Source organism: Oryza brachyantha, chromosome 10, assembly GCF_000231095.2.
Source record: "Oryza brachyantha chromosome 10, ObraRS2, whole genome shotgun sequence".
NCBI lineage: Eukaryota > Viridiplantae > Streptophyta > Magnoliopsida > Poales > Poaceae > Oryza > Oryza brachyantha.
In genome coordinates this window covers 12,130,388-12,200,972 of record NC_023172.2, presented here as the reverse complement: position 1 = coordinate 12,200,972, position 70,585 = coordinate 12,130,388, and the positions used below count along the sequence as shown (strand labels likewise).

The 70,585-nt window shown below is 40.7% G+C and overlaps 6 protein-coding genes and 3 long non-coding RNA genes across 15 annotated transcripts in view; 5 read left to right on the top strand and 4 right to left on the bottom strand.

The window, feature by feature from the left end:
- LOC102722614 (mitochondrial import inner membrane translocase subunit PAM16 like 2-like) overlaps nt 1-726 on the bottom strand; it is a 2,602-nt gene extending 1,876 nt beyond the window's left edge. The window contains exon 1 of one of the 2 annotated variants that reach the window (XM_006661801.3): nt 621-726. In XM_006661801.3, the coding sequence (XP_006661864.1) occupies nt 621-623 (3 nt within the window). In that variant the 5' untranslated portion in view covers nt 624-726. Of the gene's footprint in view, nt 1-382; nt 416-620 lie in introns of those variants that run through there. The other variant, XM_015841701.2, reaches the window with a different exon arrangement.
- A 3,718-nt stretch (nt 727-4,444) lies between these two features.
- Nucleotides 4,445-9,282, bottom strand: LOC102722333 (probable cytokinin riboside 5'-monophosphate phosphoribohydrolase LOGL10). The gene is made up of 7 exons (XM_040528446.1): nt 8,974-9,282; nt 8,092-8,189; nt 7,783-7,813; nt 5,788-5,887; nt 5,286-5,356; nt 4,974-5,117; nt 4,445-4,878 (listed from the first exon to the last, which is right to left on the bottom strand). Exons 1-7 carry the CDS (start codon nt 9,073-9,075, stop codon nt 4,810-4,812), a joined length of 615 nt encoding a protein of 204 aa, XP_040384380.1. The 5' UTR covers nt 9,076-9,282; the 3' UTR covers nt 4,445-4,809.
- Nucleotides 9,283-25,292: 16,010 nt separating this feature from the next.
- On the bottom strand, nt 25,293-31,715 carry LOC102718026 (putative pentatricopeptide repeat-containing protein At1g13630). 4 transcript variants are annotated; one of them, XM_015842012.2, is made up of 9 exons: nt 31,206-31,715; nt 29,028-30,839; nt 28,780-28,864; nt 28,589-28,682; nt 28,426-28,478; nt 27,420-27,580; nt 26,425-27,348; nt 25,915-26,051; nt 25,293-25,845 (listed from the first exon to the last, which is right to left on the bottom strand). In XM_015842012.2, exons 1-4 carry the CDS (start codon nt 31,582-31,584, stop codon nt 28,676-28,678), a joined length of 2,283 nt encoding a protein of 760 aa, XP_015697498.2. In that variant the 5' UTR covers nt 31,585-31,715; the 3' UTR covers nt 25,293-25,845; nt 25,915-26,051; nt 26,425-27,348; nt 27,420-27,580; nt 28,426-28,478; nt 28,589-28,675. The 4 variants fall into 4 exon arrangements, with proteins under 4 accessions (XP_015697498.2, XP_015697497.2, XP_015697496.2 ...); XM_015842011.2 differs by having other exon boundaries at nt 28,411-28,478; nt 28,780-30,839; XM_015842010.2 differs by having other exon boundaries at nt 28,780-30,839.
- Nucleotides 31,716-32,630: 915 nt separating this feature from the next.
- On the top strand, nt 32,631-33,562 carry LOC107305186. Its single transcript, XR_001551298.2, has 3 exons — nt 32,631-32,792; nt 32,884-33,428; nt 33,548-33,562. It is a non-coding gene; the product is annotated as an uncharacterized LOC107305186 (long non-coding RNA).
- A 1,071-nt stretch (nt 33,563-34,633) lies between these two features.
- Nucleotides 34,634-37,574, top strand: LOC107305184. The gene is made up of 2 exons (XR_001551296.2): nt 34,634-34,864; nt 37,246-37,574. It is a non-coding gene; the product is annotated as an uncharacterized LOC107305184 (long non-coding RNA).
- Nucleotides 37,575-38,222: 648 nt separating this feature from the next.
- Nucleotides 38,223-42,715, bottom strand: LOC107305185. The gene is made up of 3 exons (XR_005812596.1): nt 42,321-42,715; nt 42,108-42,214; nt 38,223-38,575 (listed from the first exon to the last, which is right to left on the bottom strand). It is a non-coding gene; the product is annotated as an uncharacterized LOC107305185 (long non-coding RNA).
- A 718-nt stretch (nt 42,716-43,433) lies between these two features.
- LOC107305120 lies at nt 43,434-47,913 on the top strand. Of its 2 annotated transcripts, XM_015841744.2 has the most exons (8): nt 43,434-44,000; nt 44,086-44,264; nt 44,759-44,925; nt 45,159-45,444; nt 45,640-45,803; nt 46,137-47,068; nt 47,263-47,404; nt 47,550-47,913. In XM_015841744.2, exons 2-6 carry the CDS (start codon nt 44,251-44,253, stop codon nt 46,241-46,243), a joined length of 738 nt encoding a protein of 245 aa, XP_015697230.1. In that variant the 5' UTR covers nt 43,434-44,000; nt 44,086-44,250; the 3' UTR covers nt 46,244-47,068; nt 47,263-47,404; nt 47,550-47,913. The 2 variants fall into 2 exon arrangements, with proteins under 2 accessions (XP_015697230.1, XP_015697231.1); XM_015841745.2 differs by lacking the exons at nt 47,263-47,404; nt 47,550-47,913 and having other exon boundaries at nt 46,137-46,667; nt 46,779-46,815.
- A 15,436-nt stretch (nt 47,914-63,349) lies between these two features.
- On the top strand, nt 63,350-66,972 carry LOC102717467. 2 transcript variants are annotated; one of them, XM_015841812.1, is made up of 7 exons: nt 63,350-63,376; nt 63,755-63,812; nt 64,484-64,610; nt 64,936-65,102; nt 65,429-65,753; nt 66,256-66,419; nt 66,526-66,972. In XM_015841812.1, exons 2-7 carry the CDS (start codon nt 63,785-63,787, stop codon nt 66,672-66,674), a joined length of 960 nt encoding a protein of 319 aa, XP_015697298.1. In that variant the 5' UTR covers nt 63,350-63,376; nt 63,755-63,784; the 3' UTR covers nt 66,675-66,972. The 2 variants fall into 2 exon arrangements, with proteins under 2 accessions (XP_015697298.1, XP_015697297.1); XM_015841811.1 differs by lacking the exon at nt 63,350-63,376 and adding an exon at nt 63,587-63,646.
- A 679-nt stretch (nt 66,973-67,651) lies between these two features.
- On the top strand, nt 67,652-70,147 carry LOC102717187 (the record flags this gene model as incomplete). Its single annotated transcript, XM_006662380.3, has 1 exon — nt 67,652-70,147. A coding segment is annotated over one exon (1,350 nt), but the record flags the coding sequence as incomplete, so codon positions are not given.
- Nucleotides 70,148-70,585: the final 438 nt, after the last annotated feature.

Sequence of the window (70,585 nt, the reverse complement as noted above, 5' to 3'; positions counted from 1 at the left end):
AGCCAATCCATTCCAATTCAACCAACAGGAACGATCCGCCACACTGGGCACAGAAACTAGTTACCACAAAATAATCACAAAGCAGCACATCAAATTTATCACAGCATGACATGGCGATTTTTGCTGACCGACTCATTTGCTGACTCGGCTCAACATTGTTTCTCCTGCTGAATGCAAGGGCGTGATCTAAAGCAAAACCGGCAAACCCACGCGCCATTTCTATTCAATCTTTTCCCTCCAGAAATTGGATAACTGTTTCTTCTGCGAGTTGTGAGGGCATGATCTAAAGCAAAACCGGCAAACCCCCACACAATTTCTATTCGATTTTCGAAATCGGGCAAACTAAGCCCGCGGGATCGCATGCCGTTCCCCCTCCCCTTACCCACTCCCTCCTCCGCATCGAGCGAGCAGCACCAATCTCAGGGAGAAACCCATGACCTCACGCAAGTAACGCCAGCGAATCCGGCCATCAGCATCCACCCATCAACGGATCTCTACTTCCCCCCTCAAAACAACACACGAAAAAATAAAAATCACATGAACCCATCGCGCTCGCGCGTGTAGATACAGCAGGGACCGCATGCACGAGGGAAGGGGATTGGGGACACGAGAAGACTCACCATGGCGGGCCGGTCGGTCCCGAGCAACTCGAATCGACGGCGGCGGAGGCGGCGGCGGCGGCGGCGGCGAGGGAGGGCGAGGCGTGGACCAGCTCGGTTCGATTTCGTCGAGCTGGGCCGTGGCGGGTTTGCTCGGGAAGGTTCTAGAAGGCAGGAGAGGAGCGGGTGCTCGAACCGGCCCGGCCCAACCTATCCAGCCACTGTGGGCCGGGCCTTCCGGCATGTGGTTACGCTGATTGGGCCTTTTTAAAGGAAAAGTCTATTTCGCGCGCGCTCGCACGTCGGCCCAGAGATGGATGAAGGCGGCCCATTAGTGGAGGCGGAGAGAGACTCGACGGAGAGCGTTTTCTCCGGAAGCTTCACGTTGCCTATTTTTTTTTAACAGTCGCACCTGGTGTTTTTCTCTTTTTTTTCTCTCCGATGAGTTCGAGATTCCCTTCGCGATTTTGATTTCTCGATCTATCCTCTTGGCTGCGAAAACGAATTTGCAGCTGGTTCAACGTCCACTCGGACATTGCGGTGAGTTTTAATGCAATTTCTATATCGACTTTTCCTAGCTATTCTGATTTCTCAAGCTTCAAGTTTATATGTATTTATATACGTAAACTTTATACAAGTAAACTTTATCCACGTAAACTTTAAATATGTAAACTTTACACACATAAACTTTATACGTACAAACTTTATACATATACACACGTACATATAAAAATTACATATACACAAAAAATAATAGATATAAACTTAATATATAAAAAAATTTATACATATAAATTTATACATGTAAACTTTATACACATAAAGTAAAAAATATTTACACATTGATGGCCTATGTTTGATTCTAGAGTGGGTTGAGTGGCTTCTGGAATAAACATGAAACGTTCATAGGCTATAGTGGGTTGGTCTTCACGTGGTCTGCTCAAAAAGCGTTCGTTCGTAGCCCTCCCCTTTTTAAAGCCCACTTGTGATGAGAAGATGTGGGCCTGGGTCCAATCATCCAATGCCCGTAGCCAAGCACATGTATTCCCCCTATCCACAAAGAAAAAAAAAAGCTTCACTTTCTCTTGTCTCGCGTATATAAATACAGAGGTAAATAGAATGATTATTTTAAATTTTAAGTTTTTATGAGACAAATAAAAGGGATAAAACGAAGTCTTCGTGGGATAGAGAAAATAGAAGAGATTTTGTTGCTCACCTATTGTGTACAAATATGAGGGATTTTAGAGTGCTAGTTGTTTCAACAATCACCTCCTATTCAATTTTCTTCTAGTTTTACCCCCACTTATCATTCCTATCATTCAACCATCGTTATACAATGAGAAGCATCATAGTCTTTTCTCTTCCTCTTTAATCATATTAGCATTATACTTGTGCTAACGCTACGACTCTGCTTAGCAATACCCAAAACTTCTCCAATGCCATTCTATAAATCAAACAATCCAAGTAGTCTATCTACTAAGTATATGTCCCTTTGATTATCTAAACAAATCCTAAAAAAGTAATAACAAATCACTAGTTAATAGTGACTATTTTAGCTTTGTAAAACTAATTGTAAGTTAGCATACATTACACGTGCAAGTTTCTACGTTTGACAACAATTTTAGCAAGACCAAGTTCATACACAAATATCAGAAACATTGTAATAACAAGTTCAAACACTAATTTTATAATCACAGCAAAATAATTTATTTACATTACTAATTTTAGCCTGAAATTTAAACTCTATAAAAATATAATTTAATGAAAGCTACTTTATGCAAACATGAGTTGCATCTCGTACAACTTACTGTCTCCCTATATTGAATAAAAATCATTTATGTTTGAACAAGACGATTTTGCTAACATGTAATTTAATGTCTAAATTTTTTGAGCTTAAAACAAATAACAGTGTGTATCCTTATATTACATAAAAAATATTTAAATAAAATATTAATTGACCATACAATAGATAGAAAATATTTATCAAACGGTATACTACGTTGTTTTTTAACAATGTGAAATTACGAGTGATGTTTCAATTGGTTGTGTTTCTCATTCGTTATTATTTGGGGAGATGTACATTTCTCATTCAATGATTTAGAAAAATATCCAGCGATGATGCCTCATTTGATTAATCAAGGAATTCAACTAAAAGATTGTGTCAACACAATATTACTAAAACTACAAATACTCTTTCTTATTTACCAAAGATTTATTTGATGTTATTAGTTATTTGGCCATCTGAGCGTCCGGTAATAGTGGTATAGAGCCTTTGATCAATCTGACGATGAGTGCATCTATCGCGTTGCCATGAAAACGAAATTCAATTGGCTTGGTGTTGTTGCTGGTGTTCTAACGATGTTTTGCACCGACTTGTGCTATTGTGCCAGTCACGCTAATGTTATGGTTAAACTTCGATTCTAAAGGTATATAGTGCATATTTATAGAAACTTATAATTAAAAAGTTTATATCTTTATTTATATAATCTTTGATATATATATAAAATGTTTGTCTTGTTTTTAATTGAAAGATAATTTCTAACATATGGAAAGATAATTTATAATATATAATAAGTATTTAATATATATAAAAAGTATATTTCTGTCTTTATAAAAACTCATTTAATAGAAGACGACTCAAGTCGTTGGATTAACAAAGATGATTTTGGATCATAGGATTTGTCTAATGAGTAAAAATAGTTTGTACACTATATAGTAGATTGTGAACGGAGGGAGTACTGATATGCATGTCCATAGGTTGCTAGATCTACTACAACATGGTTTTCTCAGGCTATCGCCGTCTCGCTGCCTCTTCCAGATCACCCTCCTCTTCTGCCCATCACGATGGAAGACATGGCATGACAACCATATTTGATGACCGCCGAGTCAAGAAGGCTATGAACAATCGAATTTGGTACTCACACCACCACATATCATGACAGCAATAGATGAGAGTAGTGGTGGTGGCATGAAAGGGAGACAAGGTGACGGTGGCTGTCATCGAGGAGGAGTAGAGAGACAGACGACGAAAAGGAGAAAGGGAGATGCATCTAAATTCATGAGAGAGATGAGAAGAGGGATCAATCTACTGTATTTTTATTCATCAGCTTGACTTGCCTTGGTCTAAGGTATTTTTGTAGCTCGTCTCTTTTCCTTAGATGTCAGTTTATCCCAAAAACTAGCACCAGTGAGGGAGTGACTACTTATCAATGATTGCAATAAAAATAGGCGCTGATAACTATTTCTTCTATAAGTGTTAGCTTTTATTTTGAATTAATAGTAATGAGTAGTCATTAGTGCTCGTTTTTAGTCTTACTCGGCACTAATCCGGTGGGTACATGGAAAACCCACTAGTGTTGGGTTTTTCCCATTCGGCCCTAATAGGGGGACGCGGATTCAAGTGATATTACCCCGTGATATTCTCGGTGACATTGAGTTAGTGAGGTGTGGGACCCATGTGGGTCCCACACGTCAGTGACTCAATGTCATCGAGAATGTCACGGGACAATGTCACTGGATCCGGATACCTGATAGAGAAGTACTCGTTCTATCATAGTTAGGCATGTGGTCTAACCGGTCACTCAATTCCAGTCCTCACCAAATTTGGCTTGAATTTGTTTTAAATCCAATGTAGTGACAAATTTAGGCGTCAACGGCTCCACCATACTAAATTGTCGGTAATATCAAACCGATTAGGTAGATCTTACAAGCTATTGTTGACATTAGTAAACGATTTATAGGCGATTTGTTGGTACCAATCCAAAATAGGATCTCAGTCAGTCGGTCTCAACTCTCAAACGCATAGTTACACACACTTGCATTACGAGGGTGAGACGAAAAACAACTTGCTGTGGTCAATCGAATCTGGATATCTTGAAAATTACTGACATAGATATGCTACTTGAATACCACTACTACTACTATTACTTGTCGAGTAGCTAAAGGTAGAGAGATCGAGAGGACAAGCATCCAAGCTACTACAGTATGCAATTAAGCTGCCTCCTGATCGAAGCAAACATATACAAAATGGACGCACAACTCACGAACGCACGCACGCATTCTTGCTGCATCAACCAAGCCCTTCCATTTCGTCCATCGATCGATCCTGAACCATGCACTAACCAGCTAGCTTTTCTGAACCATGCAGCTTGCTTGCTTGCTTTGCTGCGTCCATGGCTGGTCTCAAAGCTTCCTGCAGCTGCTGCATGCGTCAGTACCCTAGGTGGCCTATCTCCCAGTTCAGCTTCGACGCCACCCTGTCGTGGTAGGGCACGTACTCCTGCAGAGAAAAAAAAGTTCAGAGCTTTGGCGTCAGTAAAACGTAGCTGCAAAGGTTCAGATCGATCGTCTTGATGCATGGGTGTCGTCGTCTACCTCTAGCTTCTCCATCAGCTCCTCGGCCGTCGGCGCCATCACGATGATGCGCCGCGCGCTTGTGTTGATGAACCCTTCCTCCACCGCCTTGTCGATGAACGTCAGCAGCGAGTTGTAGTACCCGTCGACGTTGAGCAGTCCAACCTGAAGAAACAAGAAAAAACGAGCCGATCGACGTATTCAGATAAGTTTCAGCAACTATTTTGATGTCTGAACTTTTTGCTGGAGAATCAATCCTATAGATCGATGAGACCAGACAAACAAAAGCGAAAGGGCGTCATCATGGATTCATGGATGCAAGTATGTATGTACCGGCTTATGATGGATGCCCAGCTGTGCCCATGTAATCACTTCAAGCAGCTCCTCCAGAGTCCCATACCCTCCTGCATTTGACACATTTCACATGATGAACACTGAATATTCGGCGCACACAGCAACAAGATGCTGGACAGATGATTTTTCAGTTTTTGACACACATCCATCAGTCAGAGAAACGCTTGCAGTGCTAGCTAGCTCCAATTATTGGTTAACACTATACAAAGATACAGGTAGCCTCATCTTCCCCTGGACCTGGAGCAAACTTAAGATTTGACACTTCTTTCAGACATGTGAGACATGCACTGTTCAGTGCCAGAAGCTACTAATTTCTTGCCCCATTTTGCTGCAACTCTATCTGTCAGGGATGTCTTTCAGTGACCCTACAGAGACTTGAATGTTCTTTTTCACCTGATCCAGATGAGATAAACTTGCACACTACTACTGGTTATTAGCATTTAGCAGTAACATTTTCTGACAGTGTGTGTGTGTGACTCACCAGGTAGGGCTATGAATGCATCAGACTGCCTTGCCATCTCTGCCTTCCTTTGGTGCATGTCAGCAACTGCCCTCACCTCCCCCACTGTCTCACCACTTATCTGGTAAAAACAATGAACCATTTTGCTTGCAATCAGTTAAAAGCATCATCCTGAGTGAGAGCAATGCATTGTGCATGATGCAAAGGGAACAGTAAAAACAATTCTTGGCAATGCCATGGCCATGATGCTTGGTCTCTTGTGTGACTGTGTAGTGGTGATGGTGTATGTAGCTTGTACATTCCCAAGAGAACATGATTGTGCTCCAAGGGGAGCAAGAAATGGCACTGCATGATTTAACTACTTCATCTTTGCCTCCCTGAAGAGTGAAAAGGGCTATAGCTAGGAAGAGGACCACATCAAAATTAAGACACAAAATGAGTGTGGATGGGGGCATCTGAACCATCATTTAATTATTTGTTACACGGGAGTATGGATGGTATAGGTATATATAGTACAGCATCTATTAGTGACATGGTATAGTACAAGAAAACTACAAAAGGTACAGAGTCTCTACTCTTTCCTTGCTTTAGCACACATCATGGATCATTTATATTTTTTTTCTGGAGAAACTTTCATTCACTCTTGAGCTGAAAGCTCACATATCCCAAAACTCTTGAACTTAAATATAATTTGTTGTTTTGGTGTAGGGCAACAGATGTGGTCATTTGCAGCAAGACCATTATATTTATACCCTCCTTTTCACAAAAAAAAGAACTGTATTAATATGTGAACTTTTTATCCTAAAAGAATTTGAGTAGCAATATTTTTTGAGCTTTTTTACCATCCTTGAAAAAGTACCTTAAGATACCAAAAATTTATACTAAAATTCTTGATACCTTGAGCTACTTTTCAAGAATGATAAAAAAGCTCATATTTTTAACAACCTCACAAGCAACAAGAACTAACATTCCTCTGGGCAAGGCAAGACAACAGAGGCAGTCAAAGACAGTGCCCTCTACTTCTGCATCTCTGCATATAAACAACACTATTCTAGCATGAAGAACGCCAAAAAGGAAAAAGCAAACAAAAAAAAAGAAAGATATATTTCTCTGTAGAACGGGATGATGCCACAGCAAGACTTTTTGGGGGTTAGGAAATTAACATCTGTAAAGCTGCATCTTGGTGACTTTGTTTAAGCCACTCCAGATTTGGATTTGTGCCCCTGAACCTGAACTGAAAGAGCATGCAGCCCTTGACCACAACTGCTCAGGTAGTATTGGGATTATTCTTTCTATCCCCAAATGCCATGTCCCCTGGGACTCCAACAAGGCTGGTTCATGGGTCCAAACTCCCAAGCTCTCACCATTTTGATTAACTATCACTTAAACAAAAAAAACCTTAAAGAACTCACTAAACATGAGCTCATTCCATGATTGGGTCGGTGACAAACACAAGTAGTAGTACTCCTACTATGGGTACAAGCAGGAGTGGATCAGTTGATTAACTACTGACGGCCGAGATTAGACCGGGCCCACTCGTCAGCGACTCGTTCGGCAGTTTGTGTGTATTACTTGTGTGTGCGTAGTGGCACGAACTTTGATGCTGATAATTAGAGCAGGTACAATAGCAGGCTATAAGCTAGCTATAAGCATATTTTAAAGAGAAAGAGAGAAGAGAGAAAAGAGGTAGGCTACTAATTTGTAGCTATAAGCATATTTTAAAGAGTAAAGAGAGAAGAGAGAAAAGAGGTAGGCTGCACACGAACCTTAATACATAGTGTGTATATGACATGTGGGACTATGTACTAATGTTTTGTAGGTAAATATTGTATGAATTGACTATTAGATTGATTATAGATGAATTAAAGCTAGTAGTTGGCTATACTATTAAACTTGCTCTTAGCTCTTAGGTCCATGGATGGATTATCATGGCTGAATTTGAAAACAGCACACTGTTCATAGCATGTAGTATATATACTAGCATGGTGCATGGAGGACACAAAGAATGGCACATACCTCTGGCGTCATGAGAGTCTTGGGAATGACCCTGCGCATGGACAACAAGATGACAAAAAGAAGTGATCAGCACAAGAACTCGAAAACACAAGCTAGCAAGTAGTATAATTAAAAACTGAACCTAAGTGAAGTAACTAAACAGAGAGACATTCTCCTGGGGATTCATGCAGTACTGGAGCGCATGCAGAGCATGGAGTGGAATAGCAGCTGCTGTATCCTTTTCAAAATATAAATATTTTTATATATTTTTAAAAATATATCTAGATATTACAGAAATATTTATATTTTAGAATACACGAGACGGCTTACCCAATGACGTGGCGGCCGCCGTCGAACACCGCCTGCGAGACGAGCCCCATGAGGCCGATGCTGCCGCCGCCGTACACCAGGTCTATGCTCCTCGCCACCTGATGCACAGAGAGATTAACCGCCGCGGTTAAAGTTAACTGATTAATAAATTAATTAATTAAAGTGCAGGGTTATTCTTTTTCTTTTCTGAATTTGCAGCACACACGCATGTGCAGCTCACGCGTGCATCCATCCATGGTGATTGCTGAATTGGCATCCTCTTTTAATGCGAGGGCGATGGACGGAGCGCTGAGCCTGAGCCATGGCCGGCGAATTATGGCGCCGTGAATGCTGTAGGGCCGAGCGAGGCATGGCATGCGCGCGAGGAATGGTCCATGGATTCCCGGTCGGTCGGCCGGCCGGCCGCGTGCATGTGCAGCGTAAGCTTGCAACTGTGATCCTCCACTTGCTACCAGCTGCGCGACCGACCGGGAGGGAGGCAGAGGCAGCAGGAGGAAGAAGACGATCGATCCAATCAAGGCGCAAGAAACAGCTAGCGGAGCAGAGGATAGTGCAACTGCAAACTCGCGTTTTGAAGCAAGAAGAAGAAGAAAAAGAAGTTGTGGGATGTGAAGAAAGTTCAGAATAAGCAAATTCTTCAGAGAGAGACACCGCGGTGAACACTGTTGCGGCTTCAATTTGCAGAACAAAAGGTTGCTGAGCCAGTAGGGGAGACTGCATGGCAACAGAAATCTCGTACGTTCTTTTGCATTTGCATCCATGGACGAGAAACAGGTGAAGAAGAAGAAGAAGAAGAAGAAGAAGAAGAAGAAGATCATTGATGAGAGGACAGAGGTAGAAGAGGGAAGAACAGAGAGCACATAGGTTTATAAGTTTATTTACCAGCTCGTTGCCGAGCTCAATGGCGGCGTCATGGTAGCTCCTCTTCTTGCCCTGGCTGCTGCCGCAGAACACGCAGATCCTCTTGAACCTTGTCTGCCTCATCTCTCTCCCTCTCACACTCTCTCTCTCTCTACACTTCTTCTTCTTCCTTCCTCTCTATCTACCAATCCGTGCAGCCACCAGTAAAATGCCCGTATTTATCACCCCCAACGTCCGCAGCAGCAGCTAGCGTCGTCACTGTTCTTGCTGCTGCTAGTGCAAAGCGAGCGAGCAACACGCACTACTGCTGCGATGCAACCGCTACGTCTCCCTCTTAGCTATAGCTAGTGCGCCACCCATGGCTATATATAAAAGCGGCCAAGGAGAGAGAGACAGAGAAAGAGAGAGAGAAGGAGAGGTGTGATGAGCTCGGATCGCTTTCCGGCGAAATGGACGGGTGCATGGGAGGGTGTTGACGGGTGAGTCATTCTCCTTATCGGGATTGCCGGTGAAAATGGCGGCAAAGGCAGGCCGGCCGGCCGGCCGGCGACGTTGAGGTGGCTAATTCCATCGTGGGTTTTTATCTCGACGTGCAATTCTTGCAGGGTCGTTTTAGGAGAAAGCTGGAGGTTTTTTTAATAATGGATTATATTTAAAAAAAGCTACGCGGGAAATCACTTTTTTTCTATTATTCTTTTTTACTTTTATTATTGATCAAACATTTGATTTTTTTCTTCAATCAAACACGATGTGTATGAGCTTTTTTACTTGCGTGCACGTTTTTAGATTATTATCCAACGACAATAATTAGATTTAATTGATGAAATTAAAATTTTTAAACATTTGATTACTAGCCGGACCCTTCGTTTTGTTAATTCCTTTGTGTGTTTGTTACTTCTGGTGCTACTAATTATCCTGAGGAAGTGAGGATAGGATTTTTGTTTCATGATAAAAAAGAGCTCCATTTGCTTTCCATGAACTGGGAGTATTTTAGGGGTTCTGTTTGATGACAAAAGAGATAATGTTTGTTTGCTTTCTATGAAGTAGGAGTATTTTAGGATATAAGGATTTTGTTTCATGATAAAGGAGATGCTCGTTTGCTTTCCATGACCTGGGAGTATTTTAAGGACGCAAACAATCTAAAATAGTGACAAATTAAGCAGATAAGCAAAAGTCTTATATGTACTTCATTAAAGCAACCATATCACTCAGACGGAACTATCAGATGGTTATCAGACCTTATTTGCTTTTATTTAAGATTATTGTAATCTAGATTGCTGAGCTAGATTGCTATAAGTTTAATTGTTATAAGCTAATGTAGGTAATGGAGGGTAAGGTGGGTAATTACTTTGAAGCTCCCAGGCAGTGACTCTTTAGCCACTAATAATATAAAAAAGTACTATTGAAAGAGGAGTCTATTGGTTTGTTTCGTATTATTCCTATTATTTAGACTAGGTTAATTTTAAGGCAAAACAAACCTAACCTAATACATGGCATATACATTAATTGCTCCCCGTTCTTTTTTACTATTATTGAGAAAGTATCTCAAGGTACCGTATTTTTCAGTGTAAAAGTGTATCTTGAAGTACAATATATCTTAAAATACCATAATTTTATACTAAAATTTTTTGTAACTCAGGGTACTTCTCAATGATGATAAAAAAGACCCCAATTAAAAAAGAACAGATGTAGTAACTATTTAATTCTTAGAAAATGTCATTTTGGAAAATGTTTTGAACGTCAGAATACTTATATTTTTGTGGATCCTGACAAAGTCGTTGGAAGCCGCTTGCAAGTTTTGAAGATGTCGCTCGTTGCTGGGCGATGAACAACAGCTTCCGATTGATCAACGCACACTGGTGATCTCATACCCTTGTTTGCGCACTCTGTAGAAAACCAACCAATGGGCTTGTGTGAGAAGTAACTTATATAGCTTTGTATCTGAACAAGAAAAATCTTATCTCCAAATCAGAAAACAAACAATCAATTGATTAATTCGTTGGCCTGAATAATATTTGCAAAGACCAGAAACTTATCTTCCACGTGCAGATGATACAATACGATCAAATCTCAAACCCGAAGTCACATGATAGAGTAAAAGTTCGTAGATATCGCTATGAACAAAACCGAATAATCGCTTCTAAACCAACAACCGGTTCAAATAAATAACGCATGAAAAAAAACTCAAACATCTTTTATAACTTTTATTTAAAAATAAGCAAGAGAAAAACAACTGAACTCCAACTATGTATTCTGGGACAACGCGAGTATATTTTTTTAGTGTAATATTTCACTTGGTAGAATAGAATTGATGGGCGTCGACATTTCGCAGCTCCACGCAAGCGAGCATGGATGCAAAATAGACATCCTTTCTGTCTGCTTCCTAATAAATGGCAGTACTGCAACTTGCATTGCTCTGCACAGTCCAAAACATCGCTAATACAACTTCAATCTAGATTTACACCATTAAAAGCCCGTACGTAGTGCGGTGTGCGTGTACAGTGGATTCGATCATACTCACTCTGTCAAAAAAAAACAATCCTTCGGTTTTTGTGTTCAGCGTTTGACCATCCGTTTTATTTGAAAAAAATTTAGAAAATTAGAAAAAAATTATTCACACGTAAAGTATCATCTAATAAAAACAAAAATATCAATCACAAAAAATTTAAATAAGACGAAGTGTCAAAGATTATAGGTAAAAAGTGAAAAATTGATTTATTTTGATACGGAGGGAGCATGCATCTTATATGCAATTCATAAAGAAAAAAAAAGATAAAACGAAAATCCAGCGTAGGTAGCTAGCTACTGATCCTTGTCGAGCAATCGATCGGCGACACTGGCACTGTGAGTACACAGCTACAGCAACGACAAGTGATCGATCGGAAAGTATTGGGTTAATCGTTTGCCTTATCCATGAAAACCCCTAGAAGTTATATTTCTAAATAAAAATAATTTATGAAGAAAAAATTTGGCATACATATGGTTCACGATTGGTATAAAAAAACTACTTTGGCAAACTTCAAAATCCACTCTAAATTTAAGTCATAGCCAAAAGCAAAAAGGCGTGGGGTGTGTTTAAGCACCAATCCGCTCTCTGGCTCTTCTTTCTTTTTTGTGCGTGTTTGCGGGGGGGTTAATCTGAGTGCACAGATTGGTTGCACGCGAGGCAGGTGCATTCCGCCGCGCGCGCAAGGCTGGACAGGCAGGCGTTCATGGGGGCAGGGGCATGGTCCCATGGAGGAGCCGCCCCCCCGTGGGCACGCCGCGCGCGCGGCACCGACCGACTGGGGCATCTGGGGCTGTGGGCATCCCATCCGCCCCGCTCGCGGCTCGCGCACGACGCAGCACGGCACGTCGGCACGGCATGGCGCGGCGCGCTGCCCGGTACGGCCGCGGCCCCCGGGGACGGGGACGGGGTGGCGCCGCGCGCGCCGCGATCGAGGTGGGGTGGCGAGCGAGAGCGGCGGGGAGGGAGGGAGGCAGCGAGCGGGCACGGCGTGATGGGGGGTGGGGCTCCGCGCGTTCGAGTGCGTGCGTGACCGACCGGACGACGAGCGCGCGCGGTCCTACGTGCGCCACCGGGCAGGCGCGCGGTGGAGTTTCGGCCACCCGCACGTTGTCTTTGGGAAAACAAAATCCCCTACCCCCAACGCCCCCCCACCCCAGATGTCTGTGCCGTACGACGTGCACCCCACGCCCCCGGTTACTTACAACAATTATTTTTACATTTATCATATATATATATATATATATATATACAGTACTAACCTGTACTCCCTTCCGTTTGCTTAATACTTGCCATTTCGATAGAAACCCTGTCTCAAAAAAATAACGTTGACCGTTATTTTAAATTGCAAAATGATATAATTTTACTTAAGCAACTTTCGATATTAATGATCTCTATGTTTCTAAAATAAATATTTTAGTAGTTATTTGAAGAGAGAGTCCTTTGTATGCTGCTTCTATCGAGAGCCTTGGTAAAAATTTTAGTTAGAGTTTATCAATTTTCATCATAGATGTGTCGTCAATCTAAATCTAGACATCTGTAATAGTCTAAATCTACTTCAAAACATAAAAACAAAATAAACGTGACTTCTTTTATTTTACTCTAGCTCTGTTCCTACTGGTACTAGGCTAGCTAGAGAGATCACACGAAATTCAGAGATGTTGTATAGACAGTCGAGCACGCATGTACGGTTACAAAACATACAAAATATGCATGTTCCTGGATCGATGTTGGCTAATTTGACGAGGGCTATTAGTTTATCTGTGTACCCTGCAGCAGCACTGTTACCAGTATTGTACGTTGTCGTTGGCTGTGTCGGGTTTTCATGATGCTTCTTTGCTAAGTCAGTATTAATAGCTACTATAGCTTATAGATAGTTAACCGAAAGAGGTTAAAAAATTGGAGCAACTCTCGCATGCGTGTTAGCGTTCGGTGCCGCCCGGTCAGGCACGCGCGCGTGCTGCGTTAACCGACGGCGCATATATCGTTCGTCGTCACCTGGCGAAGGAGGTGAACGTTTCAGCTTTTTTTTTATATAAAAAAATCTCAACGATATATTTGTAAATAAAAAATAATTTATAAAAAAAATTCATATATGTATTTCTAGCGATATGAAAAATAATGTTAGAAAATAAACTTCGATGAAAAATCTTAAAATCAATAATAAGTTTATGGTTAAAAATTTAAATTTTTGGTTATAAGTATAAGCATAAGCCAAAACATAAACTAAAAGTTAGGAGTGAAAACCAATGCGCGCCCTGCCTTCCCTTGCAAGTCATCCGTTGTCTGTCTTCTGCCCAATCCATCTAAATATGTAATAATGTATTTTACACATTTGGTTTTATCAAAAAATATAACTGATTCCGTAATCCCCATATAAGGATTTATTCCGTATACATCAACTTATGTACTAATTTATTCCCATCTAGTATCTTTTGTACTAGTTTATTCTCATAACTATCACCTTTTGTACTTATATATATTTCTTGAATCATTATCTTTTATACTTTGATTTGTGCTACTACCGCTTTCTTAATTTTTGTAAAGAAGATAACATAATCTCCTTTATATTTGGATGGAGGAAGTATGCTTCTACGTCGATGCATGCAAAACATAATTTTGAAGTTTATTTATAGGGTTTTTTATCCTAGTTTATTTCTATTATTAGTTTTTAAAATCGCTAATGGCATATGTATAAAGTTTTACTCGTAATTTTTTTTACTAATAAGTTGCTATGGCTTATGAGTTGTTACCGAAACGACGAGGGTATGACGATAATATGGAGAAGTTCAAGTCCTGAGTCTTCCAGAGAAATTGGACTATTCGGAGAAGATCAATTCTTGTAGTATTTATTTGAAGCTTTGTCGAACATGGTCTGAATCATAACAAATCTTGATTCTTAATTATGGTAGCAATGTTTTAAAAAAGACAATTAATTACAGTTCCTGCATGGAAGATCTAATAACCAATCAAACCAACCAAAAAGAAATTAAAAATATATGGACTCAATCGGATCGGATACACCGGCCGGGAAGAAAAAAGGCGGATAGCTTTTAACATGCACACAGGAAACAAAGAAAAGCAAGCATCAGGTGACGGTGATCATATCATCACTAATCCTGAATATTGTTCTGATACCCCTAATCCGAATCCTTCACACACCAGCTTAACAACTAACAGTGGAACCCACGAACCTCTCATCCTTAATTAATCACACTCATCTCGACCACCACTTGCAAAGTTAACTACAAAGGATTTTAATATATTTTCACCTTTTCCGTTGCTAATGATGCATCAGAGTGACAAATACCTCGTCTTTTTACTTTTACTTATGTTTATAAGCTAAAATTTAAATTAAAATTGGGATTTTTTTCATCATATTTTATTTTCAGTTTTAGCTTTTAATCACTTATATATAAAAATTTTATTTATAAATTACTCTCTATTTATAAATATAGTGCTTGTTTTTCCGGAAAGCAGAAAAATAACTCAAAAATATACTATTCTCTTTGCTTTAACTTTCTGATTTTTTCTAAATTTATATATGTGCCAATAAACTTAGACACATATACAAAGCATATATATTAATATATAAATAAATCTAGATAAGTATAGAAAATCTTATAATATAAAACTTATAATATAAAACAGATGCAGAGCAGAGTATTATAATCTGAGCATTGTTGCTGTGCCTTTGACAGCCGGCCGGCTGGATTTGACTGCCATTATTTGACCGGCATCGTCTAAAACTGCATGCATGCTTGCTTGGATGCCTACAGGGCTACAGGCCTACAGAGAGAGCATGCATGCCAATTGCAAACCACTGATGCTTATTAGTTACTCCTTGGTTATATAGTGATCGGTATGCCCATCCGTAAACAAGAAGTTACGCTCTGACACTGACACTGTCTAGCACGCCACAAGTTGCCAAACTCCCAGCAGTTGAGATAACCAGAACCTCGGTCTCACTAACCACCCTATTGATAAGTTGGAGCTAATTTTGAATTTTTAAATTTTAAGGACTTCTTTGATAGATGGATTGAAAAATAGGAGCAATATGAAAAACATAGGATTTTGAGTGCTTTTTCTATCATGTTTGAGTGCTTTTTCAATCATGACTGTAATTGCAAAATAGAGGATTATAACATGCATGAAAAATACAGGAATGGTCATTTGAATATATATGAGGCCTTTCCTGGATTTTTTTTTCATGTAGACTGAAATGCTCCAAGTTTATATGTTTCTTCAACAAATCAAAGTGAGCCTAAATTATTTCAAGCAAAATTTAACATTGAGCACATTTATTTTTATATAAATGCTCTTTGCTAACATAAAATAAGTGGTAGACAAAGGGGGGTGAAGAAGAGTCATAAAATGAATCCTAAAATCAAATTCTAAAAAAATAAAATTGGCATAGGCTTTAATCCGAAGTTGCCATATTTAACTTGATACATAGGGTGGAGATCAAAGCCATCAAGGGGCTAGGCAGGGTGCCCATCCATCCATAGGCCATGCACACCTAAAAAGGCTAACGGGCGAACGTCTATATGGACTTTCTATATATACTTTACATTACAAATTTTGTGTGTATATATATATATATATATATATATATATATATATATATATATATATATATATTTCTAAGATGATATTTTCTATGTAGATTTTTTCCAAAATACTTTATATGTTTACAAATTTATTTCTTTGTATAAATTTTCTATGCATAAAAACTTTCTATATATAAATATGAAACTTAATACATGCAAACAAGATTATTAAAAAAATATATAAAAAAACTTTGTGGTATATAAATCAGTCCATGCAGGTTAACGGGTGCTCGAACTTTCGCCTCTTAAACCCACCCATAGACACCTACACGGCACCTAATTAAGCTTCTTTTCTATAGCTAAAGGGGGAGGAGGAGGAGGATGGTGCATGATGATGCATTCGGTAGTCTTATTCTATGCGTGCATGGCCGGATGGATGGATGGATGGACGGACGGACGAATGGCTGATGCATCCTCCTCCTCCTGCCCCCCTCGTGCCCTGGGGATGGGAGACATTTGCGCCTTTTCGGCAATGCGGCGAGGCCGGCCGGCCGGCCGGCATCCACCCATGCACGCACCCACTCGATCGTCACTCTCCTCACTGGAATACTCGATCGATCAGCAGCGCGCTCACTCCATGCCTGCCTGCCTATCCCGCATCGATCGATTGATCTAGCAAGCTACAGTATATGCGGTTAGTAAATTGGTCGATCTCACCGGCCATGCCCGCCGCCCGGCGAGCTACACGACGACGACCAAGCACGCAAGCATGGATTCGATTTTATATATATATATATATATAGGAAATTAGATCCTACTAACAGTGTAGCTACTCCCTGCATGTTTATGATAAAAAACATTTATATATATATATACACGCGCGCGCGCACGCACGGAGGCGCTACACAACGCGTCACATAAACGATGCTAGCTACGCGCGCCACACAGCAATCAACCCAACTACCAATGTGTTAGTTAAAAATTAACTCATATGCCTAGCATGTGTTGTGTTGTTCGATAAGTTAAATTTTAACTGCATAGTATAATAGCGTGATGTGCGTGCTTGGTGGTGGACGTGTTAGTTAAAAAATAATCAATATATGTACAACGTGTTCTTGAGTTAAAAATTAACTCGCGTTCCCTAGCTTGTATTCGTGCTTTAGTAAATTAAAATTTGATCGAAAGTAGTCCAAACTTAACTCATTTTATTCGGGGTAACCCCGCAAGTAATTCAAAAGGTTAAAATTTAACTGCAACGTGTAAAGGTGGGGTGGTTGCTCTTTGGTGGATAGTGTGGGGTCTGTTTTGATTGTGTTGTGTCACGCATGATTTATTACGTAGCGCTCGAATATATATATATATATATATATATATATATGTGTGTGTGTGTGTGTGTGTGTGTGAGAGAGACATAAACGAGATCCTCTATAATAGCACGATGCTACTATGGATAGGTACAATGATGTGAATTTGAGATATCCCGTAACCATTGGATCGAAATAGAATGCTGAGATTTAGCGCCATAATATTTGCTACACCAATAAACAATACATTAGATATAACGTAGCCGCAGTATTTCAGCACTGTTCATAATATTTATTCGTAATTCAAAACACATAAACCAGTGATTCTGCGGTAGTATTACAGTGAAACCGGACCCATGCATGGCCGGCCGCCTGCATGTGCTGCCATCATGCGCCCATGCATGGAGTCCTCCCGGCTGGTCCAGAACACTAAGCTCCCCGGTGATCACTGCTCCCAAGCAATAAGCTCCTGTTTGGGACACGGTCTTTTATTTATTTATTTTTGTTTTCCCCATATTGTTGGGTTGAGGTGTTTGATATAAAATTTCCTAAGACTTCTGTGAAAATTGTTAAAGTTATAGGTTTCAAAATGGAACTATCTATTTTAGATGATCATCTAAATAACTATATAAATGATGAAATTTCGATAAGCCGCTGGAAATGCCGCAAGGTCTGAATGAGGCATAAACAAGCAGGGTGGAGCCAGGATTTAGACAGGGGAGGGGTCTGAAATTTTTGGAGAATCCCTAATACACTAAGATTAATTGTTTAATTAACTAGATGACTACATGTAAAAAGTATTTTGTTGTCCTGGCTGCCCCTCCTTGTAGGCCACTGTAAACAAGGGTAAATATGTGGGCGTGATTTAGCAGTTCTTGAATTATCTTTGAGAGAGGTTATAATTAGGGCTTTAGGATTTACTAGGTCTCACCATCGATATCACCAGCAAATCCTAAAATGACATATAAATCATATATTTCATTATACTCAACGAGATGTTATAAGGCGCTAGTTTTTTCCTATTCAATTTAATTTAGAGGTGATATATCTTCCTAGAGTAGGCGGTATTTTGGGAATGTGAACTCTAGGATTATTCACATGTCGACTCAATATTTTTAAATACATTATTAAAAAAGAACAAATATCCATGTGATCACTAGTACATTGTACACTCTTTTTGTTTGAACATCGTGCAATCTACAGTACACAGCACTTGGCTGAAACCAAGTTGGAACAAATGAGTGGACACCAGAAATACTTTGGCACATCAACTTTATGGAGCATCATATCAAGGCCCCCCTGATTATATAATTGACCAAGCATTTTGTGCAACCTTAGCTTGAGTCACCCAACACACAACACACACACTGGGACCAACCATTAGCTGATGCTGCTGATCCCATGTGTATGGCAATAATGATAACAAGATAATTAAGCTAGCTAGGAAGCATATATATTGGATCTAATTCTTGATCCCGATTGTTTAATTAGTTTGATCCTTCCACGTTCCTTTTCTTGAGTTGTTGCCACGAAGATTGAAGTTTCAATACATCTTAATTTCCTATATATATATATATATATATATATATATATATATATATATATATATATATATATATATATATATATATATATATATATATAGAGTAAGGGTTGTCCATGGAACGGGTTCTTCTGACTTAAGTTAGAGTGGCTAACATGTAGGCCCATGAGCGGTGGGGCCCACTATCAGGCACCCATGTCCCTCTGACTTAAGTTAGAGGAGCTGTGTCCGGTTGTCCACAGCTCGATCTGCTCGTTGGCCTATAAGTCTCAGCCAAAATTAGAAATTCATAACTTAATTTTAAGAGTAAAGATATAAGAAGGCACCCATAGATTAATTTATTTCCAGTTGTTTTGTTTATTTTTCTTGACTTGTAAGAGAAAGGCGTAGCTCACCCGATGACAACCATGTCATCATGCCCATTCCAACAGTCAATTTCCAATGGCATGAACACAAGGCCTTCTCTAGGCACAATGAGTTTAACAGATTAAGATCGCACTTGCACCGACCAATTGAGCTTAATTCCCTTAAGAGTTCCCAACATTTGCACCTGCTTGGAATGATTTGGCCCCTAGTGTGCTGAGCACTATAATATTTGAAAAATCATAAGCCCCAGGAATCTCCCAACATACATGCATCATTTATCTTTCTCCCTGCCAAGCATTTTTTTTCTCTCCTTTTGTCTTGCTTTCTTCCAAATGATTATTATTTCTCCTTGTGATGATGATGATGATGTACAAACAGTGTTCAATTGGGCTGTTCCGTTACAGGTCCGGAAAAGAGCTTGCTGTGCGTGTATTGGATATGCCTTGGAATAAAGAGTAGATCAGCATATATAAATGTAGGTATATGCGTGTTTCTCAGTTTCTGTGAATATTAGCCATGAGAAATAATGCCTTGTTTAAATAATTAATAATTACATAATTAATATAAAATAGGTAATAGCTATATTAGATAAAAGTGAAAATAGCTAGTGGAGGCTAGACCATATATTGCCAGGATGCGTGAAGAGAGAGATATCTCTACATGACACAATATGTCGACCAGTAAAACGACACTCCCTAAGTGATATGCTTCACAAGTCATGTTATCTCTGACATCTCTCCGACTAAGTATGAATATCCAAAGGATCGACCATGTGCCTTCAGGAATAGATATATTAGAGTTTCTTTTTCTATATATGTCTAAAGGCTAGCATATTTAGATTCCATTGCAATCAAATCCATCTCTCAATCACAATTCTTTCACGGCACGAATAGATTAAGATAGTCTTGCTTTATTGAAAGGTATTAAATTTTCCAAGCATAGACAAGAAGAGCATGCACCAAGCCACTAGCTAGAGACCCTTTTGTCCAACTGTAGTAAAACCAACCGATGATGTCCAACACTACATCCTCCATAAAGATAACACTCCTAGTACCTTTGAAAAGTGGCACTAGAGATAGAAAAAAAAAATCTAGGCCCTCTTTTGAGCCACCACAGAGAAATCGGATAGGTTATTAGGAAAATGACATTTTCTCCCTCCAACACCACTTGTCAGCAACAGTTCATTAACCAGTGAAAACAATGACGTCCAAAACAAATTAAGTTGACCGAGAACAAATTAAGAGGGCTCTTTGCAATTAACACAAAATCTGTAAAAACATAGGAATACAAAATCATGCACAGTAAATTTATACAGGAAATAAAACAAAAGAAAGTTCCAATTATCATTTGATTGACATACAGAAGAAATACATGAGTTTGGAATTGTACGAAGAATAAAACATGAGGTAGAACCGAATGCTTATTTTTTCTCTAAAATCTTTATAAGATTAATTGTCGAATCCATAAGAATTTCAAAAGAAATGATATGATACAGTCCTCTCTGGTAAAGATCTTCGTATAATTTTCTATAGAATTAAAATCTCCAAACTTTTTATGTTGTTCTTACGTATCAAGTGTAGTCTACGGCTGGGAAATATGCTCTAATCTCTCGAAGTGATATCCCCTTACTTTTACATATCACAACGATACGAGAAAAAAGACCAAGTCAACTTAATGTATGATATATCACCATATAAATATGATGTCAAATTTGACATTAATAAGTTCCAATAAAAAGAAAAAATTCTTAGTAGGATATGCATATTTAAAGCCATATTTGATTTTTTTTTTAAGTTGTAGAAGTTATTGATCATATATCTTTGTATGGTGATATCTGGTGTATTAATTTATCTTGTCTTTTTTTAAAGAACTATAATCATTTAGGTAACATGCAAGTTTCCGCTAGAGCCATTCTCTCCTAAAATACAATTTTAAAGTTTCTGTTAGTTATTTCCTGATGTGAAATCGAACCAAACCCACGTGTGGCTAGGATCAGTACTACGTAGCACAGTGCATTCCACCCTTGGTTAGCATTAGCAGGACCATTAGGGGCGTGAGCTATCTACACTTGCCTAACGTAGCACGTACCCTAATCCCTATCCCAAAAAAAAAAACGTGCACTCGACGTGCAACCAACCAACCGTACATTCCCAATAAGTCATTTGTTCCAATCCGAACCATAAACAAACACAGGGTAATCTTTCGGAAAAAAAAATTGACTTTCTAAAAAAGTTAAAAAAAACACCCGTGAAAATACCCAAATTAATTACTAATATCTCTAATTAAACACTGTTACGATCCATGTTTAGGTGTTTTCTTATACTAACGGGATCACGGGGCAGCGACGTGTGGCTTTGATCGAGTAGCAGGGGTTATATTTTGGGTTTTATAAAATAAAAAAAAACCAAACATTATATTTGTAAATAAAAGATAATTTATTACGAATAAAACTTTTATAAATGTGTTCGTGGCGATCTATAACTAAAAAGTCTTAAAATCAACTTCAAATTTAAGGATAAGAATTAAATTTTGACTTATAATTTTAAGCAAAAGCCAAAAGCTAAGAGGAGCAGCGTCGCGGAACTGTAAACGCAGGGGCAGGGGCAGATCTATCATGAGGGCGGCAGAGGCTCAAGCCCTCACTAACCCCGATAAAGCTCTTGGAGCCCCTATGAAAACACCTAAAATTTTATGACAAAGATCGATAAAAAGAAGTCTAGAATTTTATCTAACTTATTCAGCAATCTCTAACCTTATTGACTTGATCCGCCACGGCATGGACAAGCTAGCTAAGGCCCTGTTTAGTTGCCAAAAATTTTCACCGAAAAACATCACACATCGAATCTCTAGACACCTAAATAGAGCATTAAATATAGATGAAACGAAAAATTAATTGTACAGTTACGTGAGAAATCGCGAGATGAATCTTTTGAGCACAATTAGTTCATGATTAGTCTTAAGTGCTACCGTAACTCACATGCACTAATGACGGATTAATTAGGCTCAAAAGATTCGTCTCGCGGTTTATAGACGAGCCGTGAAATTTGTTTTTTCATTCATGTCCAAAAATCTCTTCTGACATCCGGTCAAACATCTCATGTGATACCCAAAAATTTTTATTTCTCTAACTAAACACCACCTAAGAGCATCCCCAACAGCTCATCTAAATTTGGTCATCTATATCTTAGTTTGGATGGTTATCTAAAACAGTTTCATCCTCTATATATCTGTGTACTCCAACAGATAATCCATATTAGAGCATCTATATTCTAGTTTATTATATTTTATTGATTCATGTAACTATCATACATTTGTTTTATGTTTTATAGTGACCAAAGTGGGGACAGCTGAGTTTTAGATGATGGAGAGGGAACATCTAAATATATATGTTCTCTCCTGATATAGAAGACATCTAAAAATAAAGGATATAATAGATATTCTGTTGGAGCATTATTTTTACCCTCCGTCCTCTATTTTTAGGATAGATGATGGGATAAGATAGCTGTTGGGATGCTCTAAGCAGTGGGAGCAACGCGGCGGCGGCTAAAGCTAGCTGAGTGCATGCATGTGTGCAGGTGCCTGGTCTGACCTTGTGCGCCGGTAGTCCACGGGCTGCATGTGCGAGGATGAGTTGTCGCGCTCCTCGATCTTTCGATCCCAATGATAGTGTGGTTTATCTAGAGTTGACAATTTTTTGGAATAACCACGTACGTGCACACTCAGAGGTGAGGTGTATCGATCCTCTTTTCACGTACGCTGAAGAGATTAGGACTAGAAATTGATGGATTCGTGCATGACCTGGGGAAAAATTCTGGTCAGAATACTCATGTGTGCGCGTGCATTTGTTGTAAGCAGCCTGGAGGGTAATTATTTGGTTTTTTCATCGAAAAAATCAAACGACATATTTATAAATAAAAAATAATTCGTGAATAAGCTTATATATATATATATATATTCTTAGTTATCCAAAAGCAAGGATGATAAATAAGGTTCGGTGAAAAAAACCCTAAAATTAACTTCAAACTTAAGATTGAAAATTTAAATTTTGACTTATAAGCATAAATGAAAATGTAAAAATAAGGGTGTCAAATTGTTTTTCATGGTTTGTTCGGTTGCTGGTTTCTAGCTTTATCGGAACAAGATCCTTTGATGTTTATCATCTGACTTAGTGTCACTCGTATATATATGATCGAAACACAGGAACCAAATCTACCACCAGTATGGTCGAATAGGAAGATAAATCAATCAAATAAGTCTTTTTAGCAGAAATAAAAAAAAACTCTAACCGGGTGAAGTTGTCCCAGCCACCTCATTGCCAAAATCATATAACTTTATGATGCGCTACAAGTATATTAACTTAAAATTAAGCTCTAAAATTTAAATTTTTATTGGAGCGCGGATAAAACAACAGTCTCGGTTTTATGTGCTGAGTAACTCAAGTTTTTTCACGGCTAGGACGGGCGTTGCTGCTATAGACAGTTCAGGCCTCATCACACTTATCCTTATGCTTATTAGCCAAATTTAAAATTTTAATTTAAAGTTATTAGGGTATTTTTATTGTAGTTTATTTTTCGGACTTAGTTTAAATCAACAAGAATATATATATATATATATATATTAAAATTATTATTCAGTTGTAAATATGATGTTTGACTTTTTTTCTTAAAAAAAATCAAACAATCACCCCAACATATATCACAGTTACTCGAGAGTGGTTCATGCATCCATCGATCGAAATGGTTGCACTACGTGCCCCGCTGACCCAAGCGGTCGATGCAGCCAGGCAGCAGCAAACCACAGCCAACCAACGCACGATTACGCAACACAGCGGCGGCGGCGACGATCCGATCGACGCCACAGCGCACGAACGGCGGCATGCATGCATGGTGCGAGACGACAGAGATCGAGCGAGCCGGAGCCGATCGATCGAGCGCATTCGAGCAGCGCACGCACCGCCCGCGGCCGCGGCGGCGGTTCGGTTCGATCGGTGCCTCATCATCCCGCGGCACCGCGCGACAGAAAAATGAATTAATTTGATTTTTAAAGCAATTTTTCTATAGATTTTTTTGCAAAAATAACACGCTGTTTAGCGGTTGGAGTGAATCTAGCGTTATTAGGATGGGGAACGAACGGGGCCGCAGTCCGTTTGTTTATTCTCAAACGGAAGGAGTAAACTTGATCCATCGCTGATGGAGCTTTCCATGATTTAGCCTCCACAAAACACAACGTTAGGTCTGCTCCCTCGGTCCAATAGATCACTGGACGAGATCTCACTGGCTGTGGCTGAGGAAGTAAATGAAAATGGATTCTACTCTCTTCAGAGTATGTTCCTCTTTTATATTTTTCTCCTAAATTCGATGTAATCGATTGCAAAAATTTCTTGAAAAGTTCATAACGTAGAGTATAAGTAACATCTACCACACACCAAAATTTAAGTTGGAACTACGCATTGAAGAACGATGATAATTCCATGTGTGAATGGTACTTGTACACACAACCAGTTCTGGCTTTTCGAGGCCCCAATACAAAACTAAACATAAATGCTCTTATCATATTTTGTGTGTGTATATATAATCTAAATATTTAAATTATATTCAGAAATAATATTAATATATATAAAACGTTATACATTATACATGTTACCTCAAAATTTTAGAGGTGAGGCTTGCAATTTTGGGGCCTAGGGCCAGCCCTGCTTGTACAAGTATTATTCATGCATTGGATTTGTCTTTTTATTTTCCAAAAAAGATCTTGTGAAATAGTTTTGCGTATTTTGTATAAATATTGTTAGTTTTTGTAAAGAGATTTCATAACTATTTGAATAATGCTTAAAGAGACAAAAGGGATATCCATTCCAGCAAGCACCGCAGCAAACTATCATACAGGATCAAGGGCAGTTTGCAAGCAATGTAAAAGGTTCCTACAATCCAAAAGAGAACTAATTTCTCCGAAACTGTCTCGTCAGCGTTTACCATATCATGTAACACGTACAATTTTTTTGAAACCTCAGAATATTCGCAATAACCTTATGTTTTTTTTTCACGGTTTTCACTCTGTTAACCACGGGACCCGACAAACGATATTAACCTCTGCCAAAACGGAATCGTAATTATGCTATTGAACCCACATGTTACTGGTAGCACTAATACACTTTCGGAGACCACGTTAAAAGTCTTGAAATTCAAGAAACGCTCGATAAAACATCCTACCGATAGTGTCCATACACACGTACAGAAACAGATAGACGCCACTGACATCCTGTGCGTACGTGCTAATCAGGTAGTAGTACCTCTCACCTTTCTCCGTCTGGCATCCATCCTCCTGCCCCGGCTTTCGCCAACAACGACAGGCTGCCGCTTCGGTGCCGTCCAGGTCTCCATTGGTGGTGAAAGGCAAAACAGCAGCAGCAGCAGAGTGATGAAGCCGAAGTTTTTGTGTGCCTGTGCAGTGCAGCACCTGGTGGGTGTCCTGGCTCATGATTCTGCTCCACCCTTGCCTTCTGAAACGGGCAATCCGGTTTTCCCCTTTTTTTACCTCCTGCTGCTGCTGCTGATGCGTGTTCGGAAGGTAACAGGCAGAAATGCCATCCACCCAGATGTCTGCTAGTACAGCATCGATCAATTCCTGACCATTGAGAAGATCTATGTTAATGCATGTACCGACTAACCAAAAAAAGACGGATAATTTACTTACACTTCAACATCCTCCCTCACGCAAAACCCCTCAAGCCTCGATCAAGGAGTGGGCTACAATTTTTTTTACTTAATTGTGTGCCACCCAAAATTCAAACTTGAGGGGTCATCCATGATTCGAACTCACGACATCTGGTCCTGATATGCACCAACCAATGTAATCCAAAATTTCAGTTGATGAGGAAAGACGGACAATTCGCTAGTACTCTAACAATCTGGTATAAATTTAGGTTGCCATGAGTTGCAAGGACAAATGCAGAGGGCTGGCCGGTAGACTGGCTTACCCGTTCTTAGTTCTTATTATCTCTGTTCTGAAATAAGTTTATTTTTCAGTTTTTACATATAATGTTTTGACTTTTCATCTTATTTAAATTTTTTTGCGATTAATATTTTTATTGTTACTAGATGATAAAATATAAATAGTACTTTACGTGTGGCTATTTTTTAAAAAATTTTGTATAAATTTAATCGAAAAATGAAGTTATTATGGGACGAAGGCAGTAGTTCTTACCATGGTTAAGTGTCGCTGTCCCTCTTGCTCAAGATCATCAACAGTGGAGAGGCTTTATCCGATTGTCCTCTAGCACGTCGTCCTTGAGCGTGTTGGGCATCAGCTCGACATTTTGGCACCATGCGATGAATGCACACGCTTTATAGTTTGCATAGAGAATACTCCCATCTAGATTTCAAATCCTGGCTCTTTCCTGTTAAAAAAATGTTAGGGTGAAGACTGCAAGTGACATCAATTCACTCGGCTAAAGATTCACAAAAGTGGTGGCTAGGTTTACAATGTTCTCAAGTAATGACGAGTGTCAACTCTCTTCAGGATTTGATGGCAAACCTGAGCTGTTGTCTATCCACTAGACATGTACATGCAGTTGGCTGCATCATGAATACTGTACATCTTAATGCAAAGTGCTATTGTTTCTGACTAATAATCATGATTTGATTACAAACGCGTAACTGTGAAATGCACGTTAGACAAATTACATAAAGAGGGAAACGCTGGAATCCCAGGATGGACAATGACTAAAGCACATGAAGGACAAAAAAACGAACAGAGCAAGGCAAGGGTAGCCATCTACCATTCTACCAAGCCCTGAAGTTGTGGCTTTCGGTCACGCAACAGATGCTAAACAGAGATCTCAGGAGATGCTAGCTTGGTAGAAGAGATCTCTGGGGCTTAGACTAGAGATCCTGGGGGCCACCTGACATGATGCCCTTCAGTGGGAGACTGGGATGGCTAGCCTCATCCTTGTCCTCTTCCATCCGACAAGTAGGAGGTTTTCATGCTTCATGGATCCCCTCTGATCAACTTGGTTTTCAGTGATGCCTATACAGCGACCATTCAATGACCGAAAATTTGTCGTTACATAGCTGAAGTTCAACCGTGGTGGCATCTCTGCTGATACGTCGGAATTTCACATTCCATGACCTGCACCATGGACGAGTCATTTTTCAATGTTAACAGCACAGGATAAATTGAAACAGTTAACAAATCTGTACCTCTGGTCAGCACCGAATGACACTTAATTGGTTCCATGGCCTCTCTACAGCTAGAACATTCCTGTTACTTTCTTGATTGCTCAGTTGCTCCATCCACCGACGGATGGCCGATGGTGATGGCTCACCTTAATGCCATCTGCCTATCTGCCTCATTGATGGATCTAAGAATGAGAGAACAAAGCATTCTTCAGAAAGTATGACAGGACTCATAAACTCTGCTTATTTGACAGTACCATAGTGGACATAAATTCGACTTGAGAGAATAAAATGACAAGACAAAAGGTGACACCTAGCTCTCTTTTGTCATTCTTTTGATTGCAAGAACACAAAAATGAAATTTCGATGTCTGTATATATGTTGATCGTCAAACAAGGATACAGGGCCTTATTTATGCCAACAAAACAAAGGATGTGGTAAGATCTTAGATATTGAGTTGTGAGTTGATAATGTACCAACTATGCTCTTGTATAGCAATGTTGATGGTATTTGTAAAACAAGTCTTCATAGTCAAGTAACAACCCTACCAAGCAACAGACATAAAATTTGGCTGAGACGAACAAATCTATTTTACCTAAGCTTGCAGTAAACAAATTAGCATTCTTGGATCTCTAAAAAATAGCACTGCATTTGAGTATATAGCTTCGAGGTTGCACAAATTCCATGATATAAGATTTAAAGAATGACTAGGACAAGTGCTTTGAACAAACAAGTCATTTCTCGCGTACGTTTTGTTGGTTGGGCAAGAACAAATGAGAACTTGTTTGTATCCAGACTCTGCAGCTTTGGATAATGGTCTTCCTAAACATCAACTTCACATACATTGATATAAGCATGCAAACAAGGGACAAAAAACACAACAAATAAACCTCAACAGTAGACAAGACAACAAAACTTACGATACCATTTCTCCAAATTCAGAAGACGTAACAGGTACATGGTTATGTTTAAAACAAAACATTGGATGACCGAATGGTAACAGACTCGCAGTTACCTAAGATATACTCACCACTGCTGATTGAGCTAAAAATATCACCACATGACATGTCCTCAGTCTGGGCACTGCCAGAAGACCAGAAAGAGAATTTTAAATACAGTCTTAGGCTCTTAACATTCTTGATCTGGATATTCTGATCATGTGATTCAATATAAAGGAGTTGATTTAATCTTACTGTTTGGCACAACATATTGATCATGTGGTTCCCTGAGCCAATATTGTCCTCAATTGTCGATTGTCCAGACACAAGGACATAGCACCTTTAAAACCTGTACAATACCAAACAATAACACATAAGTACAATATGAATAAGTCATTCAATGTAGTGTACACTACAAGTAAAAGTGATAACACAGTCACACTCACATGCTCAAGGTATTAAATACCAGTTTTGACAGCAAGTGCATGTAATATGGGTAGATAGACAAGCTTGTTACTTTTCTGCAGAGCTCTGTGTAGCACATAATATATTTGAGCATCTGGGTAAACACCAACAGATAACATAATTGCGACAAACAAGAAGGCGTCTTTGGTAAATTGTCTTTTGCAAAGTCGACTGATTGCTGCACTGAAATCTTTGATAGAAACTTCAAACCCTCCATCTAGAAGCTTACCGATTAACAAAACAGCATTGATAGGCATTCCTTTTGCACATTGAGCTTTGATAAGTGTTGTGTAGGCAAATTTTCTCAACTTAATGCCCTTTTCTCTGAGGGACTCCAAAAGCATTTCTGCTTGATTAACTTTTCCCTTCAAGCACAGCACATTAATAAGCAAGTTGTAAGTAACAGGTGTTGGGACAAGGCCACGGCATAACATAATGTCATATATGCGGAAAGCCATCTGAATGTTTTGTGCTTCACAGAAACCTTGTATGAGGGTATTGTAAGTTATTGGGTCAGCATAACCTTCGTTATTCATATCACTGAGAACACTGATAGCCTCATCGAATCTGAGCTGCTTACAAAGTCCTTTAATAACAACACTGTAAGTTACTGCATTTGCCTTGATCCTCTTCGCGGCCATTTCATCAAAAAGACTTAGCATTGCATTAACTTCTCCAGCTTCAGAGAGTGCATCCATCAAGGTGGTGTATGTCACTGCTGTTGGTAGAAGTCCACTTAGCTGAATAGCCCTAAAATAGCTCTCTGCAAGTTCCAGATCCCCACTTTTACAATACCCATATAGAAGAGAATTGCACGTGACAATGGTTGGGTGCATACCAGCTACAGTGATCTGATCATACAAATGAACGGCATTAATAATATCACCAATTTTTGCATACCCATCAATGACGGCATTATAAAACACTACATCAGTTGGTTGATATTTTATAGCTACGTTTTCCAAATACCACCTTGCTTCAACTAACAATCCTTTCTTGCAAAGCCCTAGAAGAATAGACAAATGGTTCAGTGATGTTGGCACTACCCTGTGAGACCTGCACATCACATTGCATACTTGAAGAGCTCTTTCAATCTCCCCTAGCTTGCAATACCCATGGATGAGGATGGAATATGCGACAACATCCATATCCAAACCAATATTGTATATCTCAGCAAGTAGGTTGTCAATTTCATAGAACAAGCCTTTTTTGAAGAGAGCATTGAGAAGGACACTATATGTGACAATATTCAACTGCAAACCTTGGTCTAAAACATCCTTTCTTATCTTCATTCCTTCTTCAACATCACCATGTTCACAGTGACCAGCAATAAGTATAGTATAAGTGACAAGATCAGGCTCAATGCCTTGGCTTCGCATAATCTGAATAATTTTAGTAATTTCTCTTGTTAAACCAAGCAATCGGTATCCATTAATAAGGCTATTGTATGTCACAGTATCAAGTCCCATTCCTTCTTTTGTCACTCTCTCAAAAAGATCCAATGCTTCCTCCATGGAACCTACTTTACATAGACCGTGTATAAGAGTAGAAAAGGTATATCTGTCAGGGATTAATCCATATTTCAGCATCAGACATAAAAATGATTTTGCAGACTGAACAAACCCCCAATTGCACAATGCAGACATAAGGATGTTAAAGGCCATTCCAACAGGTTTAAACCTTCCCTCCTTCCTTGCTTCCTGAAGGAAAGATAAAGCTTCTCCAACCTTATCCTGCTTACAGAGGCCATCAATGACAATACTATGAGAATATTCACTGGGAGAGACACCGCGCGACTCCATTTCTTCAAAAAGCTCCAGTGCCATGTCTGTCTTCCTCAAGCCGTGCAATAAACTATCATAGGTAAATACCGAGATTTTCATGTTCAGGCTGCTCATTTTACTAAGAACGTAGAGGGCATCATGAACCATCTGAGCTCTAGCATAGCTATTTGCTAAAGCATCCCATACACAACTGTTGGGATCCCACTCTCTGAATCTATGCCACAAGATGTCACAGAGAGTTGGCGCAGACCCGGACCCTACAGTAGGAAGTGCATTAAGATTAAATTTGAATATTTTTGTGTTGCTACTTTTTATACGTACAGAGATCTTTTGAAAACGCACTACATCAATAATACTTAAACCAAATATACTAGCCAACAGCCAACTATTTATGCATCGCTTTCGACATTTTTCCTACTGTTTTACATTAAATAATGACCATGCCTCTGGAATAACAACATACCCTTTGCCATACATTCATATTGACCAAAGATTCAAAACTACAGATGCCATATGCATGCCTTCTCATACCAATCACCGAAGCTTTTCAGCTAACAGCTACTACATGACTAAGATCATAGAATGGTTGCTAATCAGGAATGCGGAAAATTCATCACGCTCACCTTGCTCGCTCACCAGCTGCGTCAGGCATGCCCGCATCTCCCGCCACCTCCTCTCCCGCACCAGCGCATGGCAGAGCTCGATACGCGCGACAACGGAGGCCTCCCTCTCGAGCCCTTCCTCCTCCTCCTCCCCAACCGCCCCTCCTTTGCAGCCGATCCTAGGCGCCCCCCGTGCTATCCCGCCAACGAAGGGAGGGGCGCGGGTATCCCTACCAACCGCGTCCTCCTCGGACTCCGTCATTTCCCCCGCCGCCGCCGCCGCCGCCGAGGGATAAAACGAAAGCGTTCTCCGCGCAGGGAGGGGCGAACAGGGAGAGCGGCGGCGCCGGAGATGAGGCAGGAGGAGGCGGAGCGGCGGGAGGCGCGGTCGGAAGGGCATCCGAGAAGGGCGCAGGGTCTCATGGTGGGGGGAGGGTGTTTGTATAAAGGCAGAGCTCGGGCTCCGTATAGAGCTGGACCACCGCCGGCGCTAGCCGGCAGCGGCGGCGGCGAGCATCGGAGGATGCCGGCTTTTCGTCGTCGTCGGCGGCGGCGGCGGCGGCGGGGGAGTTCGAGTGGGCGGGGGGGGGGGGGCTTAAGGGGGAAGGGATTTTAGGACAGGGGATGACGACGAAGCGGGCCGAATGTTTGTGGTATTCGACTTTTCCTGTTGGGCCGTGTGTGTGACTTTGAAGTTTTTAGGCTTTTCTTGGGCCCATATTCTTGAGCATTCCGGCCCAAAATATTGATCAAAATGAACCAGTAGTAACGTATTACATTGTTTTATATTACGAGATTTTCTAAGTTTATCTAGATCCATTAATTTATCGAAGCTGATTGAAATCAATTGAAGATACCGAGTAGAGTATAGTAGTACAAACTACAAAAGTTAAAAGACTATTGTTGTGTAGCATTTACATGCGTAAAATAAAGGAACGACAAAAGGCTAGGCAACACCGCAACACGTTAGCGTGTAAAGGTGTGAATTGCATAAAGCGATCGATCGATCAATCGAGAGAGGCGGAGCTCTCCCTAATGACTCTCACCATCTATCTATATAATGTATTCTTTTTTTTTACATACATACTCGTTATTCAAACTGACTATACACCATTTTTTTACAACTTTTTTTCTAAGAAAATCCCAATAAAATATTTTACTCGCTTTTAATTTTTTCTATAGCTATTAAATAATTAATAATACGATTAATCTGCTGTTATCTTTTATGCGTCGGTTCCTGGACCCAGCAATCAAACTCAGGCCATCTCTCACGCGCGCTGGTTCGCTCGCACCGCGCCGGTGACACCTGCCGTGGCCACGCCACACGTACGACCACCACGAGCCAAGATGCTTCCGGCCATCGACGTCGTCCTTAACTTTTACGCTGCCAAAACGATCGGAATCAGCTTCTCCCCGTCCCCGCCCCACCCGCTACAACTCCTACTACTTATTAACCGGAAGGCAGGCACCTCCCCTCTACCACCGGCTCCATTCCGCCGCACACACCGATCACTCCTTGCCCGCTTCACGCAGTTTCGCCGCCAAGTGAGTCAGTCCGCGAGCGATTCTTCCCCGCCGGTCGGCCAATCTCTCGCACCCATCGATCGGGTACGTGCGTGGGTGCGTGCGTGCTTGCTTTGCTTAACCCGGTTAATCAGCTCGATTTCCTTCCGTGCAAACTGGGGTTTTTTTCGTGCAGGAGGACGTGGGTAATTAATTAAACGGAGCACCTCGGTCTCGGTTAATTTTGTTTGTTGTTGTTGTTGGGGGTGGAGGCCGGCCGATCTGATGGAGCTGGTCCTGGTGATATCGCTGCCTCTGCTGGCGCTCATCGTGATCGCCGCCATCGTCCTCTGCGTCATCTGCCGCTAGCTCTCCGTTCGGCCATGGCAGCAGCCGGAGCTGCGTGCTACTACAACATTTAATCATTCATGTACGTGTACGTACGTATGTATGTATTTTGTGATGCGTCACATTCAGATGATCGTTAGTTTTGCTGCCCGATGTTGTTTGCAAGCCCCTCTGCACTATTGAAGCCTCTGCTTAGCCCCTCAACAAAATTTTTGGTATTACTAAAGAGAAGGATGAGCTAAAAACAATTCTCTTTTATTTAACGTCTTCTAATATTTTTTTTCTAGATCCGTCACCGGTGGTTGGGCCAAACAGTTGAGTGAGCGAGTGAGTGACAACTGACAAAAAAAAAACACATTATTTTTGTCTTCTTCTTCGTTCTTCTTTGACCTGGTGAGTGTTTGAGTCTATAGTAGTGCTCTTGAGACCAGGCCTTTACTCGTCCATTCGTGCTTACTTACGAGTTACGCCGTGTTCCTTTTTCTTCTCTTATTGGTTATTTTACGTGAAAGGCATCGCATCGATTCCAAGCGTGGTCCGTGGTGCTATGCGTGTGCATAAAAGGATGAAGGAAACGTACACCTGGCACCACTAACACACACCGTCCAGGGATTTTACCTTACATTTTATCTTTCAATTTATGTTTATGTTTATAAAACAAGATTTAAATTAATAGATGAGTTGGTTTTTAGGATTTTTTATCACCATCTATTTTTTAACTTTAGTTTCTAGATCATCCTCACTACGTAAAAGTTTTATTTATAAATTATTTTTTATTAGTTTTTTTCTTTTTGTCAAGCGATGACCTCCACCGATCAGGAACAGATCTACGGGGGGTTGGTGAGGCTCTAGCTCCCCTACACGACGGATCTCCCATGTAAAATATAGAGGAGAGAGAAGGGGAAAGGAGAGAGGAGAAATAAGCATAGGGGGGCTAAAGGAGGAAGAATGTAATTAGCCTCCAACCTTCGGATCCTGGATCCGCCACTGCCACCAACCTTCGGATCCTGGATCCACCACTGCCACCGATTGAGGGGCTGCTTAGTTCCCAAAAATTTTCACCCAAAGACATCACATCGAATCTTTATACACCTAAATAGAGTATTAAACATAGATAAACGAAAAACTAATTGCACATTTACATGAAAAATCGTTCGACGAATTTTTGAGCCTAATTAGTACACGATTAGCCATAAGTACTACAGTAACCCACATGGGCTAATGACGGACTAATTAGGCTCAAAAGATTCGTCTCGCAGTTTACAGGCCAGTCATAAAATTCGTTTTTTCATTCGTGTCCAAAAACTTCTTCCAACATCCGATCAAGCGTTTGATGTAACATGCATTTACTAAACTAAACACCCCCTGATTACCGGATTTCGAGCCTTGCCCTGTGGACATCACGATTTTCCACGAATAATAATTGAACTTTGATCAAATTTTAACTACCGCTTAAAAGCTCAAAGTTTCAATAAAAATTGATTTCAAGCCACGTGGAGAAACGATGAAAACCGACCGTTTTGGGCACCGGCCGGCACGTACGGCGCGTGGCACGCGTTCTTGGTTTTTTGGAGGTTTTGGCGTCTTCCTCACCTCCCCTGGCTCTGGCTCACCCTCGCACCGTCACCCGCGCACCCCACCACCCGATTCCCGAGCCGACCCACCATTTCTGGCTTTCCGCCTTCTCTTCTCCTCCCTCCCTCCCGCAGCGCCGTCGCCGCGCATACATCTCCACACCCAGCAGCAGCAGCAGCAAAGAACGCCGCCGCCGCCGCCGAGGACGACGAAGACGGACGAGGAGGAGGGGCATCTGCTGGGTTCCGCCGCAGGTGCGTATACTACTTGCGTTTACGTACTACTATCTCGATCGATCGATCGATGCTCCCCGACCTGGAGTGAGTGCGTAGCTCCAGGTTCATGGCGGCCATGAGCTGCTTGATTCGGTCGCTCTCTCCCTCTCCCCCCTCGGGAATCTCCCTCTTCCTTCCTTCCGAGCTGGTCGATCGATTCGATCTTGCTAACTTAACGCTAGTAGCTCCCCGACTGCGATCCGCCATGCTGCCGTCACAGCTAAAATTTCTGTGATTTCCATTTCATCTGGTGGATTTGATGCCAATCGATCGGGAACATCTGTTTTAGCTGGCTTGTTAGCTCAAGTAGATTTGAGAGTACTACTCGTGTTTGTTTGCTCTGATTTTTTCCCTCCGAGAAAAAAAACTAAAAAACATTAAAAGTTAAACCATACTGTATTTGCTTAGGAAATGGAGTGGTTGAGAAACCATGAGCTGTAGCTTTCGATAATGGTTTTTTTTTTTTTTTTTGGTGGTAGAGCAAGTTTCAAGATTCATCTGTTGACTTGTGGAGTCATCTATAGACAAGAGTGAAGATGTGGCCATGTGGGTTACTGTGATCTAATTGGAGTTTGATCCAACTTGTTGCATCGATGACTATACTTCTCATCTTAGCCAAATCCAAGAGGCAACCATTAGTATCAGTGGACCTATATATTTCCTGCGATTCTACTAGAAGAGTACTTACTGTACTTCCCTAGAGTCCTTAAGACAGGTCACCCCAAAATGCTAGGGGATGGCAACATGTAATTCAACCCAATTAACTAAGTTTATATTAAAGTAAAACTTAGTTGATTTAAGGGGTTGTTTTTTTAGCCCCATATCACATATGATGTTTGGACACTAATTTGAAGTATTAAACATAGACTATAAATAAAACTCATCTATAATCTTGGACTAATTCACGAGACGAATCTAATGAGCCGAATTAATCCTGATTAGCCTATGTGATGCTACAGTAAACATTTGCTAATTATGGATTAATTAGGCTTAAAAAATTCGTCTCGCGGATTAGCTCTTATTTATGAAATTAGTTTTTTTATTAGTCTATGTTTAATACTTCAAATTAGTGTCTAAACATCCGATTTGACTAGGGACTAAAAATAAGTCCCTAGAAACAAACACCCCTTATTTGAACTAGAGCTAGACCTAGATTTTACCTGCACGCTGATCCACATCTATCCCTACAAAAGGCTTAGACTGCCTACTACATTTACTTGAGCAGGTTCGTTAAGGAAATTAATCCTTTCTTTCACATGTGCAACAAACAGAGTGATTGTACCTTTCTCTTAGCATTCAATGCTCTGGTTATTCTTCGAGCAATGAAAGTCATATTTATGTGTTACTCCCTCTAGTTTGATCATTCTTGTCGTTTTGGATAAGAAGACGGTCTTGTAAGTTATATTTCACTATGATTTTGTATTAAAATATACACAAAAAATAAATAAATGTTTACTTTTATTAAAGTACTCTTTATAACTCATCAATACATGTTATTATAGTATTTTTTAACTAAATATTTTAAAAGTTATTAATAATCAATGTTTTAAAAGTTTAACCACACACTTATCCAAAACGATAAGAATTATGGAACTGGAGAGAGTAGTACAAGTTAAGCAATCCTTGAGGAATTAGGTGAGATTAATCTCCTCCACTCACATTGATTCCAAGAGCGAGTGTTGATTTGATGGATTATGATGTGCGAGCATGGCTTTCTTGTAATCACATATCTTCTCTTCCTTCCCTTTCGCGTGCGGTTTTGCTTCTGCAAGCACAAGGTGTGTGGCTTAGGCCTGTGTAACAGTGTGAGGAAGCTTCCACCCCCTTCCTTTCTAGGTTAGCTCGTTTTCCTCTCTTTATTGCATGAAACAGAGTTCTTGCCCTTTTTGTTCAATTATCCTATTTATAGTTTCTTCATTCATAGATATGTTCCCTGAAGGAAAAGGTGCTTTCTATCAGTCTGATCATTTCACTTACGCTTATGCTTAAGGTTTTTTCATCCCAGTTTATTTTTCAGCTTTTGCGTTTATATCGTTAAGAACATGTATGTAAAAGTTTTATTCATAAATGATTTTTCGTTTGCAAATATGTCATTTGACTTTTTCCTCAAAAATGCTAAATGATGACCCCCTATGTGAATAAATCCAATTTTCTAACAGTTATAAACTTTGAGAATCGCAAATGTATGGTTGGTGCGCCCTCATATAGTCGTATTACAAGGTTTAGAAAAATATAAGTACAGGAGAGGAGAAAAAAACAGGATGGTAGCATTCTTTCTGCTACTATTCTTTCTAGCGAAGCATTGTGGTGTTGGCTAGACATGACAAGTTCTAAGCCACAAATTTTGGTTTAATTTGCAGGGAGAGTTGAATAATGGAGTTCGTGCTGATCATCTCTTTGCCGCTCCTCATCCTGATCATAATCGTCGCTGTGGTTCTTTGCATCATCTGCCGTTAGCTGAATGGGTGACACTTCATTGTTCTTCAGGCCCATCCTTGATGTGAACATATCATGTACTATTAACTAGCATATCATGATTCATTCATGACTCAACAGAGCTTCTTATACTTTCTTTTGGGAGGGCCTGTGTGTTTGTGATTAGTTGGCCCTAGCTTTACCTTTTTTTTTTCTGATGGCAGCAAAAATACATTGATTCTGAGTGTCATATACATATGTGCTGTGAGAATCCCTTCTCTGCTTGTGCTTCTTACTTCCCTTTTTCATATTCTCATTCATATGGGAGACTGGACAGCTGAAAGCATGATTGATATTCTCATTCTCTTGTCATTCTTCTGAAGATCAGAATGTTGCTGAAGATTAGAAGCATCGTGCATCTGCTTTGTGTCCTGTGCCATTTTGTTCATGCCGCCCCACGAGAAAAGGCGAGAATAACACGGCGAGTGAGAGGCCCTTTTGAGCAAGAAATGCAAAGAGAAGTCTGATGACTGCTGGTTAAGCCTTGTTCGCACACCTTTTGTGTGTGATCTTTGCTTTTGCATATATACAAGCATATATAGTGCATGCTTGCTTTTGCATATATACAAGCATATATTGTGCACGCTTTTGTATGTGCTCTTTGCTTTACTCTTTTTCAATCTTCTTTATTTTGGGTTGGGTATTTGCTGGGGATGGAAAAGGTTTAGCAGGTGTAAACAGTTAAATAAATGAAATGCCCACTTTGGTTCAGACAAGAACACTGCAAATCGCGTCAGAAACATCTGGTAATGGTGTGCTGATCTGGGCTGCAAAATAACCATCAGGGTTGCAAGGTCATGGCTCATCTGGAATCTTCGGTTACTTAATTGCATTTGTGTTCTTCAGACAAGATAGGAGCATGGGTCCTGAAGGTTCGCCTGTATCTGGGTCGAGCAAAGAAAAAGGCTGCTCAAAAGATATACACACATCAGATGGAAATGACAACACTTGTCTACCTGCTACTGGTCGTCTTTACATGAAAGATCAACTAATGACAAACCTTTTCAACAACTATTTATAATCATAAGGTCCTCTTTTCACATAGGAGTATTCAGCTAACGTCACTTTTGAAACCAACATCTGAACAAATCACTGGAAGAGACTGGTTCCGTTTAGTTCATTCACGAGTTCTCCACGCCATCACTTAACATTGGAAACCTTGGAGATCAACAAGCAGAGGATGCCAGATCTAAATGGAAAACATTATCAGGAAACCTGCAACAAAATGGATGAATTCAGTTGATTTCAAGTATAAAATAGCTTTGCTTATGACATTTGAGAAAAAAACTACTGGAACTTTGGGGCCACTCAAAATTTCAGCTTTGCAGTTGCAACAAGATGCTTCACTAATAAGGTGAGCATGGTCATAACTTGCAAAAAAGGGCACACAGGAAACAATAGTACAGAAATCCTACCTCAATATTTTTACCTTCCATTTTAGATATTAGTATGATACCCAATACCTATGATGCACGGATACTCCGATACTTATATGCAATACACTGATACCGTGATATGCCATATTTATAGAAACATGGATACGGGGATATGCCTATATATATAATAGCAAATAAAATTTAAAAACAATATAACATAAAGAAATAAAAGATGAAGGTTTTAACAGAGAATAAAAGAGCTGGCTATTTAATTTGATCAATAGGACAATAACATATTCCATCCACCCAAAACTATAAAGTGTATTAGTTTTTGCATGGTCTTTAATGTTGCTGTTATTTTCTTTCATAATACAAATTAACAAGTACGAAATTAGCATCACTTGGAAGTATTTTTAAATACGAATTTAATGGTATTACTTGTTTGTCACTAAAGAAATATATTGATAGCTTAACTATTAGTCAAAACTATAAATATTAATTTATTCAAATACAATTACATCTTATATATTGGAGATGGTAGTAATTAATTGATAAACTTGATTTAGGCTTTTCATGAACCTCAAATATATAATGATACCTAGACTAGAAGTATCGACGTAGTATCCAAGAAGTATCGGGAATTAATTTATTACTTTGAAAAAAAAATGAAAAACACCGGTACGTGTCCAATACGTATCCGGGAGTATCCTATACGAGATAGGCTAGTTTTTAGAAGTATCCAGGTAACATAGCCCAATACACACTTTTGAATTGTTTTTCTTTATATAGTAGAAACGTTAAATGTATAATGACATCAAAATATTTTTAATGGCAAATCTACTGCAGAATTCTCACATCTAAAATTAACAGGTGACAGTTAAACTGTCATCTCTCTGATAGATGGGCTAACAACCAGGCTTCCTGAGAAGGATCAGGGACACAAACCTCTCGATCTCTTGATTTCACATCTAAATTTAACAGGTGACAGTTAAACCTGTCATCTCTCTCGATTTCACAAAAAAAAGTGGATTTTAATTTTCTGACAAAATTTTGTCAGATTTCAAATGTAGTGAATAGTTTTTAAATTCTTTTTGCAAAAAATAGAAAAACAAATGCCCTGGTCTGGTTTTTTTTTGAGTGGTTTGGTTTTGTGAACTTCGAAGTAGTGCTAATAGAAGCCATCTATGCTAACATATAAATTACTCCCTCCGTTCCAAAATATAAGCATTTCTAGGTTGTTTAGCATGAATTAAGGTTAAGGAGAAAATAGTGTAGTGCCTCTAAAATAAGGAATCGATGGAGGTGTGAGGGTAAGTGAGGATAAAATGAGAAGTATTTTGAATGACAGGACAAGTGGTACTATGAATAGTGTCAGAAATGCTTATTTCATGGAAAAAATCCAATCCTAGAAATACTTATAATTTGGAACGGAGGAAGTAACAGCATATACAAAGTTACCACTTATGTATAAACTGCTTCTGTACAAAATATGAGCATGAGCTTTGGTAAATACAAGTTGACAATGTTTTAGCCACCTTATTCCGTTTATTAGAAAGTTTTGTTGATAACAAAATTTATGTTATTGCATCATTTGAACCTAATTGTCTAAATATGGTACAGGCTAAAGAAATGGTTTTGTCCTTCCTTTTCTTTTGTCAATGTCAGCTAAAGGAACAACGGGAGATCAATTTTGGAGTTACAGCGAGATGATCAATATTAAATAGTCATATAAATGTTGAAAGCCTTAACTCTAGTTACACCTTACAAGTTTGGGAGAAGATGTGAAATTCGGATATGCTAAAGAGCTTATAAATTAGATTTTGTTGAGAGTCAATAATTTTCATTGTCATAAATTTAGCTTCAGCACCAATGGTTAAAAGGTATGAATTATGAACAGTATAAGGCTTGAAAACTACAACATGAACAGGGCGTGGTACGAAAAGAAACACATATTCGAAGCTTGTTAGTTGGTACCACCCCATATTCCAATAAATGCGAGCCAATAATTTTACCTGGAAACCTAGATAGCATAAGCATCAAACTTGTACATACTTATAATATTTCCAAGTACCATTCATGGCAAAATGCATAAGTAACACCAACAAGAATAATGAATGAGTAGGTAGTAGAGAAGCTCTGAAAGATCCAACTCATCTAATTCGTAAAATAATTCGACACAGGTATGTTTAATTAATCTTTAGAAAATTTATTGGTTCATTGACATCAATATTAAGAATGTCGAGCACACCAGGTCTGGAATGTACCATGGTTCATGCAGGGTTGAAAGGCAGCTTAGAAATTACAATCCATAGGTCACAGAAATCATGATTTCATAAAGAAGCTCTTAAATAGCATAAAGTGTTCACTAATAATACGTGACGTTCAGAATTAATAAGGATCAGAGATTACATATCAAAATAGTATTAGAGAAACAAAATCCTAACCCACCAAGCACATATTCAGCCAAAACACACCATTATACAATCCCATATCAAATCTAAAGGTACCCTGTATATTGTCAAAAAGGGATTTTTATTCATATAAGCTGACCCGGTGAGTACATTAAACGAGAAAAATCAAAGCAGAGCTCAGACCGACCAAAATGCATCAGTGTGGCTACTAGTCCACAAGAAAATCCTAACTGCGGACAAGCTACAAGTTACGGGATGGCCTAACAATATTGTTTGCCCTATGTGTGGAATGGAGAATGAGACTACCCAACACCTTATCATGAATTTTGCATATGCCAAACAGGCATGGACGTTGGTTTTCCAGAAAATAGGGTTGCATTCTCCCAGCTCAACAAGCTTCAATGGAGACTATCTGCAACGGTGGAAGAACTGCAGGATGACGGTAACCAAAGAGCACCGTAAAACTTTTGATGGGATCTTTGTCTACGCAGCATGGGTCATTTGGTTACACCGGAATGATCACCTCTTCAATAATAATCATAGCAATACACCTAGTGAGGTTGCTCATACGGTGGTTTGCTTTCGCAAGAGAGACAACAAGCTCTCCTACTGTAATCGCTCGCTATGGTGTCTAGTCTGGGTGTGCCCTTGCAATAAACCGTTTTCTTCCCCCTCTAAATGAATTGGCAGAGCTATTGCCGTTTGCCTCAAAAAAAAATGATGAGTGCCAGTGATTCACCATGAAAAGTTCACAATTTTAGCATCTGATGCACCTGCCAGGCATCCACAAATTTAGTCAATCCTTCAGATTTCGCACAGAAATCACTCCCGCAATCAGACATTCAAACAGTGCTAAGCTCCTCGCAAATCCAGACTAGTAATCACAGTTGTCGCGACGATTATCATCATCACAGCACACCAGATGGGGGAGGAATGGAAAGGAGAGGAGGAGGAGCTTACATCCATGGAGCGGCGCAGCGCAGCGCAGCGGTGGCGGGTGCCTAGTGCTTCTTGCTCCGCGCGGGCTGCCTGGACCCATCGGTGGCGAGCCTGTAGATCCAGTACCCCTGCGACGCGAAAGAGAAAGAGGAAAAGGGCACGCCGGATTTAGCCCGAACAGCACACACGGCGGAGGAGAGGGGGGTGGGGGTGGGGGGAGGGGCGTCGGCGTACGAGGGCGAGGACGTGGGCGGCGATGAGGAGGACGATGAGGAGCGGGACGAGGTCGACGAGCCAGGGGCGGAGCACGACGGCGGCGTCCCGCGCCATGGCGACGCGGCGGGAGAGCGCGGCCGGGTGGCGCAGCGGCAGGTGGAGCTGGACCCCCAGCACCGTCGGGTCCGGCACCACCGGGCTGTTCGAGCCCATCCCCAACTTGCTCGCCCTCCTCCAGACCTCCACCCGCTCTCCGCGTTGGGCTTTGCGCCGTCGCGTGGGCCTTTTGATCCTCTTCGTCGTCCTCCTCGGCGAGGTGGCCGGCAGGCACGGTGGTTGGAGCGAGGTGAGGTGAGGTGAGGCGCCAACCGACGGACGGACGCGTCGCTTTTTCTGGTGCACCTAAAGCTGGGCCGCACGCGCGGTACGTACGGCGCGCGCGCGGGCGCGGCGGTAAAATGCCCAGCTCCCTCCCGGTCCTGGGTGTGCGGTGCAAGTGCGCCGCTGCCGCCGCGCTCCACCGGCAAGCCGGCGAGCCGGAAGCCCGGAACGGAACGCTGCCGCGCCGGAGGCGGCCCAGATTCGGGCGCCGCCAACGGCGGCCAGCCTCCCCCAGATTCGGCCCAGGCTTGGCCCATTTTCTATTTCTCTTTTTATTCGAATAATGTTATTTTACCTTGTATTATTCCTTATCTTTTACACGTATTTTTTTTGCTAAATAGTGTATTTTTTAAAAATAAAATCATAACGACCATGGAGACTGTCGTTTTAAAATTGGTCTTATAGCGGTTTCCTCGGTTACCATGCGTGCAGTAACTATGGTAGTGTGTGGTGGCGGCAACGGCTCGATCGACGGTTTCGAAACCCTGAGGACAACAACAAACCAATCATGTCCTTTTCCTTTGCAATACTGCGTCCTTGATCTGAGGCTCCGAGCTTAATCAAAACACGGGGTCATACTAGTTCCAGAAGAAGAAAACGCATCATCAGAGCAAGTTTAACAGTATAGCCAACTACTAGCTCCAATTCACCTATAGTTAATCAATAGTCAATTTATACAATAGGTACCTGCCAAACATCAATACATGGTCCCATATGTCATATACACATTTTGTTTTAAAGCCCGTGTACTAGCTGGCTTATAGCCTGCTATTGTACTGCTCTCAGATTATGAGAAGTAGACATCCAACTCCAAGATGGCGACGCAAAAAACAAGATAATCAAGTGGACGCATGAAACCTCTGAAACACTAAATTTTGTCTAATCACGTTGCGGCTTGAGAGTTGAGAGCTAGTTGACTGACGGGGGCCAACATGAGTTGACCTTGGACATTTTGTTAGACTAAAAATACAAGCCATTAGCAGATTAGCTTATGAACTCTGGGTAAAAGGAAGTGAGAACCTACCCTTCATTAGACTCATCACTCATGACTTATGGTGTTGTTTCCAGATCCCTCAGACGCTAGGAAATTCCCGGGGAAGTATATACTATGCATTGCTTGCATCAGTTTCTCAGTGTACAAAGTCTCCGAGGACCAGGAAGAAGGCAGAAACCACGTCCCCTTTGCCGAGAAATTGAGCAATTCTGCTGCACAATACGCCATGGCTCTACATGTACGGCACACTGGTGATATGCAACAGTTACCCTGCACTGCACTGAAGGATCAGTGGATCACCATGGGCGCCTCCCCGTCTCGAGGTATTCAGGATTGTTTTCTCGTGTTCTGTACAAGCAATTCGAGCTGGTGTTACATACTGCTTACATGTTGGAACTGAAGTTTCAGGCCGATCAGACAAGGGGCAGAGCCTGAAATCCATCCAAGCAGGCAGAGGCAGTGACAGTGCCGCCTTCTCCGGTAGCTCAGACTACGTTCAAGTGGAGGATTGATGGCTTCTCCTCACTTCTTGATAAGGGTGAAGGATGGACATACTCAAGGGTGTTTGAGATCATGGGGCTTAGCTGGTACAATAATACCAAGCATATGGTTCTTTTTCTTGTACTTTAACACTGCATGGCTAGTAAAATCTGAAGCTTTGCTTGCTGCATCTGTCAGAAGAGAATGCCGTCTAAGGCCCTGTTTAATTTCTAAAAAAATTTCACAAAAACATCACATCAAATCTTTGGACACATAAATAGAACATTAAATATAGATGGAACAAGAAACTAATTACACAGTTATGGGAGAAATCGTGAGATGAATCTTTTGAGCCTAATTAGACCATGATTAGCCATAAATGCTACAGTAACCAACATGTGCTAATGATAGATTAATTAGGTTTAAAAAATTCGTCTCGTAGTTTTTCGGCGGAATCTATAATTTGTTTTTGTATTTGTGTCCGAAAATCACTTCCGACATCTGATCAAATGTGTGACGTGATATCTCTTGTAAAAAATTTTGCAATTTAAACGCTGCCTAAGGAAGAGGAACATTTTTCTCACTTTTCTCATGCTTGCAGGTACTTGAAACTGAATCCAAGGGATAAAAAGAGTGGCGATGAAGAGGAGTATGTCTCCCTTAACCTTGAGCTGTGCAATACTTCTCTGAAATCCGACACTGTCGTCGATGCTTCTTTCAAGTTCTTGATATCTAATCAGTCATATGGAAAGCACAGTGAACATCAAGGTAACACAGCAAAGTAATCCAGATAGAATCATCACGTTCTTTATGCTTCGACAGGTTGACTCAGACCTTCCTGGTCAACTCCATTAGGTGTAACTTACAAAACCTTGTAATGCTTCTGTTCTTTCTGTTCTTAATATCTGATTTGCACCAATTTATTGTTTCAGCAAAATTCTTATTTCACAAAGGGACAACAGCTTTATGTTTACGTCTTCCTTTTGACACTTGATGTGCAGTTACTCACAAATTCCAGACTGCAAGCACATCCTCTGGCACTTCATGTATGATTCCCCTCATGACACTGAAGAAGTCCTCTGGATTTATTGTCAACAACAGCTGCGTCTTCGGTGTTGAGTTCATCAAAGCTGTCACTGCCAAAGCCAATAATGCATCAGAGATACTGTTTGTTCAGAAGATGAACACCTTCGATGAGGCCAAATTCTACACTTGGGACATTGAGGATTTCTTTGCATTGAAGAGCCCCAGCTACTCGCCAGAGTTTGAACTTGGTGGACACAAATGGTGCTACTTCCTGCAATTCTTTTTCATGAGTTGGTTTTGGTTCAACTGAACTTCTTTACTTGCATAAGTACTGATATTATCCAAATCGCATATAAAATCTACTGGAGAAGACACATTTAGACTCGGCATTGTAGGCTGACATAGATATAAATTTCTTTCATTTGATCCATAACCCAGAGCTCTGTAAACTTTCAGGTGTCTCAGTATCTGTCCATCCGGCCATGACAAAAATGGGAACTATCTCTCCTTGTATCTGCACATGAAAAAGCAGGATATAACCTTTGAAAACAGTGTAGCCCTGGTGGAATATTGCATAGCCATTAAAGACCAGGAAACCGGCAAGCACTGGAAAGAAGCAGGTTTACCTTTTTACTCCCTCCAGATTGATAATTAATGGGGTTTTGGACAATGACAAGCCTATTCTAACTATGATTTTCTACTGTAATATATGCAAAAAAATGTTTATTTTATTAAAGCAATTTTTAAGATTTATCTATGCATATTGTCCTGGTGTCTTCAGAGTTCAAACTAGATATTTTCAAAGTTATTAATAGTCGAAGTTTAAAACTTTAACCACAATCTTATCTAAAATGATATGAATTATCAAACTGGAGTTCCAAATGCTAATATACTACTACTTGTCATCCCATATTCTTCATTTTGGAACTGTTTTACATATTGAGACAATGCAGGCCGGTGCCAATTCTCGAAGAACGATAATACCTGGGGATTCAACAAGTTCATGTCCCTGGAGGATTTCAAGGACTCGTCGAATGGTTACCTCGTGAAAACTAAGTGATGCATCGAAGCTGAAGTTGTAATTGTTGGTACCTCAAAGCTGGAGTAGCCCATCATTTAGTGTGTGTTGACTGAATTGCAGTAGCTCGCTGTCAGCGGCGGATCTAGAAAAAATATTAGAGGGACTGAACAAAAGAGAATTGCTTCTAGTCCTTCAGTAATACCAGCAATTTTGTTGTGGTGGCTAAGGAAGGTATTTGAAGTTGAATCCGATGGACAAAAAGAGTGATCATGAGAGGGGAGTACGTGTCCCTCATCCTGAGCTTTCACAAACTTCTCTAAACCCCGACACAACTGTAGAAGCATCATTCAGATTCTTGATATACGACCAAACATATGGAAATCACAGTGAATATGAACGGAAGGCTGCAATTATCTGTTGACAGTAATGACAAATTTCCTAGCTTTTAGGTTCCAGTTTTTCAGTAAGAATCTTGACGTTGTTCTGAATTTCAGATGCACCCACTGTTTTGCTTCAGTGAGACGCTGTTTCAGCTACATTCTTGAGCCTCTAGTTTCCTTTGTGGTGCATGCAGTTAGCCACCAGTTCCATACTATGAGCACAAGCTCGGGGGCCTCATGCATTATGCCCCTTGACATGCTAATAAGCCCTTCCTCTGGGTTCCTAGTTGGTGGCAGCTGCGCTTCCGGCGTAGAGTTTTCCAAGGTCACAACAGCGCAGGTGAAGCACTGGTCGGAGACGTTGTTTGTCAACAAGGCAACCGCCATCACCGACCGCGAGGTCTACGGCTAGAACATTGAGGACTTCTTCGCTCTGAAGAGCATTTGGTTACTCTCCACCGTTTGAGATCAGTGGACACAAATGGTATGGTACCAAACACCCAACATCTGAATTTGTAGTGCCTCTGCATCTGAGTTTGCTACCTGCGGTGATGAACATTATAGGACTATAGGAGCATGAACATTTGATTTTTAACAATCAAGACCTGACATTGTGAGAATCTGAAAAGCTTGAATCTTTGGTCCATGATGATTGATGAAGTAATCTTTGACCAACAGGTACTTGAGCTTGTACCCATCTGGATCTGACAACAATGGCAAATTCCTCTCCCTGTACCTGCACATGAAGGATCCGGTGTTCTAGTAGAGCTAAGCCTGTCCATCAAGGATCAAGTGACCGGCAAACACAGGAAACTCACAGGTTTTTTTATCTCGACGAGAAATTTCCTTTACAGCCTAGTTATCATCACATCTTTTTCACTGTTTTTTTTTCTAGTCTCTCTGACCGATGAATCATTTATGCATTTCATTGCTATCTGAATCTCTGGTAAATTGCATGGGTGCAGGCCGCTGCCAGTTCTCGGACAGGGAGAAGGGCGATGGGTGGGGTTGGGCCAAGTTCATGTCTTTGGAGAGGTTCAAGGAATCCTGGAGTGCTGCATTGAAGCCGATTCTTCCAATCATCGGCTCATCCAGCATGGGGTAGATAGAGGCTGCCAGAGTTTCTCCGGGATTACATGCGGAATTGCAATGTTACTGGTGTTGGCTGTTTGATCTTGAACTTGAAGTACTGAAACTTGCCACGAACTCCATAACAATGAAGGATTTTTTTTTTCTCAATTGTAAGCATGTTGCTCAGGTTGGGGGTCGTTGGGAACATGAAAAGTTACACTAACCTACGTGGAATTTGAACTGTTTATAAGATATTTGCAGGCAACTCATTTTCAGGAAAGAAGTATATATATATATATATATATATAGATAGATAGATAGATAGATAGATAGATAGATAGATATTTTTTTTTCAGTTGTAGCAGGGTACCACCGTGAAATGAAACCGAAGTGCAGTACTAATTTGGAGATTAACCGTAGTATTTCGTCCAGGTATTCGGTAATTCGTTTGCTTTAATAGAAGACTACAAATTACGGAATGACACGCCAAATAAAAATTCGGTCATATTTTGATTGTTAATCCCAATTCTATTTGAAAAGCACTAATTGATCTGGAACATTTGCAAAATGCATGAGCGTTCAGCAAAAATATAGTCGCAAGTATCCGCTTTTACCGTTCCGGCCCAATAAACATAGGCCGCTTTACCGTCTGGACCAATTATTATGGGCCCAAAGTACGCGGCTACCCTTCTAGCCCAATTAATTTGGGCAGCCCGTACTACGCTTTACCCTTTCGCCCATCACTAATATGGGCCACATGTCTTTGCCTTTATGGGCCTAATTAATATAGGCCGCACGTGCGCATCTGTCCCTCCAGGCCCAACTAGCGTGGGTCGAGTACGCCGGATTTTCCCTTATGGGCCTAATTAATATGGGCCTCAAGCTGCGGTGGAATTCAGGGTATGGGCCAATTTTCATGGGCCCTCATTGAGCCCAATTAACATGGGCAGCCCATACTTCGCTTTACCGTTTCGGCCCATCACTAATATGGGCCACACGTCTTTTGCCGTTATGGGCCTAATTAATATAGGCCGCACATGCGCAGCTGTACCGTCCAGGCCCAACTAGCGTGGGTCGACGTAGGCCGGATTTTTCCTTATGGGCCTAAATAATATGGGCCTCACGTTGCGGCGGAATTCAGGGTCTGGGCCAATTTTCATGGGCCCTTATTGAGCCCAATTAACATGGGCAGCCCGTACTCAGCTTTATCGTTTCGGTCCATCACTAATATGGGCCACACGTCTTTTCCCGTTATGGGCCTAATTAATATAGGCCGCACGTGCGCATCTGTACCGTCCAGGCCCAACTAGCGTGGATCGACGTAGGCCAGATTTTCCCATATGGGCCTAATTAATATGGGCCTCACGCTGCGGTGGAATTCAGGGTCCGAGCCAATTTTCATGGGCCCTCTTGAGCCCTCGGCGAGCAGTGCAGAGCTGCCAGCCGCCGCCGCCGCCAGCCATGGGGCATCACCGGCGTGGACGTCGCCGCCGCGAGGGCCTCGTCACGCAGACATTGCCATCTTGGTGGACTTGTACGGCACCACGGCGGCGTTCGTGGGATCCGCCGCTGGGCGCCGGCGGATGCCGGCCGGCAGCGTGTGACGCGTCGAGCCGAGCGCGACCGGCGGCGGGAGGAGTTGGGCTGCAGGGCTCCCGGCGCTCGCTGGTGGAGGTGAGGCGGTGGATAGGTTTTCCTAACATATTATTCTTCTGAAGTTTCTGAATCCGTGCTAAACTTGCGCATCATTAAGGTTCTGTTTGTTTCCGCTTAGAATTATTGTAAGCTGGCTTATTAAACTAGGTTACTATAAGTTGGATTATAATAAGCTGGCGGAGAATAAGCTGTAATCTGTTTGTTTATCAGATTATTGGATATGTTAGATTACTAGATTTGTATGACTAAAGTCTAGAATGCTCTTAACTATTTTGGATGCATTATCCATTCTTGTGTATGTATACAACAAATAAAAAGTTAAATTTAGCCGGATAAAAATTTGAATTAGCTAAATAAAAATTGCTACATATTACAACTAAATCACTATCTCCTAGTGAATAAAGCATCTGCAATATTATCGCGAAAGATATTTGCGTCCCTCTCCTCATCTCCCAATTGACTAGCATTCCGTTGAGTTGAGGGCATCGTCATGTAGTTTTCATCGTTATCACACCGGTCAAACTCCTCATCACTCAATTTACTATCTCGAATGAAATTATGAAGTGCAATGCATGCATGTATTATTTTTGTTTGCTTGAGCATCGGATAACTTGGTAAGTCCAATAGAATTCTCCATTTCATCTTCAATACACCAAATGAGCGTTCAATCACATTACGGAAAGATGAATGCAAGTGGTTGAACACCTCCTTCTTGCCACTAGGACTCGGACCTGCTCGAAACTCTGGTAAATGATATTTGGTCCCTTTATATGGAGCTAGAAATCCAAGTTGATTAGCATAGCCCGAATCAACCAGGTAAAATTTTCCTGTGAACATAAACATACATTAGGAGACATCATTTTATCATTGAAACATGTGAGAAGGGATTGTTAAAATGGTAAATGTGACTTTACCAGGTGGGGGATAAGGGAATATAGCAGCATATTTGCGTAAAGCGTCATTAAACACCCTCATATCATGTGCCGATCTAGGCCATCCCGCAACAATGAATGTAAACCTCATATCAAAGTCACAAATAGCCAACACATTTTGAGTGGGATATTTATTCCTACCCACATGTTGAACCATCTTTGATGCAGGCACGACAACTGGTATGTGTGTTCCATCTATTGCACCTATGCAAGTGTTGAAATGAGGCTCAAACCGATCACCAAGTAGTCTTGGGTGGATCGTTGTGAAGTTTGGATCTCTAGGTTTCACAAGATCTTTTGAGAGGAGGTAAACACTCTGCAATACTTCCTTAAATTTTCTACTGATTGTCTCTTTTGACCTCTCAAATTGGTTTTTAACTTGGACAAATGATTGTGGAGCTCCAATAGTCCATAGAAACATTCCTAAGACTTCAACTGAATCCATCTTACAACTTGACTTCAGCCCATAAGATGAGACCAACAAATTATGTAACCTCTCAAACAGTGGCCTACTCATCCTAAACATGTCATAACAATCTTGGGGAATATTAAGATTTCTCATAACCCAAGTATGACCTGCTAAATTAGCTTATCTGTACTTTGACTTGTTTAGATAAGTTTCAGCATAGAACATTCCAAATGCTGTCAACACAGGTCCAATTTTTCTCACCATATTTAGTTGTCCCCTAGCAACAACAACAGTTTCATCCTCATCCTCATCATCACTTCCATACATGCTCATCTACAAGCAGTACAACAAATGATATCACGCAAATATTCAGGGAAAGATCATGTAGATGAATATAGTAGTAAGAGATCCATAAGTTCACACAATTGAAATTAAAGTGCCGTAGTACATGGCCAATGCATCAGTTCAAGTACAAAATAATAAATAGTAGTAGTAGTCTTTCTAATGCAAATGGTCTGACAAAGTAAAATAGAGATAATAAATTCATGAATATAAATAATTAGTAGTCTTCTAATCCAAGCCTTCCTTTATGCACCACCTCTTCAACCAACTAAACCTTCCCTCCTTAGTGGTAAAAGTCTTGAACATGTCACGGTGTTCAGCTTTCACAAATAATTGTGTAGCCATGAAATGTTGAGCGCTTCCTTAATGGAATTGTACCTAAATTCACCTTGCATCACCTTGTTGGCAATAGTGCAGTTGGTATCTAAGGTGGACTGAATACCCTTCATCACCTTAACCATGGGGTTCTTACACTTCTTGTGTGGACTAGTAGCAATGTTAATACCATGCCTGCCATGCCGTCCACGGCCCTGCGCGGGGGGGAGACATCTGTTACCGCCTGAAACGCATTGACGCCATAGTGTCCGGTGTGATGGAGTATCGACGAGCCGTCAAGGCCGCCGGCACCATGGAGGATGGGCGAGCCATTAAGACCATGTCTGCTATCTTCGTTGGCACCCTGTCCCAAAGATCCATCGAATTGGGATCGGTTTCTTATCAATTCTTCACGGTACCGCAGGGCTCTGGAAAGGGTATCCTCTGCATCTGAGTGCTCCATCTCCACCAGATCCTTACTGTCTCAATCAATCTGCATTACTGCATACAACAAAGAAAGTTAATGTTAAATATGGTGAGCTACCAGTATATATACTAACTAACAATACCAGCACAAGGTTTTCCTGAGCAAACAAATCAATACACAGAACGCTAAAACCACCAGTGCAAGAATAAAATACAAAATCAATCAGAGGTACTACATATGACAATTAGAATCAACATTAAGTAGATACAAATATGATGGTCAATCAGGCCATCACATAAAACAAAATCAATGCCAACTAACCAATACCCTATCTGGTTGTTTGCCATCCTTCTTCAAGCACACAGCTAACTAGCGCTAACGAGCATAATTGTATTTACCTTGATTCACTAAATGACATCGATAATTAATCAAGGTTGCACTGTTGCCGATGGATCGACTTATCAGATCGGTTTTGCAGAGTATTTCTCCGTACCGAAAACGACGCAGCACCGCATGTTGACGATGGATCGACGCTGCCGTCGTGAGGGCGTCACCTGCAAACCTTGTTGCTGGTCCAGTCTGCTGCCGCCACTTTCCGCCGGTACCGATGCCGCCGTCGACTGGACTCGATATCGTGGGGAGGGGAGATTTCTGAGATGAGTGGGGAGCCGAGGGGGCGAGGGGTGACGGAGTGACAGATGAGTTAGGGGTAAGCAGTGGTAAGGTGGGTAATTACTTCAAAATATTAATGGGTAGTGGGTCTTTAGCCATCCAATAATCTAAAAAAGCACCTATAGAGGTGTTTATCAGATTACAGTAATCTAGCTTATAGATTATAATAAGTTATCATAATAATCCATCTGTTTGTTTTAGATTATTCCTAATAAGCTAGCTTATAATAATCCTAAGTGGAAACAAACAGGCCCTAAAGTAAGTGAAGCTTAACTAGCACAAGTGTTATTTCCTTCCTGTCCGACAACGATCGACGACGATCTTTAGCAGATTGATCTTTACTATCAATGACTGAACTCAGTGATGAGAGGAAGAGAAGCCAAATCACACATAGACGACAAAGGAATCAAAGGATCACTCACATAAAGAGCTTACAACGAAACCAGAAAAGGCACTACTTGTTCACCTGTGCTGCCTATAAATGTGCTGATTCTATGTGAAATTTTAGCCTGGAATTGCTCCGAAATTTCGTGTGTTCGTCTGCACCAGAAGCATTTCCATTACTGGGTTAATACCTGAAGATTACTGATTTTTTTGTCTCAATGTCTGAACATGCATGCGAAGCAACGCCATTTCTGAAGAGCGGCCTAGACCCGTGAAATACATTGCTTACCGTCACAGATATCTGACGCGGTTGATCTTATTTTGGATTAAAGTCAAAGTTTTTTTTTATTAAGCAAGACTAGCAGAATACTCGTCCGTTGTTAGGGAATTAAGAAAACCACATCGATAAATTACGAGGAGGAATTTTTTTAATCTTATAGTTTAATTTTAGAATTAATTAGAGTTATTTGGTCGCAAAATTCTATCATTGTACCGCATGTTTTGTTTGAAAATGAAAATTTCGGGAGGAAAGGTTAGGGAGAAAATCTCTATTGTTTTCCGTGAGTATGCTTTCCAAATTGTTAAACAATGTATTTTTAAAAAATATTATATCTAGCTTTTATTTTAAAATAATATATTAATCTATTTTTAAAGTTTGTAATACCACTTACAAAACGTAGTAACTGTGAATATCCGTTCAGTTTTTCAGTGGATCAATAGTTGGCTTTTTCACTTGAAAAAATACTACACCTACTACTGCAGCTATACAAGTGAGACGGCTACTGAGCTACTCATTTTGTTTCACGATGTAAGATTTTCTAGCGACTAGATTAATAGAAATGCTAATAAATCTAGACACATATATAAATTATATTAATTTAGAAAAACCGTATCAACGGAGTTACTACTGTACTGGAGGACTCTTGTGACTCTCTGAGTACTGACATATGGGCCCGGCAAACAGTCAACACAGCTTCCTTTTCACCTTCTCCCCCGACGGCAATCGGACACCTGTCCAGCAAGTACGATCACGGACTGAAATTACGTTTCTACCCCTGCTTTACTTTCGTCCTCACTGAACACACACACATCGGCTCGAGTGCTTCGTCTTCACCTTCGATCACCTGCTCTGCCCCTGCGCCTCTCCATAAAACCCCCACCCCTTGGGGCTCGGAGCTTCTTCTCCAAGCCTCCGACGTCTGCGAGGAAGGCGCTGCGACGGCGAGGTATGCGCATTTTCTCCCTTCGTTTCTCTCCGATCCGATCCGTGAGGAAAATCTCGTGGTGCCTTTTGATGGATGGATGGATGGATAGACTAGTGTGGGTGCTTGTGGATGGTGAGAGCGCATGAACAAACGGCGGAGAGAGGAGAGGAGGGCATTAATTTCTATCGTCTTGCGGAGGTTCTTTGATGGCCTGCGGGGGTTTCGTTTCGTTGTGCAAGTTCTTGGTTCTCTTCTCGATGGGATTTTTCTTTGGTGTCCTCCGATAAAAAATTTCTTGGCTCTCTCGATGAGAGTTTTCTTTTTAATCTTGATATTTTTATGGGCTTTTACCTCTTGATGTTTGTCTTCTTTTTCATGAGGATGTCTTGTACTTGTTACTTGGTTTGGTGAAAGATTTGCGGTTTTGCACCGCTCAGAGTATTCTTGTGTTATCTGGCTCTTGTCTCTGCTTTTTCATTGTACGAGATTCTTCAAGTTCTTAGCTCTGGATTATTGGCAAGTTCTTGGCCCGTGGTTTGGTTGTGGTGGGTACAATGGAAGTTGTAAGCTTTATTGACGTTCGAGAGTATTGTGTGGTGTAAGATCATAAGCATGATTAATATTTTCTGATGAACAATTGGCTTGCCATTTGGTTTATAAATTGAATTTGGTTTGGAAACAATTAAGGTGTTGGTGCGAGTGTGTGTAACTAATATGAGTCAGGTTGCGATATCTGTGCTCGGAAACGGTTGGTTTGTCTCTAGTTGTGCAGGTGACTTGAAGTCAATATCGGTCAATGGCGGTGGGATCGTGACTAGGCTCAGGGAGGAGCTGAGGTCCGGACGATCGAGGATGCCAGGTGACGATATTGAATACGAGTTGGCACATGGTGGAGCAACACCGTGTGGGATGGAATCGTAACGGGCTTCACATGTTGTATGTGTAAGCGCCGAAAAAATCGGGAAGTAAATCGGATCAAAACTGGATGAGAAAAGAAAAGGAATTTGCTACAGGTTCGGACACTGTAGCAGCGTCGTTACTGTAGCGCGCGGAACTGTAGCAACCGGATCGGATTACTGTAGCGGACCCGGATTACCGTAGCGCGGCGGGTACTGTAGCAGTCGGACTACTGTAGCACGCCTGATTTTGGCATGTTGGATTTAATTAGGAAAACTAAGAGATGAGCCATATTAGTATAAGGAGTCCTACTCCTATTTGGTGATAGACTTTTCGATATAAATAGAGATCGAGGGGTATGCCCCCGGTGTGCTTTTGTGAGACTTAGTTGTTGATTCTAGATCGACGATTTTGATAGGAGTGCTGTTGGTGCACTTTGTAAATACCAGTTGATGCAATAAAGTCAAGATCATTCAATCTACGTTTTCGACTTTCATCTACTGGTGATTTTTTGGATTCTGACGATCCGATCGACGTCATAGGAGTGGCGCGATTCGATGATCTGCTCGACGGCACATGAGCGGCACGATCAAGGTAGCAGCGACACAGGAGCGACGTGATTAAGGTAGCAAGTCTTCGTCAATTTCTTCGACAGAGGTAATCCTTTATTCCGCGAAAGATTTTTGGGTTTTGTTTTTCCCTACCATTCACCCCCCCTCTGGTAGGTTTGTTTGATCTTGTTCGATCCTACAAGTGGTATCAGAGCCTCGTTTTCTATTTGATCTTCACCAATCTTTAGATTTGTTTGCCATGGCTGAAAAGTTTTCAAACAAACCTCACATATTTAATGGATCTGATTTTGACTATTGGAAGAAAAAGATGGAATCTTATATTACATCTCAGGGTTATGATATTTGGCTTAAAGTTAATCAACCTTATGAGATTCCTGAACGCATTGATACTCCGGCTCTAAAATTAGAATTTGAAAATAATTGCAAAGCGCGCAATATTATTCTGAATGGGATTTCTCGCTCCGATTTTGATCGTGTTTCACATCTTGCAACTGCTAATAAGATTTGGAAAGCTTTAAATGATTTTCATACTGGAACTTCAAATATCAAAGAGTTGCGAAAGGATGTTTTCAAAAAGGAGTACATAAAATTTGAGATGAAACTTGGAGAATCCTTGGATGACTATTTGGCTCGTTTCAATAAAATCTTGAGTGATCTTAGATCTGTTGATGCTTCTTATGATGTTAACTATTCTCAATCTGAGATTGCTCGTCACTTTATGAATGGCCTTGATATGAAAGTTTGGGATGTTAAAGTTACTTCAATTCAAGAGTCTGTTGATATGAATGCTTTAACTTTGGATATTCTTTATACTAAATTGAAAACATATGAGATGAATATTCTTTCAAAAAGGACTGATTTGAAATCTACTGCTTTAATATCCTCATCTGGATCTTCTTCTGAGTCTATTTCTTTGGCAGCCTTTGCTGCTTTTACCGCCTTGTCCGATGATCAACTGGAAGAGATCAGTGAGGAGGACTTGGTTTTGGCCGCTAACAGAATTTCTCGAGCTGTGAGTAATATCAGGATCAGGAGAAGAGGAGGACCAATTCGATGCTTTGGATGTGGTCAACCGAATCACATCCGTTCTCAGTGCCCCAAGCTTGGAAGAGGTAAACAGGAAGAAGCTAAACCTCAAGATGCATCTAAAGATGCCAAGCAGAATAAGAAACAAATCAAGAATATGAAGATGAAGAAGTATTATCAAAAGGCGTTGGATGAAGCTTTTGCAGCTGTTCAAGAAAACAGTGACGTTGAGTTTGAAGATGATGAAGAAGAAGACAAGAGTATGAACATTGCTGGTGTTTGTCTCATGGCTAAAAGTTTTGAAGATTCTGACGATGACAACGAGGTAACTGGTCCTTCTAGTGTTGAATATTTTCAAGAAGTGATTGCTAGACTTGGTTACAAGATTTCTAAATTTGAGAAAAAAATTAGTCAACAAGAAGTTACTATTGATTCTCTTAATATTGAAAATAGTAAATTAAAATCTCTTGCTTCTAATGATGATGAATGCAAATCGTGTGATGTTTTATTTGCTGAAGTGAATACTGTAAGAGAAGTTAATCAGAATAATTGCAAAAAACTTGATGCTGTAACCAAGAAATCTAGAAAACTTGAATCCTGTCTTGCTCTTAGCTTTACAATGAATACTAGATTGGTTGATGAATTGTTCTTGGCTAAGAGAGCTTTAAACAAATGTCGAGTTGCTGTGTTTGCTAGTTCTATGTTTAACTTGATTAGCTCTAAAAGAATCAAGCAATCTAGTGCTAAACCTTGCTTGACATGTCCTGCTAATGAGATGAAACTTAAACATGCTTTGGAGTGTGTTAAACAAATGGAGGAAGTTGTTAAAAGAGATGAAGTGATTTCTTGCAAAAATTGTGCTAGTTTAACTCAAGAGGTTTCTTATTTAAAAAGTTCTTTGCAAAGATTTTCTGATGGAAAAAGGAACCTCAACATGATTCTTGATCAATCTAAAGTTAGCACACACAATCGTGGTTTAGGTTTTGATCCTCATGTTCACTTTTCTAGACATCCTCCTACTGTTTTAAGTATTGTTCAGAATGGTGAAATTTTGATTGAACCTGAACCTAAGACCACTGTATTTAAATCTGCTGGCATCATGTCTTCCTTGAGTGCTTCTTCATCAAAAGTTGTGAGTGCTAAACATGTTGTGAATGCTAAACCTGCTTTTAACACTAAATCTGTTGTAAATGCCAAACCTATCTTTAGTACTACATCGGTTGTTAATGCTAAACCTGCTATATCAACTTGTGCTTCAACTCATCGTGATAAGTATACATGTTCCTTTTGTGGCAAAGATGGCCATATTGTTGGTTTCTGTTTTAGACTTGCTAGAAAGCAGAAAAAGGAACGGAAAATTGCTTTTGCAAAACAAAGATGGCAAAAATTGGCTTTTACCTCGAGACAGGCGGTTAGACTGCAGCAGTACCAGCGGTCAAACTGGTGTTATAACCCCCGTCAGAACGGTGGTAAAGCTTTGGTCAGACCGCAGGTTCCTAAGCAGTTAAACCAGCCTTGGGAGCATTTTTCTAAAAGGAAACATATTGAATTTTCTACTGGTTATGTTCCTGTTAGATCTGGTCGTGTGTCTCAGTACTGGATTCCTAAATGTTTATTATCTAACCCCAGTACTGAGACTTCGGCATCTGCTTATGCATAGGCATTTTTGGCGAGGAAGGAGAACGTGTGGATTGTGGACTCCGGTTGTTCGCGACATATGACCGGTGATAAAAGTTAGTTCTCCTCTCTCATGAGGGCATCAAGGAAGGATTCAATCATCTTCGGTGATGTTTCTACTAGTACGATCACTGCAACTGGATCTGTCAAGGTAAGTGACAAATTTACATTGAATGATGTCGCTTTGGTTGAAAATCTAAAGTACAATTTGCTCTCCGTTTCTTAAATTGTGGATGAGAATTTTGATGTTCTGTTTAAGAAAAGTGGAAGTAAAATTTTTGATTTTTCTGGAGATGTTGTGCTTAATATTTCTCGATATGGAAGAGTTTTTAAAGCTGATTTTGAAAGTAGTATTTCTTCTGAAGTTATATGTCTTGTTGCAAAGTTTTCTAAAGATGTGATGTTCTAGCATCGCAGACTTGGACATATTGGCTTTGATCATCTAACTAGGATTAGTGGTTCAGATCTTATTCGTGGTTTGCCTAAACTTAAAAAAGATGTTGATTTGGTTTGCTCGCCATGTCGTCATGCTAAAATGGTTGTATGCTCGCATACTCCTACATTTTCTGTGATGACGGATGCACCAGGACAGCTCTTACACATGGACACTGTCGGTCCGGCTAGAGTGCAATCTGTTGGAGGAAAGTGGTATGTGTTGGTTATAGTTGACGATTTCTCTCGTTATTCTTGGGTTTTCTTTATGGTTACCAAAGATGAGGCTTTTGAACACTTTAAAAGTTTGTATCTTCGGTTGGCCATTCAACTTCCTGGATCTTTAAGAACCATCCGAAGCGATAATGGTGGAGAGTTTAAAAACGCTTCTTTTGAGAGGTTTTGCAATGAAAAAGGTCTTGAACATCAATTTTCGTCTCCCCGGGTTCCTCAACAAAATGGTGTGGTTGAAAGAAAAAATCGTTCTTTGGTTGAGATGGCTAGGACTATGCTTGATGAGTACAGTACACCTAGGAATTTTTGGGCTGAAGCGGTTAATACTGCATGCTATATTTCCAATCGTGTTTTCTTGAGATCAAAACTTAGAAAGACTTCTTATGAGCTTCGTTTTGGACATACACCTAAGATTTCTCATTTACGTGTTTTTGGGTGTAAGTGCTTTGTGTTAAAGTTTGGGTTTTTAGATAAATTTGAATCACGCTCTCGTGATGGACTTATGTTAGGATATGCTGCCCATTCTCGAGGTTACCGTGTACTTTTTTAGAAACTAACAAAATTGTTGAGACTTGTGAAGTCACTTTTGATGAGGCTAGTCCAGGTACTAGACCCGAAATTTCAGGTACAATATCACAGGTTCAGGGGGAGGATATATTTGTGGAGGAAAGTGATGACGAGGACGACGACGAATTGTCAGCTGGTCAGACCGGTGGCACAATGTCAGTCAGACCGCAAGCAGAAGAGCGGTCAAACAGGCCCGGAGGATCTTCCACATGTGCTTCAGGTGCGGATGGTGGTGGACCTCCAGAAACCTCTAGTTCGTTAGAACAGGGTACAGAACATGAAAATTCATCTGAAGCCACTGCTCCACTTCATATTCAACGACGACATCCTCCGGAACAAATAATAGGTAACTTGGATGAACGTACTACAAGGTCGAAGGTAATCACTCGTGATTTTCATGTGAACTCTGCTTTTGTTGCTAATTTTGAGCCCAAAGATGTTACTCATGCCTTAACTGATGAATCGTGGATTAATGCCATGCATGAAGAACTTGAGAATTTTGAAAGAAATAAAGTTTGGTACTTAGTTGAACCTCCTGTTGGTCATAATATTATTGGAACTAAATGGGTTTTCAAAAATAAACAAAATCAGGATGGTTTAATTGTTAGAAACAAGGCTGACTTGTGGCTCAGGGTTTTACTCAAATGGAAGGGTTGGATTATGATGAAACTTTTGCTTCTGTTGCTAGAATTGAAGCAATTAGACTTTTGTTGGCTTTTGCTGCTTCAAAAGGTTTTAAATTATTTCAAATGGATGTTAAAAGTGCTTTTCTAAATGGCTATATACAGGACAAAGTTTATGTGAAACAACCACCTGGTTTTGAAAATCCTGATTTTCCCAACCATGTTTTTCGTTTGTCTAAAGCCTTGTATGGCTTGAAACAAGCACCTAGAGCATGGTATGATAGGCTTAAAAACTTTTTACTTGCTAAAGGTTTTATAATGGGAAAAATTGATAAAACTCTCTTTGTTCTTAAGCATGGTGATGATCAACTGTTCGTTCAGATTTATGTGGATGATATCATCTTTGGTTGTTCATCTCACCCTTTGGTTGTGGAGTTTGCTGAAACGATGCATAGGGAATTTGAAATGAGTATGATGGGCGAGTTGACTTATTTTTTGGGATTGCAAATTAAACAAACACCTCAAGGTACGTTTGTGCATCAAACAAAATACACCAAGGATCTTTTACGACGTTTCAAGATGGACAATTGCAAGCCGATGACTACACCTATAGGATCTGCTACTGTGTTGGATCCTGATGAAGATGGTGAAGCGGTTAATCAAAAGGAATACAGGAGTATGATAGGATCATTGCTTTATCTCACTGCTTCAAGACCGGATATACAATTTGCTGTGTGTTTGTGCGCTCGATTTCAAGCTTCTCCGAGAGCTTCACATCACCAAGCGGTTAAACGCATCATGAGGTACTTACAACACACTCTTGAATTTGGAATTTGGTATTCTACTTCATCTTCTATATGCTTGAGTGGTTATTCGGATGCGGATTTTGGAGGCTGTAGAATTGATAGGAAGAGTACCAGTGGTACATGTCATTTTCTTGGTACTTCATTGATTGCATGGTCTTCTCGAAAACAATCTAATGTTGCTCAATCAACTGCTGAATCTGAATATGTTGCTGCTGCTAGTTGTTGCTCCCAAATTTTGTGGCTTATCTCAACCTTGAGAGATTATGGTCTTACTTTTGAGAAAGTTCCTCTCTTTTGTGATAATACAAGTGCTATTAATATTGCTAAGAATCCTGTTCAACACTCACGCACTAAGCACATTGATATTCGTTTTCACTTTTTGAGGGATCATGTTGAAAAAGGAGATGTGGAATTAAAATTTGTTGATACTACATTGCAATTGGCTGATATTTTCACGAAACCTTTGGATTCTTCTCGATTTGCTTTTCTTCGGGGAGAATTGGGAGTTATTCATCCTTTTGGCATCAATTAAGGGGGAGTTTTTGGCTCCGTGTTGCATTTTCCTCTTTTGATTTTGCATACATGTTTTAATTAATGCATGGTGTGTTTTAAGAAAAAGAAAAACAAAGGAAGAGCTTTGTTTCGTGCCTTTAGTATATTGTAGTACTTGCTTGCAATACTTGTTAGAGAATATGATTAGTAATCTAGCTTGTCTGCATTTTTGGTTTATACATGAGCTTTTGATATTGCTTTTAAGGGAGATGATGCATGACACTTAAATTCTATACTTGAATTAAGTAAATATGCAATATTGATGCGAGCATATGGGTTGTTTTTAAATGCTTATATATATGCTTTATTGATTTGTTATTCCTCAATAGCTTTTTAAATTGCTCAAGAGAATAAAAAAATCTATGAGAGAAAAAAATGAATACCGAATCCTTGGACAGTCTTGACGACAAGGACGTATTCGATGTGAGCAAAAATAATGGGTGCCGAATCCTTGGACAGTCTTGACGACAAGGACGTACCCGGAATAATTGAGAGAAAATAAAATTGAGCAAAAAGGCTCAAGTAAAAAGGTTAAAAATTCTCTTGGTAATTTTGTGCTAGAGCTAATTTGAGAAAGAGTGATAAATACAATGGGTATATATGTACAGTATTTATTTTTCAATCTATGTGCTTGTACCGATGTTGCATTATAACTCTTTGAAATCATGAATTCTTAATGTTGACTTGATCTTAATTGCCATATCTCAAGTTCATGGTTTTACTTTAGTGCATGCTTGTTAGTTAGCTAGTCACTTTTTCTACCTTGTTATTGCAATACAAGTTCTTGAGTTACTATTGGTATATTGCAAAGCTCTCCGAGAAAAAATGAAAATAAAAAACCTTCATTGATGAATTCATTGTCAAAAGGGGGAGAACAAGGTAACAAAAAAAAATTTGTGCATAATTGTCATACTCAAAGGATTTTCTTTCTTTTCAAAAGTGAGAGATTTTTGCATTGCATGCTTTTTGGAGTTTCTACACAAAAACAACAAAACAAATTTTGAAGTGTTTGCCAATGTGTTCATCAAGGGGGAGATTGTAAGATCATAAGCATGATTAATATTTTCTGATGAACAATTGGCTTGCCATTTGGTTTATAAATTGAATTTGGTTTGGAAACAATTAAGGTGTTGGTGCGAGTGTGTGTAACTAATGTGAGTCAGGTTGCGATATCTGTGCTCGGAAACGGTTGGTTTGTCTCTAGTTGTGCAGGTGACTTTAGTCAATATCGGTCAATGGCGGTGGGATCGTGACTAGGCTCAGGGAGGAGCTGAGGTCCGGACGATCGAGGATGCCAGGTGACGATATTGAATACGAGTTGGCACACGGTGGAGCAACACCGTGTGGGATGGAATCGTAACGGGCTTCACATGTTGTATGTGTAAGCGCCGAAAAAATCGGGAAGTAAATCGGATCAAAACTGGATGAGAAAAGAAAAGGAATTTGCTATAGGTTCGGACACTGTAGCAGCGTCGTTACTGTAGCGCGCGGAACTGTAGCAACCGGATCGGATTACTGTAGCGGACCCGGATTACTGTAGCGCGGCGGGTACTGTAGCAGTCGGACTACTGTAGCACGCCTGATTTTGGCATGTTGGATTTAATTAGGAAAACTAAGAGATGAGCCATATTAGTATAAGGAGTCCTACTCCTATTTGGTGATAGACTTTTCGATATAAATAGAGATCGAGGGGTATGCCCCCGGTGTGCTTTTGTGAGACTTAGTTGTTGATTCTAGATCGACGATTTTGATAGGAGTGCTGTTGGTGCACTTTGTAAATACCAGTTGATGCAATAAAGTCAAGATCATTCAATCTACGTTTTCGACTTTCATCTACTGGTGATTTTTTGGATTCTGACGATCCGATCGACGTCATAGGAGTGGTGCGATTCGATGATCTGCTCGACGGCACATGAGCGGCACGATCAAGGTAGCAGCGACACAGGAGCGACGTGATTAAGGTAGCAAGTCTTCGTCAATTTCTTCGACAGAGGTAATCCTTTATTCCGCGAAAGATTTTTGGGTTTTGTTTTTCCCTACCATTCACCCCCTCTGGTAGGTTTGTTTGATCTTGTTCGATCCTACGTATGGTTCTTTGATCTGACTGTTCAAGAACAAAGGACCTGCCTTTTGATCCGTCTAGTTGAGCGCGGTTGAGTTTTTACCTCTTGATCTCACATCGTTTGCGTTTGTGTAGTATTGTATTTCATGGTAATTAGTTGCTCAAGATCTTGCACTTCTGTTGAGGATTCTCATGTTACAAGTATATTTCTTTCTTTCTTTGGTTTTTAATGTGCAATATTCTTCAAGTTAATCAAGTTCCTGACTCTGCATCATTGGCTTATAGCATGACGATTGATTTCGTTTGCAGGGTGTTCCCGAGAAGAAGTGGTGAAAAGCTATGGGCAACTCCTGTATTACTGGCGCTCGTAAAGGATCCCTCCCTTTTGAGCCCCTTTCGCTTGCTAGTACTAAAAATATTGTGCTAGGAGTCTAGGACACGGCTCATCATTAGTGTCAATCTATTTCTGTTTCAGATTTGTGATTATAAACAAAATGTCAGGAAACATTTATTTTTAGTTCATGAAATATTTGGTTGAGATTGAATTTTGGATATGGTGGACAGAAACAGCTAGTTACCTCTGTCCGATCTCGTTGATCAGATAGATATGACTTTTGGACTTTGAGCTACTAGTTTTCCTAAGCTACTACTGGCTCTTTCTATGTGTAATGTGGGTTGACAATATGTTGGCATGGACTAATTACATGTGATTTTTCTATTGTATTATGCCTATAGTTTTGTACTACTATCTTACTATGGTAAATTTAACTTCACTCTTCACTGAAAATAATGCTTAACTATGTTGAGTTCCCTCTATCTTCTCACGTTAAAAAAGAATATATTCTGAGGACTGTTCTCATATGATTACTTGATTAGATATGCTTCTCACATGATTAGATATGCTCTTTTATGTGGACTGAACAAGCATGTACCATGCACACAACAGCAGATTTTCTTCCTTAAGTTGGCAGTAATTCGCCTTCTTTTCTCCCTTATGTAATTTGAGTTAATACCCTTGACATGTAGCCCAAATTTCAGCTCCTGCACTGCCGGTAAAGATCCATGATCCAGTGTTCTTATGGAAGATTTATGGCTTCTCAGCTCTACTTCAGAGGGGATCTTTAGTTGCTTGCTCTGCTACTTTTCGTTGCTCTGGATACAAGTGGTATGTATTATATTTGTGAAGAACACTATACCAGTAATATGCATTGGATTTAGACATGCATGCGGCTAGGCATACGCCAGGCATCATTCAGCAATTCATTTGATCTGTTCAGAGGATAAAATAGCTGCTATAAATAGTTAGAATCGTGGACTAGCCTATCTGTCCCTAGCACAAAATGAACCATGTTTTAGTGTAACTAGTCTCAGCCCTCTGTAGAAAGGAACTTCCAAGCTGATAGATGAATAAAGAAATTAGGATTTGTTCCTACTTCATCCCTCATTTCTAATCTGAGTTGTTATTCTCCTGATCGTTTCTCATCATACAGGTTCTTGGAAGTGAGGCCAATGCATAAAACCGTTGCTGATGAAACTCCCTATGTTGCTCTTAATCTGGCGCTTAGCCGAACAGGCTTCCAAGCTGGTTACACCATGAATGTAGTGTTTGTTTTGTCACTGTACAACTATTCAAAAGGAAACTTTCTCGTGTTCAAAGGTAATTGCCTGAAAATTTGGAGCTGCATTAAACATCTTCTCTAAATTCCCCCACTGCAATTCAATATGTAAATGTATATGATCAAATTGCTTTACACTATTTAGTTCATTTTGTGCTATCTTATGTTACCAACTTTGGCTTTATAAAATAAATGCAGAGTAAATATGCATGTTTTCTGTATTTGCAGTTTTGGTAATGCATACATACATGGTTACCTTTTCTTTATTAAAAATTAAACTGTGTTGACGACAGGCTATGATAGTAGAACTATTGGCAACTTAAAAGTTCACATTTGTCTAATTGAATCTCGTTTTATCCATGAGCAGCCAGCTACAGCTTCGATGTCAAGAACACACACTCTGGGAATATATGCCTGATTTCCCATGAAGAACTACTGAAATCATCTGAGTATCTGCTTGATGATACTTGTGTCCTTGGTGTGGAGATATTACAAGTGGATGTGTGTCCTTCTCCTAACAGGAGTTACAGGAAGGTTGTTGAAGTTCCAAAGAAGTTTGTCTCTGTTCAGAACCTCTTCCTCCAGAAGAAGGGGTTTACTAAAGGGGACTACACCTGGACCATGAACAACTTCCTTGAGTTGGATTTGAAGCTATCAGTCCCTTCACCATTTGAAATTGGTGGATGTAAATGGTATGGATCTGTACTGGTTTTATGGATTCATATAATAGTGAATTAGTGATATGTATATGTTACTGGTCCTTTCGATGTGCAACTGTCTATTATCACAAGTTAGATTACTGATTTCATGTTGACCAAAAACATTGAGTTGTTCATGGAAGTTGACATCATTAGTGGATTAAGTAAGAAAAGGTAGTACTTCTTTCAAAAAATAAGACCAACTGCATAGGCGGCCTCTAATATTTTTCATATTCCAGTTAAATTATCTAGGAGTTTATCTGTAAGAAATAGACCTGAAGAATTCCAACGGTAGTATCTTTTCAGTTATGGAACAGTATAGTCTAGTCCATTTAACATAAACGACGTATCATATTCCTGATAGTCCAATCCTATTTATCAGTCACTTGACATTTCTATCAACAACATTACCTTCCAATGAGCCTATAGCCATATGATATTTTCCCCTGGCATGTGTATGCTCTGCAAATCATAACTTGAATTCTTTTGGTGCCAGGTTCATCAGAATGTATCCGCGTGGTGACGAGTACAGCACTAATTCCCTTTCCATGTTCCTACACCCTCAATCGTCAGACGAGCTATCCCCCGAGTCTGGAATGATGATTGAACTAACACTGTCCATCCTGAACCAAGAACATGTGCCACTCTACAAACTTTCAGGTTCAGAGCTCTCCATGGCATTTTTCATTTCCTGTGGAATCAATGACTTTGCAGTGGTTGCTTGTTCTTTTTTTGCCGATCATTCTTAAGTTAGCTTAAATCGCAGCTCGCTTTGTCTTCGCTGACAACAATGGCTGGGGATGGTCCAACTTCATCGGGCTCAACAAATTCAAGGATCTTGTTGGATCAAGCTGCATTGTGAAGGCAGACATCACCATCATCGGGTCATCAAGTGAGAGTCATATTATGGTCTGAGGAAGAAACGATGCCCTTGCATCCTGCTGGCAAGACCACCTGCCATGTTTAATTACTTATCTATGATAATATTATGGTAGCAATAGCATCACCTAAGAACTTTGCTGATCTATGTTCTTACGGTATTAGGGTAGGAATCATATGACCTAAGGAATGGGTGTTGAGAAAACGAGAGAGTATGCCATGCTACATATATTTATCTATCTATGTATAACTGGAGAGCAATGTTATGTTCTGAAGTGACAGTACTCTTATATATGCATGGATGGTACAAGTATTTGGCATGTATGAATGCTCAGCACGGTGTTTAAATTCACCATATGTTAGTCTGAAATCTGAATCTGCTAATCAGTCTGTGTTCTTCATCCTGTCTGAATTGTCTCGACCACCCTGTTGTTACATGCTACAGCTGTCTTCTGCCTTTCGATCAACCGTTGAGTTTCCTGTCCGGTATCTGCCTGAAAAAAAAGGAATTTGAGTGGTTCAATTTTAAAATTTTTTTTAAAAGAAAAGGTTCAAAAAAAAAAAACTCCTATCCGCTTCACTAGCTGTGTTCAATTACAAATTCAAGTGGACCGTTTTTGCTGGAATTTCATCACACATACGATATCAAACTAAACATCCTAGAAATATCCACCAGTTTAGGGCTTCTTTGGAATGACGATTTTAACTAGACACATTTCAATTCCTCTAAAATTACCATAAAATTCCTCCAAACTGAATATAACCTCAAGCATCCCTAAAGCCCGAGCTCAAAATTTACAAATTTCAAATAAAGTCCTTCAGGTAAGATCAAGCCCATTCCACACGCAAGGCCCAGGATCAGGCCCAGTACAGGCCCAAGCCCATCTCCGCGGTCTCCTTCGTCACCCGCGCGTCAACCAACCTCCGGCGCCTTCTCCCTCCCCCGATTCCCCATTCGCTCGCTCGCCACCGCCGCGCCGATCCGCGAACCCGCCGCCGCCATGCCGCCCGCCGCCGCCGACCCCGCGCCGCCGCCGCCGGCGCCTCCCCCGAGCCTGGAGCTGCGGACGGGCGGGCAGATCCTGCGGCGGGCGGCGGCGCACTTCCTCCGCCCGCGCTCCCTCCCGCCGCTCCTCGTCGCGGCGCTCCTCCTCGTCCTCTTCCGCCTCGCGCTCGTCTCCGGCACGCTCCGCCTCGCGTCGTTCGCCGACCAGGACCCGGCCCTCCGCTCCCTCCTCTCCCGCCTCTCCCCGCCCGCCCCGCCCTCCCCGCCGCACCCTCCCCCGCACCACCTCCCCCGCCGCCGCTCCCCGTTCACCTCCTCCTCATCGCCCTCCCTCTCCGACGACGACTTCCTCGTAGGTACCCTCGATCCCGCCTCCACAGCCCCCTCCCGCCGCCGCAACGCCTCCTCCTACGAGTTCCTCTTCACTCCCTCCTCCTCATCCTCCCCCAAACCCTACGCCTTGTTGCAATCGCTCCCCCGCCGCCTTCCTTCCACCGCGTCCCCCTTCTTCTTCGCCGTCCATAACGAGACCTCGCCGCCGAAGTCCGCCTCGCCCCGCGGCGGCGAGCTCCGGCTGCTCGACCTGACCAGGCGCGATGCCGCGGCCATCATCAACCTCCTCGCGATGCTCTCGTCCGTGCACGTGCTCGCGATCCTCGGTTACATCGCCGTGCACTCGGCAGCTCTGGGCACGGTGTTCGCGTCTGTTGCCGGGCGGCACTTGCAGGGGCAGCAGCGACGGTGGTTCCACTTCTCTGGTATTGCTTTGGGGGCGAAGCGGCTCACCGGGTTTGCATTCCTGCGGTGGGCGACACGCGACGCGATCGTGCAGATGCTCTGCCTCTGGTTCTTCTCCGAGGTGCATGACCAAGCGCAGCTGTTCAGGCTCTTTGTCGTCGCCAAGCTCATGCCCTTTTCAGCATCTGTCAACCCATGGCTTGCTGCAGCCGTTGCAGGACCAGAGCTTGATGGGTTCTTCATTGCGTGGGCTCTTCTTGATGCGATTGTCTCAGTGCTTTTCACCGTGGTGCCATGGGTGGTTGTTATGGACCGTGATCCACGCCCGCCTGGTCGCAATACTGTCAAGGAAGGGTGCTACCTCATTTCACTGATGGCAACAGATGCCACATTGATCAAGTGCTGGGAAACAGTAGTGTGTGGCAGCATGGGACGGGTTGCCATGGTGGCATTTGGTGGGAAGATTCTTGGCGGATTTCTTCACTCCATTGCAGAGGTGTACTTCATGGTGGTCTGGCTGATGTTCTACTTTTCAGCAAGATGTAAGGAGGTTCGGTTGGGGGGCCGTCATTTTGGATTGGAAGATGTAGCAGCTGCTCTCGATGGATTCAGGCAATAACAATTGACAGTTTGAGCATTAGTTTGTCAGTGAGAAGAGGTATAATTCATGCCTCATGATGCTCATTCATGGCGCATTGCTGGTCTTGGCAGTCACAATTTTCGTAGTTTTCTTGATTTTCCAAATTGCGCTATGATTTCTGATTTGGATAAGGGAGAGAGAACTTGGCAATGCTTGTATGTATAGTTTTTGCCCTATGGGGGTATCCATGTATAGTCGCACCATTTGGCACACACGAAGGCTTGTCTGGTTCCTTTTTCCACGGGAGATGAGATGCCTTGTGATAGATGATGTAGATCCAAGATGATGATAGCAAGATTTATACAGTCCTGTGGTGTACTAGAGAGTTCTCTTGAGTGATTTTCGATATGGAAACTGTTGGTGCTTCAAGCTCACACGCTGTAGGCACTATGTGGATAACCTTTGTTCTTCTTCTTCTTCTTTTGTTGTGCGAGCAACTTTGTCTATAACTTCATCTCAATAACCCTTTACCTTTCTCTTTGACGAAGTTACTGGTTCATTGTTGAGTTTTTTTTAATGGCCCAATTCTTTTTTAGTTACTGGTTCTATTGGAGTGCAATTATTTTTCTCTTCAATTGATATGACAGATTTATCACTCGTGATCTGGAAGTCTGTCCTGACATCTGGTGCATCTCCATAAGCAGCTTAGCATGTGAGCTTATATTTATTGGAATACCCTTTCTGGACTAATGTTTGTCATAATTCATTCCATAATGATTTTTATTATTTATAGATATGACCTGTGGTTCATGTTTCCTTGCATGCCATCTTTTTCACCTCTTTGTTCAGTCCATATTCCATTGAAAAGTTTAAAGCCTGTGTTGTATGGGATACTGGAAATATTGAGCTGCTTCTGTTCGTTCAATATTGATCCAATAGTGAACCAAATGAAGTAAAAGCGTAAGCACAAAGTTTGGCCTTACTATAATAGACTGCCTTGTATCATTTCAGTTCTTTGACCAGTTTGTATCATGACTGCAACCCTTATTTAATCCATGTTCAGAACATAAAAACTGAATTTATGTAGCAATGCATTGTACTCTACCTCAATTTATGTATTCCATTAGTATATTCACTTGTATGCATTAGTAAGGATAGGCTGCCTAGTATCATTTCAGTTCTTTGACTAGTTGACTATACTTAATTGAAGTCTTCAGAAGCCAAAACTTGCTATTAGATGAAAGGATCAGTTGCTGCTAATGTTAGGCTTTTGTAAATGGTAAAGAAGTTCAGTTTTACTTTTATTTGATGTGAGTTCTAAACTGGTTAAGATATAAGAGACACATCTGTGGTTTCAGCAACTTGGTAACATATTGTGCTTTGAGAGTATATATCTTTCACTAGCATTCACTGCATATATTGACTTCAGCTTACTATAATTGTTCTTTCTGACAAGTGAGAATGTGCTAACTGCATAAAGATGTTAATCTATTTCTTTTGTGATTATCTTTTGATGCAATAACCATTTATTCCAGGTTTTTCCTGACCCCTGTTAATAAACAAGAAAGACTAGATCATCATACTCTTGTGTAGCTTATGTATCTTGGTTTCGATTGTGCACTT

Coding starts and splice junctions, on each gene's coding strand:
- LOC102722333 (XM_040528446.1), bottom strand. CDS start 9,075: ATGAGGCAGACAAGGTTCAAGAGGATCTGCGTGTTCTGCGGCAGCAGC. Junction 5,888..7,782: donor AGACTCTCATGACGCCAGAG/GTATGTGCCATT, acceptor TGTTTTTACCAG/ATAAGTGGTGAGACAGTGGG. Junction 4,879..4,973: donor AGCTGATGGAGAAGCTAGAG/GTAGACGACGAC, acceptor TTTTCTCTGCAG/GAGTACGTGCCCTACCACGA.
- LOC102718026 (XM_015842011.2), bottom strand. CDS start 31,584: ATGCCCTTCCGACCGCGCCTCCCGCCGCTCCGCCTCCTCCTGCCTCAT. Junction 30,840..31,205: donor GCAGCTGGTGAGCGAGCAAG/GTGAGCGTGATG, acceptor TTCCTACTGTAG/GGTCCGGGTCTGCGCCAACT.
- LOC107305120 (XM_015841744.2), top strand. Junction 44,926..45,158: donor AAAGCACAGTGAACATCAAG/GTAACACAGCAA, acceptor CTTGATGTGCAG/TTACTCACAAATTCCAGACT. Junction 45,804..46,136: donor CAAGCACTGGAAAGAAGCAG/GTTTACCTTTTT, acceptor GAGACAATGCAG/GCCGGTGCCAATTCTCGAAG.
- LOC102717467 (XM_015841812.1), top strand. CDS start 63,785: ATGGGCAACTCCTGTATTACTGGCGCTC. Junction 63,813..64,483: donor CTCCTGTATTACTGGCGCTC/GTAAAGGATCCC, acceptor CCCAAATTTCAG/CTCCTGCACTGCCGGTAAAG. Junction 66,420..66,525: donor GCCACTCTACAAACTTTCAG/GTTCAGAGCTCT, acceptor CTTAAATCGCAG/CTCGCTTTGTCTTCGCTGAC.